This window comes from Barbus barbus, assembly GCF_936440315.1.
Source record: "Barbus barbus genome assembly, chromosome: 15".
NCBI lineage: Eukaryota > Metazoa > Chordata > Actinopteri > Cypriniformes > Cyprinidae > Barbus > Barbus barbus.
The window spans coordinates 16,219,317-16,290,564 of NC_136743.1; the positions used below are offsets into that span (position 1 = coordinate 16,219,317).

At 37.4% G+C, this 71,248-nt stretch overlaps 6 protein-coding genes across 14 annotated transcripts; 3 read left to right on the forward strand and 3 right to left on the reverse strand.

Annotated features, from left to right (window-relative positions):
- Positions 1-393: 393 nt before the first annotated feature.
- On the reverse strand, positions 394-3,274 carry selenop2 (selenoprotein P2). Its single transcript, XM_079435586.1, has 5 exons — positions 3,173-3,274; positions 2,789-3,037; positions 1,557-1,769; positions 1,265-1,373; positions 394-1,182 (listed from the first exon to the last, which is right to left on the reverse strand). Exons 2-5 carry the CDS (start codon positions 3,007-3,009, stop codon positions 964-966), a joined length of 762 nt encoding a protein of 253 aa, XP_079291712.1. The 5' UTR covers positions 3,010-3,037; positions 3,173-3,274; the 3' UTR covers positions 394-963.
- A 1,762-nt stretch (positions 3,275-5,036) lies between these two features.
- Positions 5,037-7,328, reverse strand: LOC306881466 (uncharacterized protein). 2 transcript variants are annotated; one of them, XM_079435584.1, is made up of 4 exons: positions 6,866-7,328; positions 6,586-6,739; positions 5,600-5,772; positions 5,037-5,518 (listed from the first exon to the last, which is right to left on the reverse strand). In XM_079435584.1, exons 1-4 carry the CDS (start codon positions 7,013-7,015, stop codon positions 5,144-5,146), a joined length of 852 nt encoding a protein of 283 aa, XP_079291710.1. In that variant the 5' UTR covers positions 7,016-7,328; the 3' UTR covers positions 5,037-5,143. The 2 variants fall into 2 exon arrangements, with proteins under 2 accessions (XP_079291710.1, XP_079291709.1); XM_079435583.1 differs by having other exon boundaries at positions 5,037-5,772.
- Positions 7,329-7,857: 529 nt separating this feature from the next.
- On the forward strand, positions 7,858-12,073 carry LOC306881460 (target of EGR1 protein 1-like). Its single transcript, XM_079435572.1, has 7 exons — positions 7,858-8,323; positions 8,429-8,469; positions 8,543-8,639; positions 8,726-8,884; positions 8,968-9,227; positions 9,318-9,480; positions 11,367-12,073. Exons 1-7 carry the CDS (start codon positions 8,210-8,212, stop codon positions 11,994-11,996), a joined length of 1,464 nt encoding a protein of 487 aa, XP_079291698.1. The 5' UTR covers positions 7,858-8,209; the 3' UTR covers positions 11,997-12,073.
- Positions 12,074-12,228: 155 nt separating this feature from the next.
- Positions 12,229-43,374, reverse strand: LOC306881457 (dual specificity testis-specific protein kinase 2-like). 4 transcript variants are annotated; one of them, XM_079435567.1, is made up of 12 exons: positions 43,307-43,369; positions 39,590-39,882; positions 32,279-32,400; positions 30,992-31,048; positions 22,926-22,974; positions 19,899-20,045; positions 18,996-19,078; positions 17,820-17,904; positions 17,635-17,718; positions 17,415-17,501; positions 16,014-16,155; positions 12,229-14,241 (listed from the first exon to the last, which is right to left on the reverse strand). In XM_079435567.1, the coding sequence occupies exons 5-12, from the start codon at positions 22,968-22,970 to the stop codon at positions 13,337-13,339; spliced, it is 1,578 nt and encodes a 525-aa protein (XP_079291693.1). In that variant the 5' UTR covers positions 22,971-22,974; positions 30,992-31,048; positions 32,279-32,400; positions 39,590-39,882; positions 43,307-43,369; the 3' UTR covers positions 12,229-13,336. The 4 variants fall into 4 exon arrangements, with proteins under 4 accessions (XP_079291693.1, XP_079291694.1, XP_079291692.1 ...); XM_079435568.1 differs by lacking the exon at positions 43,307-43,369 and adding an exon at positions 42,788-43,291; XM_079435566.1 differs by lacking the exon at positions 30,992-31,048 and having other exon boundaries at positions 43,307-43,374.
- Positions 43,375-44,704: 1,330 nt separating this feature from the next.
- Positions 44,705-53,869, forward strand: LOC306881461 (protein disulfide-isomerase tmx3a-like). 5 transcript variants are annotated; one of them, XM_079435574.1, is made up of 17 exons: positions 44,741-44,779; positions 47,982-48,041; positions 48,147-48,201; positions 48,644-48,683; positions 48,775-48,898; positions 49,669-49,714; positions 49,808-49,888; positions 50,021-50,120; positions 50,392-50,469; positions 50,549-50,615; positions 52,119-52,217; positions 52,507-52,564; positions 52,641-52,694; positions 52,787-52,843; positions 53,012-53,141; positions 53,235-53,303; positions 53,503-53,869. In XM_079435574.1, exons 2-17 carry the CDS (start codon positions 48,020-48,022, stop codon positions 53,722-53,724), a joined length of 1,302 nt encoding a protein of 433 aa, XP_079291700.1. In that variant the 5' UTR covers positions 44,741-44,779; positions 47,982-48,019; the 3' UTR covers positions 53,725-53,869. The 5 variants fall into 5 exon arrangements, with proteins under 5 accessions (XP_079291703.1, XP_079291700.1, XP_079291702.1 ...); XM_079435576.1 differs by having other exon boundaries at positions 44,743-44,779; positions 53,515-53,864; XM_079435577.1 differs by lacking the exon at positions 47,982-48,041 and having other exon boundaries at positions 44,705-44,779.
- A 1,231-nt stretch (positions 53,870-55,100) lies between these two features.
- Positions 55,101-59,351, forward strand: LOC306881447 (dermatan-sulfate epimerase-like protein; the record flags this gene model as incomplete). Its single annotated transcript, XM_079435554.1, has 1 exon — positions 55,101-59,351. One exon carries the CDS (start codon positions 55,101-55,103, stop codon positions 58,677-58,679), a length of 3,579 nt encoding a protein of 1,192 aa, XP_079291680.1. The 3' UTR covers positions 58,680-59,351.
- Between the last annotated feature and the right edge of the window lie 11,897 nt (positions 59,352-71,248).

A 71,248-nucleotide genomic window follows, 5' to 3' on the forward strand; every position in this document is an offset into this window, starting at 1 on the left:
GCTATACAGGCAGTTTGTTTGACCTCAGGGCTTGGTTTTTGCTCTGATATGCATTTTCAGCTATTAGACCTTTTATTAAGATGCGTGTGCCCTTCCAAATCATACGCATTCAATTTAATTTGCCACAGGATAACTTCACTCAAAGTGCAGTAACATCTACAAGCAATATGAAGCTCCAGAGCTAAATTTCAACTGTCCCAGATAAGGGTATGATTACTCATGCAATGGAATCATTTAAGTGTTTTTATTTTTAATAAATTTGCAAAGAAATCCTGTTTTTTTGCTTTGCCATTATGGTGTCTAGAGTGTAGATTGATGTGAAAAAAGTAATTTAAAGCAGTTTAACATAAGGCAGCAACATTACAAAATATGAAAAAAATTAAGGGGTATGAAGACTTTTTATAGGCACTGTATTTACCAAACAAATAATTTCTAAATTCAGCAGTGCAGAGGAAGGTTTTGACAGGAAACATTATACATGGAGATGCTGTATAGGCCTATTAAATGCTGAAGTAGATTTATTTTTATACATACCCAAATTGGTATGAAAGGAGTTTGGGTATGAAATTGGGAAATACCGATTTGGGTATGAAATCCTTAACACATCATATAATCACATAAATACAAGGCATTTAACAAATAATACAAATAGCAAACTCTTTCGTTCAGCACTCGTTCAGATATTCCCTAAAAGGAAGGAGGAAAACAGAAGCCTTGTGTAAATGACTCTTCTGCTCAACATCCGTATGCAGACCCCTGACTCAGGTTTAAAGTGCACACTTCATTAAGAGCAATGAGAACCAACTGAATTCCCCCTTAAAGGTCATTATAAGGTCTGACACAAGAGCAGCTCCATATAGATAAAAAAAAAGAAAAAAAAGAGTACATTTTTAAACCAAAATACAACAATTATGGAAAAAAACAAAACTAACTTTTGTGATGACTATGATCTTAATGCGAATGCTAGATTGGTTCCTTTGGTACGCTGGTCACATCTGAATCGCCTGTGCTGTTATTTTTATTTTGATGATGGTGCACATGCTGATGATGATGATGCTCATGTTGTTGGTGATGATGCTCAACAGTTACAGGCTCTGTATTGTTAGTCTTCTGGTTGGTCTTCTCATTTGCATCGTTTTTGTTGTTTTCGAAGCCTTCTGATATGGAGGAGTTCGCATGTAACTGGAAGAGAGGTTCAATAAATTAACACTTTTTAACATTTCATAAAAGCAGCACTTTCTGAAGCTTGAATATTTTCACTCACTGAGCAGTTGCATATACTTTTGTGGTACGTAGCCCTGATGGCAGCTTCTATATAAGGGTTGCGAAGGAAACTGAAGGGCAGGACAATGTGGAAGGTGAGATGTCCACATCTGTGCAGAAAGGAAATACAAAAGAATGACCATGACATTGAATACAGAAAATAATGCTTGAGAAAAAGATCTCAGATGTTCATTTTTTTCTGGAGAACCTTCATATGAGTACAAAAGAGTCACGTGACTCTAAAGATAAACTAGTCAGACTGGTCATATTACTGGATGGATTTTAGCCCATACCTGTCATAAACTAAGAAATCATCCTTGTCTCCCTCTAAGATGTCCCAGACGTCTTTTTGCAGTGGGCTCTGCTGATACACAGGGATGCCCTCTGCCGTCCTCCTCTTCAGCTCCCAGTACATGGCTCTGGACTGTGCATCCTGCTCATTGACAACCAGGAATGATATGTTAGTCAGCTTGCCAAGGGCCAGCTTGTCACGCAGGTCTCCCAACCTTCCGAAACAAAAGGAAGAAAACACAAGCAGATTTAACTGACTGAGAAGTTTACCAAAATCATTTGTACACAACAGCACAAACCCTGAAATTATACTAGAAATAAAAACAGTTTAAGTCAGTTTAAATCAAGAGGGTCATTCTACAAATTGGCTGTCATTTCTGTCCCTCATATACATTTGTTATATATTATTTTTATTACATATTTGATAACGTTTATATACTTTATATGTTTACTAAATACGAAAACATGTATATAAACAAATGTAAATAAAGGCTATTATTTTGTCTTTACTCTTTAAATACACAAGTTAATTATTTTGAATTTTATAATCTTTTGTACAATGCCTTTATTTATTTTAAAGATAAACTATCCCATTAATAAAAAAAAAACAAACAAACAAAAAAAAAAACCTTTTTATCCTTTTTAGAACAAAACATAAGTAAAAGTCACCATTCTCGGTACTGTGCGTTATTGTTTTGTTACTTTTGTCAGTTGACAAAAATCTGAAAATGTTAAACCTGTTACAATTTTGTATAGTAAGCAATTTTAAATGTAAATGTTACATTTTGTATAGTAAACAAATTTAAAGGAATAGTTCACCCCAAAATTTTGTCATCATATATTCACCCTTATGTCGTTCCAAACCTGTATGAGATTCTTTCTTACGTTGAACACAAAAGAAGATATTTTGAAGAACCAAACAGTTGTTGATCCCCATTGACGTCCATAGTAGGGAAAGAAATAACACGGAAAATTCTAAATATATTCGATATAAGAATGACACACATACAGGTTTGGAACAACATGAAGGTGAGCAAATGATGACAAAAATTTAATTTATGGGTGAACTGTCCCTTTAAGAAGTGTAGAAATATCAGTATTAGGTCTATTTCTAATAGCACCTTACAGTTTCTTTTCTTGTTTGTTAAATATTTACTGTAAAAATCTCTAACTAGGAAAGGCATCACTTTAAAGAATGAGCCAGTAAATTACACAGCAGCACAAGATTTCTCACCTGGCAGCCTGCGTGAGACAGAACTGTCAGCTCGCTTTAAGAAGAGCAACAACGACAACATTTCCTAGAAGGTCCTTCATCGGAATCTTGCCATCGATCTCCCACTTCGGAGCAGGCTTACAAATCCTGGAGCCAGTGCTTTCCTTCTCCAAAAACAAAGGTGAAGCTCCCAGCAGAGCTGGAAAAGCAGACAACCACAGAGCCCATAGAGCCTGCATCATGCCTGCTAAACTTCACCCACTGCAACAGCTGCAAACAAAAACAACCAGTTCATTAAACTAAAATACTACACAATCAATTACTTTGATGTTTTATTAGTTTTACATTCATTTTATCCCATGCACGCATAATCAAAAAAGCAAAACTGACATGATTTGCACAAACCTCAAGCTCTGTCCCTTGGCTTCCTCTGGGTCAGAAATAAAGAAATGACGGTAACTTGTTTGGTCCACACTTTTAAAGGTCTCAATCTGAACAAACCTCCCCCTAAACAAACAGAACAAACCAGTAAAAGATGGGATCGGGGACTGGTGTACTACAAAGTGAGTGATCCAAGATAAACACACTGGCTGATAACAAACTGAACAAGATTTTAGGAAGGTTTTTTTTTTTACATGGCCATAATATTTTACATCAGCTCACTAAATATACAAATGAATAAAGCTTCTCTATTTCCTTTTACATAAAAAGACTTAAGAGAGGTATAAAGCATGCAATATATATTCTTGGATCAGATGTGTTTTGAATCTACACTTAAAGTGTCAAAATGCTGTTTTAACACTGCTGCAATATTTATATACCTCCTGGATATTTGAGTTTACATTTGGAAAAAGATTTAAACAAATTGATCTGCAAATACTGAAGTGACTTTAAAATCTTGGGGCTAGTTCATGCTCGTTGTATTTGAGTTTATTTCTCCCTGGCAGTTTTTGTTATTGTTTGCTTGAGCTAAATATTCAGCGATCACATCATGTGAAAAACAAGTGCATCTGTCTATTTACTTTCTATGATGCAATGGATCCCTCAGTTACCAATGTTTACCAATTACTATACAGGTTTGTTGAAAAGACTTGTCGGCTCATTCCTTTCCCTTAACAAACACAGGAACATTCACAGGACCAGGGGTCTCAGATATGCACCACACGCTAAATAAATGAGAGAATTTTAAACTATTGTTTTTTTTGTCTGGCCTTGCTGTGAATACACCAAAATTAACAATCTGAGATTTTTTTTTTTTATTGATTAATTTAGCAAACAACTGTGTTTTATCCTTGAAATGATTGGGCCAAAGTACACACTTTAATCCATGGAGCAACAACTTTCAGTACACTCAAAATATCGGAGCAGACATGAGAGCCAACACAAACTGTACCCCCCAGTACTAAACATCCAGTGTTTTTCTCATTTAATTAAACTGTTTTAACCCTAAAAATGTTCCTCAAAAATCCCTATTAATGTTTTGTGAACACTTTTTTCTTTTTTTCCATAAAAATATGTTAAAGCCAACTAAAACTGTTGGTTACCAACATTCTTTTGTGTTCCGCAGAAGAAAGCCAATCCTACAGGTTTGGAACAACATGGGTGAATAAAAAAAAAAATTTAAATTATTTTTGGGTGAACTATGCCTTTAAGACACACAGTTGACAAGGGATCGATCAAATAGCTGTTGAAATAAAGCTGTACAGACAGGGGTGGCAAACATGAACAAAAGAAAAAAAACATAAAACCAGAAACTCTGGTTTGCGGACAGACAGAAGTTTATTATTCAGAACAGTCCCCTCAGTTTGGCAACTGCATGAATCATTTGTGTGGTGGCTCTATAAATATGTGCTATCTTTTTGGCTGCTAACCTCATACACCAGATTTACACCACTACCAATATACCCCTTTAATAGTGACATTTGCCAAGTCTCGTTTGTCAACTTCCTCTCACAGAAACGAGCAAAAACTTTCTAATATCTTTGTCTCAGTAGCAAAAAATCAAGTTTAGAGTGATAACATTTGGTTTTCAGGGTACATTCTTATGATTCTGTGAACAGCTGAAATTATTCCCTGACAGTTTACCTCAATTTTCTTAAAATCGGTAACCGGTGCAATATTTGCATCAAGGGATTCCAACTACACAGCCAGATGCAGCAAGACCAAAATATTTCTTTCTTAGAGAAAAGAAAACAGATAATAGTTAATCATCTCCAGACTGCTGTGGTATTTATGCAAATGGTTTCAAAATGCAACAACAACAACCCAAAATAATTTAACCCAGTAAACACACATCCTCTGCGAGTCCCGCTGTAGCTTCGCCTTTGGCTGGTTTAACAGTCATGCATTAGTGCAGTTTCTTACAAACACAGTGTGTCAGGTCATGACTCCAATCAATCCTTCATCGTTCGTCACGTTGCCCTCTGGACTGTCACAAGCTGTTATGATGCCCAGGCCGAGCTCTGCCAGTTCGTCCTGCATACTTGTGGTCACCATCATTTTGGGCTCCAGCCGATTGCAAAGCGTCCTGTATGAAGGCAAAGGGTAGCCCAGTTCCCTTAGATACTCGTATCCTTTAACCCCCACTGCGCAGCGGATTTTACGGGCTGTCAGTAAAGTGTCATGGGACCACACTGCCCTCCGAGAACGCTTGGCCAACGTTAGGGCGCGTATCTGATCCTCAAACAGGAACACCTGCAGCCCCTTCTCTATTTTACTCAGTTTGTAAAGACGTTTCTTCATCTCCTCTGCCTGTACAACAAAGAAATGGCAAAATGTGCTTTCAATTGCTAGTATGTACAATCTATATTGATTTCTAAGAATGAATGTTACCTCTCTCTGTAGTCTGACTGTGTGTTGCTGTTGCTGCTCCAGTTTGGTTTTATAATGTTGACAGAGAGAACAGGGTCGCTCCTCGTCTGTCCTCTGAACCCCATCCTCCTCTGAATCCACTGGGGGCTGTCGGCGGGCATATCCATGGTCCCCCATGTTCAAGTCCTTTTCCACTACATTAACAACATAATATGCACACAAAGTGACCTCAAAGGTACTATTCATCCCCAAAATTTTCATCAGCGTTCTTAATGACATAACCCTTGAATGTGTGACTAACATGGAGGGATCTCTAAAAGGTGATTTACAGTTATTGAGATATTGGATATTTAACATTGTAAATTTACTTCATATAAGTACGGTAAGTTTTCATACATATACAAATTAATACACCAGTACATAGTGCTTTAAAAATGGCAAAAAGTGAATTGGCTCAAATATTGGACCCTGGACCACAAAACAAGTCATAAGTAGCACTGATATATTTGTAATAATAGCCAACAATACACTGTGTGGGTCAAAATTATAGATTTTTCTTTTATGCCAAAAATCATTAGGCTATTAAGTAAAGATTGTTCCATGAAGACATTTTGTAAATGTCCAACTGTAAATAAATCAAAACTTAATTTTTGATTAGTAATAGGTCTATGCATTGCTAAGGACTTAATTTGTTCAACTTTAAAGGTATTCTCAATATTTAGATTTTTTGGCACCCTCAGATTCCAGATTTTCAAATAGCTGTATCTTAACAAACCATGCATCAATGGAAAGCTTATTTATTTAGCTTTCAGATGAATCTCTATTTCCAAAATGGACACTTAAGACTGGTTTTGTGGTCCAGCGTCACATACACAGAGTAGGGGATTGGAGGAAAAAAACAACATGGGAGGAAAAAAAAATCTAAAAGCAATGAAATATAAATTTTCATCCCTTCTTATATTTTTCCATCACCTTCTCCCCTTGAGGCTCCGTATTAATAACTTTACCTGGCTCATTTTTAACAGGTAACACTACTTGAGGGGTGACAGGAGAGGGAGGGTCGGGTACATTGAACAGTGTGGGGATTGCGTTGGGTTTGAGTTTCCTTCCCCCTGCTGGTGATCTGGCGATCTCCTCAAACTGGCTTTCTTCAAAGTGGTCCTGCAAGTAATGGAAATGAAGCTTTATGACAAAAGTACACATATACGCTTACATAAAAAGGATGCCAGAAGAATGAATTCATTGTTGTCTTTTGCAGAATTTAATAGTCGCATGCTTTTCACTTGCCTGGCACAGTCTGGAGCAGGGAGTCGGTACAAAATCACGCCGACAGTTTACAAGCCACTTTCTCATGCGCACGGGGTCTTTCGGAAAGCGAAAGAGCTGCTTTCCAATAGTTGTAGAGTTCGAGCAGTTTGGAGCGGAGCATCCACCCATTTTTATTTACATTCGCCAAATGTTTAACTTATCATCTGGGCACAACAACGGTGACACGTAGCGGACTGCTAGCAGAGGACTTAGCAGGTGTATTATTAAAAATACTTTACAATTCAGAAAAAAGATACAGGAGTTATTTTATCAGACGCACGCAGTGACTTTACGGGCGGCCTCTTTAATGCAATGAGTATAAAATGCGATTTCTTAAGACGAATATGTTTTACTAGTAAGTGAAATGTAGAGTTTGTTTGAGCCAAAATGGCGTCGGTAACTTCGGTAGGCTACTTGATGACGCGTTATCTGAGAGTTGTCTTTAGTTATGCCTGTATAAAATTCGTTCACATTTAGCACTTATTGTGACAAAGGGATAAATAATAAGTTAAAATATTTTTCCCCCTTATTTTCATGAACGATGCAAAACAATCGTTTAATTTAGCTTTTACCACACGTTCCTTATTCAAGTCTAGATTCATTTCTGATTACATTTATTTTTTCAGCTGGCCTGATTATTATTCTTTTTATTATTCTTTTTTTTTTTTGTTCAGTAGTATTTAATTCAGTAACAACAGTTAAATACAAAACAAAAACTACGTAACAGTCCAAAGAATGTAAGAGAAAGAACAAAACAATACAGAATAAACATACAATCGTATATATATATATATATATATATATATATATATATATATATATATATATATATATATATATATATATATATATATTGCTTTTTTTTTCTTAATCTGTCAAGTCCATTTTAAAGTAGGTAATTTATGATATTTTCATATGTACATCACACTCCGGTCCAGTAGGTAGCGGAAACGCGCCTTATGCCAATCTTCGTAAAACATAGAAGAAACTCCAGCCGGAAGTTTACAAACTCACATGTTATACACACGGGAGGTGTGAAAAACAGATTTACGACGTTTAAGGAGTAAAAATAGGAGCAGCTGGAAAAACGTGAAAACTAGACACTTAAAATGATGGAAACACGTGCATTATAGATATGGTCGACTATAATTTGTTTTACTCTCCGACATTTTCAGCACTTGTACAGTATCAGCATTGACAGCAAAATCATTTTTGTTATACTTGAGTTAGGGCGCGATTAGAGAGAAGGTCTGTTGTTCAGTAAAGACCAGTAAGAAAGTCCCTGTGTTTAGCAAATGTTAGTTTATCGGGTGAATTTCTATAATGTCATCCTCAATGATAGTCCCAGTCATAGATGTACAGGGAAACAACTTTAAGGAGTTGTGGGCAGCAATGGTGATAGCCATTAAAACATCTTCATTCATCGCCATTGATACGGTAAGAAAAAGGACATACTATATTTATAAACAAAACCGAAAGTTAAAATTGAAGTGTAAAATTCTGAAATGGAACAAGATTATTCATGTATGCGGTCTCTTGTAGGAACTGAGTGGTCTTGGATCAAGGAAAGCTCTTCTAGCTGAGTGAGTTGAATGATTAAAATATCCTAAAAAGACTGGAAAAGTGGCAATTTGAACTTTTTTCTTTTCTTTCAAGATCCATTGAAGACAGGTACAAAGCCATATGCCATGCAGCTCGCACACGCTCCATACTTTCATTGGGCTTTGCTTGTTATAAAAAGCTTGACGACAAAGTAAGTCTCTGCCATTAACATTATTTTTTAATTCTGAATGCAAAAATGGACATTTACATTGATTTTTGTACATTTCTTGTTTCTAGGCGGACCGCACATACCTGGTCCAGGTTTACAATCTGACCTTGCTTTGTTCAGAAGAGTACATCATTGAACCTCAGTCAGTGCAGTTCCTTGTACAACACGGATTTGACTTCAACAAACAATATGCTGAAGGCATTTCTTATTATAAGGGTAATGATAAAGTGAGTATGATTGAACCTTTAACAAAAACATTGATATTTTCAGATTAGGAGACTTAAGTAGGTGTATTCTGTGCTTGTTTTAGGGAGGTGATGCCCATGGGGTAAACATGCGCTCCTTGTTCGTAGAACTGCTTAGGGCCAACAAGCCCATAGTGGTCCATAATGGTCTGATAGACATGGTCTTCTTGTACCAATGCTTCTATGCCCATCTTCCTGATCGCCTGGACACCTTCATTGCCGATCTGTCCCAGATGTTTCCCTCAGGCATATATGACACTAAGTATGCCACGGAGTATGAGCTGCGGTTTACAGCCTCATACCTGGAATATGCCTATAAGAAGTGGTAAGTGGAATATCTCTATATCAAAAGTACAAAAAGTGTACATGTTTGTGCAGTGCCTAAAATTTCAGGTATTTTCTTTGTCCTCCACAGTAAGTTGGAAAATAGAAAAGCCATTGCAGGAGGTGGCAATGGGAGTCATGTGTTCCTAGAGTTTTGTAAATATACAGGCAACATGCAGAGCTACATAGACTACAGGTCTTGCTTGGACAACGAGAATCAGGATGGTGACCTCAACATCTGTGTTCAGTTCTCTGTGAGTTTCTCCAATTCAAAGTCAAGAGTTTTTGTTAGACAGAAATTAGTTATATTATGAAAAAATATTTCATTTAAATGCTGTTCTATTGAACTTTCTATTAATTAAAAATATATTTCTGTGTATATTGGGACATCGACACAATTCTAAAATGTTTGTCTCTATACACCACCACAATGGATTTCAAATGAAACGAACAAGATGTACTTTAACTGCAGACTGTCAGCTTTAATTTGAGGGTATTTACATCCAAATCAGGTGAACGGTGTAGGAATTACAACAGTTTGCATATGTGCCTCCCACTTGTTAAGGGACCAAAAGTAATGGGACAGAATAATAATCAAATCAAACTTTCACTTTTTAATACTTGGTTGCAAATCCTTTGCAGTCAATTACAGCCTGAAGTCTGGAACGCATAGACATCACCAGACGCTGGGTTTCATCCCTGGTGATGCTCTGCCATGCCTCTACTGCAACCGTCTTCAGTTCCTGCTTGTTCTTGGGGCATTTTCCCTTCAGTTTTGTCTTCAGCAAGTGAAATGGATGCTCAATCGGATTCAGGTCAGGTGATTGACTTGGCCATTGCATAACAGTCCACTTCTTTCCCTTCAAAAACTCTTTGGTTGCTTTTGCAGTATGCTTTGGGTCATTGTCCATCTGGAATGTGAAGCGCCGTCCAGTGAGTTCTTAAGCATTTGGCTGAATATGAGCAGATAATATTGCCCGAAACACTTCAGAATTCATCCTGCTGCTTTTGTCACATCATCAATAAATACAAGAGAACCAGTTCCACTGGCAGCCATACATGCCCACGCCATGACACTACCACCACCATGCTTCACTGATGAGGTGGTATGCTTAAGATCATGAGCAGTTCCTTTCCTTCTCCATACTCTTCTCTTCCCATCACTCTGGTACAAGTTGATCTTGGTCTCATCTGTCCATAGGATGTTGTTCCAGAACTGTGAAGGCTTTTTTAGATGTCGTTTGGCAAACTCTAATCTGGCCTTCCTGTTTTTGAGGCTCACCAATGGTTTACATCTTGTGGTGAACCCTCTGTATTCACTCTGGTGAAGTCTTCTCTTGATTGTTGACTTTGACACACATACACCTACCTCCTGGAGAGTGTTCTTGATCTGGTCAACTGTTGTGAAGGGTGTTTTCTTCACCAGGGAAAGAATTCTTCGGTCATCCACCACAGTTGTTTTCCGTGGTCTTCCGGGTCTTTTGGTGTTGCTGAGCTCACCGGTGCGTTCCTTCTTTTTAAGAATGTTCCAAACAGTTGTTTTGGCCATGCCTAATGTTTTTGCTATCTCTCTGATGGGTTTGTTTTGTTTTTTTCAGCCTAATGATGGCTTGCTTCACTGATAGTGACAGCTCTTTGGCTCTCATCTTGACAGTTGACAGCAACAGATTCCAAATGCAAATAGCACACTTGAAATTAACTCTGGACCTTTTATCTGCTCATTGTAATTGGGATAATGAGGGAATAACACACACCTGGCCATGGAACAGCTGAGAAGCCAATTGTCCCATTACTTTTGGTCCCTTAACAAGTGCGAGGCACATATGCAAACTGTTGTAATTCCTACACCGTTCACCTGATTTGGATGTAAAAACCCTCAAATTAAAGCTGACAGTCTGCAGTTAAAGTCAGTATTAGTTTCATTTGAAATCCATTGTGGTGATGCATAGAGCCAAAAATGTTAGAATTGTGTCGATGTCCCAATATTTATGGACCTGACTGTAAATAGTTATATATTCTAATTCTAATAGATTAACTTTTACTCAACCCTTTATGATAGTATTCCTTAGGCCTGAAGAGATGTTATTCTCCAAAATACAAAATTTAGTATGTGACACTCTGTAATTGTTTTTTGCTCTAGGCGTATGGATGGTGTCCTAATGGCTCTCAGTGCTCCATGTCACATGACACAGACCTTATAATCCAGCATGATGAGAAGACCAGAGAAGACAAGAGGAAGAAAAGGAAGCGCAAGAATAAAAAGAAAGGTTCTCAAGGGCCCTCTGAGACATGCAGTTCCCCAAAGGGCAAAAGGTCGCACTTTGAAGAGACTGAGCTGGACCAGGCAGTGCCCATATCTGAACATCAGGAGAAGACAGCAAGTTCTGAGGCAATAGATGCCACACATGCGCTTGAACCTGGGAAAGCGGCCAGCAAGAATGGAAATGAGGAATCTCAGCCAGAAGCGTCTTTTGAAGCTCCTGTTAGACCAAAAGAGAAGAAAGCGGAAGGAGGAACTCACAGAGCAGGGTTTGACGCTTTCATGACCGGCTATATTTTTGCTTATGCCAGAAATCTGACAGAAAACACAGAAGAATCCAGCACTGTTCCCCTCATCCCTGCATGTCTCAACAAGCTCTTCCTCAGTGGCAAGTCTGTTCCTCTACATGTAACCAAAAGCACCTTCTCCAAATCTTCAAAGGCTCACGTGCACAAGATGGACTACGTCTGGGGAAAAAGCATTGCTGTAAAACCTGAAGGAACTGTATAGAAACCTTTGATTATCAGATTTCAATTTTGTGTACATTTTTGGTCAAATAAAATCTAAGTTTTCTATGGTTTCCTGTCCAAGGCTTGTCTGCTTTTCCACTTCTGATTTATTTTAATCTAAATTAAGGCAGACAAGACTGTATTCTTGTAAGTGTACTAGACTAGATAGACTTTGTAGATACTATGAAAGAACCTTTGAAAGCTTGGTTTAGGTCATAAAGCAAAGCCAAAATAAAAATAAGACATTCAGAATTTATTTTAAACAAATGGGAATACACACATGCATTTAAACAATTAAAGCCATATAAATGGGGAAAATAAGTCCTGATCTGTCTTTGGTAGAAATATACAGCTCTGAATCAGTTACAAATCTACAATCTAAAAAGTTGAAAAAACAGTCAGGACTGAAAAATAGAGTTAAGAACAAACTAGCAAGAACTGACCATTTTCAACATGTACAGAACTCTATTCATCAGTTCATATAAACAACAACACAGTTTAAACAGTTCACAGACATAGTAAAATTACTTTTTCTCATAAATATCAAAATAAATCCTCTCTATAAAACTATCATGCCTTGGTTAAATATATTGCATAGAAATGTAGTGACAAATAACAGATAAAAAAAAAATTCAAACCATTTAACTTATTTCAAGTGCAATTACGATTTTAAGTAGGTACAGACATGGACTTTTTTTTTTTTTGAAGACCTGAGAGGTCAAGGAGTGAAAATGATCCTCGTTTTGAAATTACCATGGCACACACACCGTTAGTGTAGGATCAAAACAGGAGCTTTTTAAGATGCGAGACGACATGGAATGTTTGCTGCGTATTTTCTATGCCCATGCAGTGCAAAAAAGATTCAATAAGCTTTCTCCAAAGACACTTGCTCTTTGATAAATTCACTTGTTCTTTGATAAATTCTATAATTAGACACAGAAACTGGATACAGTTTGTGGACAAATAATAATAAAAAAACAAATGTGGCATGTGCAACCAATAACATGTATTACAAAATATCACAGAATGTGTCTCATCATTAGCCCTGTGTGAGGTGACGTCCAATGTATCTTCCACTGTTGGAGTTCTTCATAGTGTGATGGCTAACTACTACCACATGGACCGGATCAGTGTTTCACACCTCTGTTTCCTGCTCTTTTGATCAATCCAAGCCACCCTTTTAGCTTAAATTACAAGGGTTTACTTCACCAAAGGAAAAAATATATACAATTTATAATCGTATTAAATATTTAAAGAATATAATCTCAGTTCGCGTGGCATCTGATCAGCTCAAACTTGAGGAAGCGTCCTCAACCAGGCTGGTGTGTGCCCTTCAACCATCTAGATATCACATCTGGAGATGCGTTCTCCTGAAGATGTGTCTTTGCAGGCGGTGAGGACTATCGGACAGAGTTCCTGTGGCTCTACAGACATACTCAGCGTGAGCAAGTTCTTGTTGGAGATCATCAAGCCATCCTGGTCTTCAGCCTCCATGTCCTCGCATAAGCCACCGAGGCTTCCGTTCTGTATCTGGACTGTGTCCTTATCATCCGCAGGGCTACCTCTGCTGCTGGAGCAGTCCATGGCCTCCGCTTCTCCTCCTTCAGAGGGTAGCAGAGACGACCAGTCCTCTGCCGCTCCCACTTCCTCCTGTCTTTCGGCTCGCGGTTTGTACAGAGGGATCTCAGTAACAGCATACTTCTTAGCCCAGCTGCTCAATGCTTTTTGCTTGCTTGCACCGCCGGGCTGTCCGGCCTCGATTTTAGACGTGGGGTGAGATAAGAAGAAGACATCCGAGTGGGGCAGCTGGGGAGAGACAGGGAGAGAGTGGCACTGGCGACCGGGCAGCTGCCAGGTCTCCGGCCAGGATGGGGTGCAGTTGTTTCCGGAGGCTCCCGTGTTTGGATGAGGCTGGTATGAGCTTTGACTGCCGTGAGGTGAGTGCAAATCAAACATGAGCGAGAAGACCGACTTGCTGGGCATGTCGTAAAACTTGATCTTGCCACCTTTTAAGTCCTCTCTGGCACTGAAAGGGTTGACTTTCGGTTGCCCATGTGTGAAGCCCTTGGGTCCTGGGTTGTAGTAAGGGTCCTGGACGTTCACTTTGCGAGCGGGCTTACGAGAGAAAATGTCAGACTGGCTACGGGAAAGCCAGATGTTTCGACGTGGACGGGGGGACTTGGGTGGAATCTTGTCATCCTGAAAAACAAGAGGATTTAACCTCTTTATACCCTTTTCACCTGGACCTAGAATAACAGTAAGAGAGGGACATTAGGCACAGTGGGTAACATTATCTATCTGAGATTAATAAATGCTTTACAAGTATTGTTCATTGTTAATAGTAAATTCTATACGGATACATTTTAACATTTTAGCTCAATATAAAATGAAACTTCACTATCATTCCAAAGTTTGGGGTCAGTAATTATTATAATTTTTTAATTAAACTTAAAACTTTTATTCAGCAAGGATGCATTAAATTGACCAACAGTGACATTTCAAATGATACAAAAGATTTTAGTGCAAATAAACGCGGTTCTCCGTTTTTACCCGAAAATAGTAAAAACAGTTTCCACAAAAAAAACCTAAAAAAAACCTAAAAAAAAATAATAATAATAAATATATATATATATATATATATATATATATATAATTTAATAAATAAATACACATATACATACAGTATATAAAAAAACATTTTAATGTAATTTTGTCCTGTATTGTACTAAATGGTTTATTTCCTCCAGTCATTAGCCTACTCCAGTCTTCAGTGCCATGTGATCCTTCAGAAATTGTGCTAATGTGCTGATCTAATGCTCAAATAACATTTCTTATTTTTTCAGAATTCTTTGATGAATAGAAGGTAAAAAAAATTAAAATAATGAAATTTGACAAATATTAAAAACATTAACATTAAACAAAAATGCTATCTTTGTTTCTGTATTTATTAGAGAACAAAAAAAATTCACATCCTAAATGTAAATGAATTTGCATACTAGAGGCTATGAAATAAATATAGTGAATGAAACCACCTAGGACATGCTATTAAATTATGTTCAAAAATGGGTAAAAAACTAACATAATACAATCCAAAAACAAAACATGCTTTTTTTAAAGCAGGGGTTAAAATCACTACACTAAAAAAACAGGTGAATGTTAATTGATACAAGGAACACTCATCCAAAGACTAATTATATTAGCCTATATTTGATTTACTCCATTCTAATAGTCAGTTTACAGATACTGCTATCATAAAAAAATACACTTACCTGTAAGTTTAAAATTCTACATGGCACGTATAACATGTTACTGTAGCTATAACTATAACTACTGTATATTAACAAACGGTATTGCCTCATGCTATATTGTTAATAAAAATATATCAATGTCAAAATTTGATATACTTCATAGAAAAAAATATTTTGTAGTTTGCTGTCAATTTAATGGTTCTTGGCTGAATAAAAGTGTTAATATTTTTCTGACTCCAGACTTTTGAATGGTAGTATATGAGGCTCTAATCTCTTCTAGCTACACATTGTTTTGTGACTTATTCCTTGTTTGTTCAGGATATGAATTAGCACTAAACGGAAACTGGGCTGTGAGATTGCAAAGAAGAGAGGGAGAAAGTAAAAGCTGTGCATTATAAGTAATTCTCATAAGGAAAGGACATCCAATCCATAAAGCTCATAGACAAGATAGCGTTACTGTCTCCAATCCCATCAGTTTTCCAATCTCCTACTTATTGTCCCTGCGGTATTACATGGAAAGTGAGTGCTGGATGGGATGAGCAAAGCCTCAGGGGGCGACAGGACGTACTAGCTCTCTGTCAAAGCAACTCACTTCAAAGATGTGCTCAAAACACATCAAAGTTTTTGGTTTAGTGCCAGAAATAGTGAATGAAATATTATGCCATGGACACCTGTAGTTTTCATTTTCATATTGACAGTTTGCAGGTTAGACAAATCAATACTGGGAGTGAAATAAACGTGTTTGTGTATGTATGTGAATAAACACACACCTTTAGGCAAGGGTTTTTTCTCCACCTCTCCGGAGGTTAGTAGCATCCTCTCCCTCTCGGATTCGTCAGCTTTCAGCTTTTTCTGGATTTCTTCCAGCCTCTTTACTATATCTGGGAACGAGGGCCTGAGCTTTGGATCCATCTGGGATATAAGTGGAGGCAACAAGAACATCAAAACTCATCAGCATCTAATTCTAGAGGAGCGCCATGTTCTCACTTCTATTGCAAGAATGCTACACTGCACATATTACAGTGGGGCAGTTTCATTTTCATGCTGAAAACAACTAACAATGTTGTAGTTGCTCATCTGTTGATAACTGTGAAAATCTGTAAAATTACTTTTATATAATTATTTTATATTGTATTATATTATGCAAAATGGGTACACAACCATTCAAAACCATTTTGGGGTTAATAAGACCTTTATGTAAAACAGTTTAGTGTTTCACTCAGTTTCAATATGTCATGGATACTTGAAATATTTATAAGTAATCCTGATAGCATCTGTTCCTTGTTTGTATGTCGTTTATGGTGGTTTATTTTAGATTCTGGGGTTTGAAAAATGTAATACAAAAAAAATACAAAAACAATTTGGGGGTGATAAAAGGCTGCATTCATTTGTGAAAACAGTAATAGTTGGTACAGATCTAAAAGGCTTCAATATGTTTAAGCCACGATCCATTTTTCAGGATTACGATTCTATAAAATAAAAAGAATTTTTTTGAAACAGCAGTTTTTTGACATTATAAATGTCTTTACTTTTGATCAATTTAATGTGTCCTTGCTGAAGAAAAAAAAAGTTACTGAACTTACTTAATGTTACTGAACTAACTTTTGAATGGTAACATATATCATGAAACTATAACAATAGAATTAATAAATACAAATATAGTATATGGTAATAATATAATTAGGATCAAATACAGTTGTCAACATTTACCCCCGGTTTCACAGACAAGGCTTAAGCCTAGTCCTAGACTAAAATGTAAATCTTAGCTGTTTCAAATGAAATAAACTTGCACTGACTGATCTTAAAATATATCAGTGACTTTCTTTTGTCTCAAGATGCGCCCCAGTAATGTTTTTTTCTAAGCATGTTTATAAAAATTACTTAAATGTCCTAATTGAACTATGGCCTAATCCTGGCTTAGTCTAAGCCCTGTCTGTGAAACCGGGCCTTAAAGTTGTAAAATTTTTAAAATTGTACTATTGAAAAATAGGAAGTTCAAAAGAACAGCATTCATTTGAAATATAGAAGTCAACATTTGAAGTGGATCAAAACCTTTCATCAAAAGTACTTTGATGAACTTTTTTGATCCACTTCAAATGTTGACTACTGTACTTGGCGCTTTCTCAAAAGGACTACAAGAATCACTAATGGATTGATACAAAGAAACTCACATTGCAACAGTTGAAGGCAAGCTGCAGGAAGTCTGAAGGACAATCTCCAACCATGTGCTGGAAGGCGTGGTAATCTAAGCCAAAGTTCTGCAAGAATCAAATGTGGGGGGTAAATGTCACACTCAGGACAAAGCGGTTTTAATGACTAGCATAACAAGTGATATAGTTACAAAGTTTATCACCAAAACATTTGTTGGAGAGGTTTAAAATTACTACTCACTTCAGTGCGTGGTAGGTAGTCAGGGTCAGCCTGTATCCTTGCAATTATCTCACACAAAATAATGCCATACGAAAAGACATCAGCCTAGAAATGAATACAGAGAAATGATAATGTGTCCTGAAAGATCCTGGCAAGAAACAAGTCTTGTGATAGTGCTGAGTGTCAACTGCAACTGAGGATCTAACCTTCTCGTTATACGGCTCGTCTCTCAACACCTCTGGAGCCATCCAGAATGGGGATCCCACCACAGACAGCTTCTCCCCCTCAAAACTGAACACACAGAATAATGGTCAAAAGACATTGTATAAATACAGGCACTTAAGCACCCATAATGACTAAATGGCATCTGAAAGTTCAGCTGAGGCAGCAGTACTTTGAAAAGGGAAGTTTTTGAACAATTTGTGCTGAATAGGGAAGAGGTGACCAGTTTATCAACAACATGACTACTCAATTAGCTTTGTGTAATTAGCTTAGTTTCAATGTTTTTAGCGGCAGTGCTTTAAATAGAACTTTTGTCAGTCCATTTTAAACAACATTGTCTTAGCACATTTACATGAGCACGAATGCAGCATTCACCGCACATTTAAAGGGAAAGTTCACAGAGAAATTAAAATTCTGTCATCCATTACAAAGACTTTCATTCATTTTTTGAAACACAAATGAAAATATTTTTTAATAAAACTTGTCTTTAAGACACAAGATAATTTAGGCTTGATGTGTGAGCACAAACTTCATTGGTTTCTGCCAAAGCTCAAACTTGCTTACGTGATTTACAAGATCAAATCTTGTTTTCGCACATCGGGCAAGCATGTTTGAGCTTCCACATTTACATATTTCTGATGTGCTCTATGTATGTGCATCACCTGCAATCGGCTTTATCCCATCATGCTCAGTTTATCTGCTTTTGAAAGCACATCTTGAAAATGTTATGCAAGCATTACCTAAAAAATTAGACCAATTGTTGTCCGGTGAACCTGAAATCAGTCTAATTACACAAAGCTTCCAGTTTAAAGAGATTAATTGACTAGTTGTTCAGGTAACCAAATCAACTACTCGTTTTAATTGCAAATATGTAGTATTGCGCTAGAAGTGAGGAGGTCATGGGAGAGGAAGGGTCTTGAGCTGCTCTGGTATTATTAGCTCTCTTAAAAGTTGACTTTGGACGGTATGTTCCTTCCAAATCAGATAGCACCACCCCCTGCCAGTACTCCTCGCATCTCACCATTGCTTCCTTTCAGATTGCCATTAACAAAACAGAAGGATGCCCACTCTGTTGCTGTTATAGTCAGCACATAGGCAACTGAGTGAAATTTGCACTTGCTTTACTTATATTGTAAGTCTCCACGTTGCCTGTTACTCACTCATGACTGGGGATTTTCTCAGCAAGGCCGAAGTCTCCAACAATCGCAGTGTAGCCATTCTCATCAGACTTTATCAGGCAGTTCTGAGAGAACATCAAAAGGAAGAAACAGTAACTAGAGGAACATATTGCTCCTCCCACAGGATACCTTACACTCGAGATTCAGTCAATTAGAATCACTTAAACAGAAAGTAATGATGTAGCAAGGAAAGCCACGGGGGTGATTCCCACAGCGTATAATTATGGGAAGTCCCACAAGTGCTTAGGAGAGAACGCAACAGCTGGAGGTAGAGACAGCATGTCAGCACATGCCACCAACAAAAGCCCTGTGAAGACTAAATCAAAGCACCTGTTTCAATGCTGACTGATATAGTCTTCTTGTTTATAAAGTTACATCATTAAACCCACAGGACAAGTGTACCATCAGTACATCCTGTAATTGCCTATCTTCATAAAGCTTCATAAATTTAATAAAATCATGCAATGACTATATTAAATTACATACCACCGTTCATAAGTGTTGTATCAGTAAGATTTTTTTTTTATTAATTAATACTTTTATTCAGCAAAGAAGCACTGTATTTGTCAAAAGCGACAGTGAAGGCATTTATAATGTGATAAAAATTCTCTCTCAAATAAAGTTATTTGATATCTTTTGAACTATCTGTTCATGGAAGAAGGTAGCATGACTTACAATGTTTTCAACATTGATAATGACGATAATATGTTTCTTGAGCACAAAATCCACATACTAGAACGATCTCAGAAGGATCATGTGACACTGAAGACTGTATTAATTGCTGCTGAAAAGTCTGGTCATCGCAGGAATAAATAAACTTTAAAATACATTAAAATGGAAAATGTCATGATTACAGGCAATAAATATGATGACAGAGTCCTGCACCTTGGAGGTGAGATCTCTGTGAAAAATGCCCTTGGAGTGTAGGTAACTGAGGCCCATAGCGATTTCTAAGGCCAGTTTGACCCGTGTGGCCCAGCTCAGGTACTTATTGCCGTCCAGCAGCTGCTCCAAGTTGCCACCATTAATATACTGAAAAAATAAAAAGAGAGAAGACATATCATGTGACAAATATCTTCTTTGTAGCCCTCAAATGCTCCATATTGTTTTCAAGAGGGGACAATAGATAGGATGATGGTTTAAATTTGACTGGGTACTCAAAAATGCAATGCACAAGACTCTGAATCTGATATAATAATTATCTGATATGTACAACAATAATGTGCAATAATGAAATCTGTAGCAACTTTAATCTTTGCATCATGGGGATTATAATTATTTTGATGGTCACAGTACTTTGTGTTTACAACACCGAAGTGAATCCAATCAGTATCTTGTGGGTAAAAGTATTCCATGGCAATTCTCAAGTGGATTGGTTTTCAAGTCACAAAAGCGTGTAAATTAGCAGAGCCCAGCAGGATCCCTTTAAGTGCTTCTGTCTCACATAGTAAATTTGCATGACAGCGCCATCTAATAATTAGCCAATTATTCTGCAAGAGACATTAACTATTCTTTTGCAGCAGTGAATGGTTTATGTCTGATTAACTTTAAAACAAGTCTGAGAGATTAGCGAATGTGGCACACGTTACTAACTAGGAGCCTGATGCATTCACCACGGGGCACTGGTCTCAACAGCGTCCTAATTTTGGGTTGCCTGAAATGATCTGTGCTGACAGATAAAGGGCTCCACATTTAGCTAACAAAATTAGCCACAGCTGACTAAACAGAGAAGAACTTAGTATGCAGTCAGCGCAGCGAGGTATCAACTGGCACCTTCCAGTTTACCAAAAATCTCCCGACTCAGGTTGTCAACAGACATACTCCTCGGCCCTTCATCCATTTTAATGGCTGCTACCATATAATCTGAGTGAGTAAAATAACCATAAAGGGTTGTGCCTTTGTAGTCTAAGGACTCACATTTGCAGGCAAAAGTAGAATCTTGAGGTACAATTCACTCTCTCGTTACTCTCTCAATATTTGCTGTCCACAGCATAACCTTAAGATCAACATTTACAAAAAACACAAGCAAACATCTAATTATCTGAATTCCCTGGAACTTTGACAAAATTAACACTTTGCCCTGTCCCAACTTGCACACTCAGCTCTCTTGGTCCTCCAATGAGTCAACACTTTCCTGCATGGGATGTTGGCCAATAGTACGCTGTAAAGCTCAACAAAAATGTCAAGGACACATAGCAGCATAATGTAAAAGCATTTTTCAGTTATCAATCCTGTTTTAGAAACAAACAATTTGCAAGCAGCTGTAATTTATTCTGTAAGCAAAAGTGTGTGGAGGGGACTAAGGAAAAGCTACACTTGGAACATATGCATGTATGAAGACCGGGACATTTGTACATAGTAGATAGTCAGCTAAGCCAAATCTGGCTGGTTGTTCCATCTAATCTCATTTCTCCCTCTTCTTACAGACCTGATCTCATGCCCAACATCAATTACAAACGCAGGTCAGGAAATCTTTAATTTGGAAGTGCTCTGTTGGCTTAATTTTTCAGTGGGTTAAAGCTAGTCCTACGTTACACCATTTGGTCAGCGTTGACTATCTGACAAAAAGGAGTAGCCCAGATTAGATCTAAAGCTGTGCTACTTCAGGTGATTAGGTGACTGATGTATATGCCTATATAGATCTAATCCTCTTGGTGAAACTGTAACTTTGAGTGTGTTGGGTGCTGATGCAGGCTACAACAAATGATGGAAACCTTCCTGCGGGGCTGATTTCATTACTGTTGAGTGATGAGAGAGCTCATTTAATACACTGTCAACTCACTCAGCGGCTCTTAAATGAAGTGTCTTTATGGGAAAAAAATGACCGGGAATTCTTAATAGCATAAGCAACATAAGGCCTCAATGGCTTTGAAAAATAGTATAATCCCTCAGCAGGCCAGTGATTACCACTGCACTAATACTTCTTTCTGTCAACATGCATCAAGACAGGAGAGCAAAGGTCACAGGGTGGTAAGAACAAGTGACCTGCGATGATTTAAACTGAAATGGAAATGATAACAGTATTGGAATTTCAAGGAAAAAACAAACAAAAACACTCGTGTCACATATCCAGAACCGGTATCAAAGACACACTAGTACATAGTGTTTACTAGGCTGTTTGTAGTGAACTATTATATAAAACTAAGCTTCCTCTAATGCATTTGTTCTCAACTGGGGGCCAGGGCCCACTGAGGGCCTCAGAAAGCTTCCAAAAAAGCCTGAAAATGACTTCAAAAGACAAAACAAAACATTGCTGTGCTTAATACCCACTCACACACTCAATGAACTGACGTTTATAGTGATTTATGTACATTATACCTAATTTATTTAAATACCTAAACATTTTATTTATATATAAACTACTTCAAGTTTTAACTGGATTTTTAAACTGACTCATTTCCTGCTTAAGTAAAACCCCTCTTTCCTGTGAAATCAGTGTTCATCTAGACTAGAGCACAAGATTATATAGCACAGTAACATTCATACAAGCATAATACACCCACACAGTTTGAGATGGTAAAAATACAACATGCCTAAGGGGACTGCCGGTGGGCTCTCTAATAGAATATTTCCCCTCGGGACACTGTGAACAAAGACTAAACTGTTCAATGTCACAGTTGATTCACAGGGGAAAATGCCACACATTTAGGAATCAAAGGTACCCTGCAAGTTCTCTCAGACCAACTTTTTCCAGCAGTGCAAGTATTATTCAAGCATAAATTCAATACAGCACTATTGGTACAAAAGGCTATATTTTGCCTTTTCTTCCAAGCTAGAAGGAGGCCAAGTTGCAATGTCATCAATGTGATAAAGTACAGTCTTAGTGTTTTAGGTATAGCTACTGAAGAAAAGTCAACTGTCTCTTGTGCATGAGGAGATGTGAATGAAACGCATGAGGCTGATGTCACTTACCTCTGTGAGAGCATGGAGTTGACCTTCCTGTACACACACCCCCATAAATCTACACCACCACAAAAACAAAAAAAGAAAGGTTGATGTTAGTTTAATGCTCTGAAGCAGCAGCAGCTAAGAGTTTGAAGAGATTTCTAGGATGCCAAAAAACAAAAACAAAACAAAAAAAAAAGTAGAAAATTCATCATTATTATCTAGAATGAGCTGCTGCCGTTTATACCAGTGCTGACTTTCTCTGAGGCTGCTGTCCAATGGGCTTATTTTATGCTCTACGTTCATTACTTGTGTCAAAAATGGCTTTTACAAATGACACCATAAACTTAGACAGGTTTATGGTGCTGTACATCAACACAAGCTATAAAATGTGAGACTGTCTCCAGTCGACTGGAGGGTAAAACTCTGATGTAAACACAGGCACAATGGCAGAACAAAGGCAAGATCTCTGCTATAAATAAAAAAGCTGATTTTTCTTTCAGAGATGGAAGATGTGGCAAAGTGTTATTTCTTTAAAGAATACAGTAATACAGTTCTTTAATGTCTGTAACTTGCACTATCATTTAAAAGGTTGGGGTAAGAAAGAAATAAATACTTTTTTCAGCAAGTTTATCATCAAATTAATCAAGTGACAGTAAACACTTAAAATCAGGGTGGTTCATGGAAACTAAAATGGAAACGAATCTAAATTTTGACAGGAATAGAACCAGAAACAAGTGAAATGCCCACGCTCAGCTGTGAACTCATAACAGCTAAGTTGACATGGCAATGTCATGGCATTAGAGTTTATCCAAGGATAGTGTAAGATGGATTCAACAGATCACACGCACCTGCAGCGCTTCTGTGAACGGAGAAAACAGAATAAAACTATAGGCTTACATAAAAAGGAATATATAGGCCTATATACAAAATATTTCACTTTTAATCATTGACACATTAACAAAACAAAAGAAAAAAAATGTGCTGAGTTTCAGTTTATTGTGACGCGATTCAAAGTTCACAGAAAGGAAAACAAGATGGCAGAAAGTAATTCTTTATTTCGCAAAAGCTTTACAGTTTTCTTTATTTTACAAAATCTTGACCGTTTTGAATTCTGAATTGGCAGTTCAGTCTTGCTTCTATCTGTATAACCAACCAGCATATGACCATATCACGCCAGCGCCTTACGCGCGCAGACAACATATTTTTGCGACATTGTAGCCTGTTCGTTATCAAAATAAAATACAGTTAAAGAAACATAAGTTACACTGCTTTGTTGTACAAGGTTGCGTTCAGTGTGACCGCCGCCTCACTGCTGATATAGCTGATGTGAAGGATGATGTTTAACGTCAATGCGAATGAAGTACAAAGCCTAGTAGCTACATAATACATAATATTTTAGCATCCAGATACGTTGCGAATATGGAAACATTTGGATATGTGCCGAATGAGAGTAGTAGGCATCAGCTTCACCTTAAATTAATTTGTTTTGAGATTGACGTTTTTATAGCCTAAACGCATTGCCTTAACTTTAGAGGATTTGTTGTGGAGAGAATAAAACTAATAACTGTGTTTAGAATGTTTGTAAACATTTTTCTTTAGCCTACATTATTTCTGAATGTAATAATAAAATACGCCATTTTATACGAGTAGTACTTTTTTAACAATGCAGCAAACATTTTTAAATATCTTTTAAAAAATACTTTAATGTATTTAAAGAGATTTTTTTCTTTTGTTTAATAGCCTACATTTGGCCAAAATCTAGAAAAGATGGTGCTGTAGGCAATTGGCTGTGACTAAGCGCAATGGGTTAAGATAACAGATCTCTTCCTGTTTTCTTTCTTTATTTTGGAGTAAAGAAAATGCTGTACTTTATTATTATTATTAATTATATATATTTTTTAAAAAATTATATTTTTTTCTACTCAAACCAGTTTCGGAACAGTAATGATACGGAGGAACGCAGGAACAGAAACGTTAAAATATCGATTCTGCTTGAAGTGAACCGACTGAATTGATATATTGATATATTTATTAATCAGCACAACTGTTTTCAACATTGATAAAAAAAAAAAACCTATACACCAAATTAACATTAGAACGATGTCTGAAGGATCATGTCACGTGACACTAAAGACTGAAGTAATGACTGCTGAAAATTCAGCTGTCAAAGGAATAAATTACATTTGAAAATGTATTACATTAGAAATAGTTCTTTTAAATTGCAATATTTCACAATATTACTGATTTGTTTTGTTTTTATCAAATAAATGTATCAAACACCAAAAATCTTACAAACCCCAAACTTTTGAATGGTAGTGTATGAATGAATAAATATATGTCAATTGTGATGTCTGATGTGCCTCAAATCTTTTTTTTTTCCAGAAAGTCATCACTTGCAAACAGTCAGAAAGATCAGATTTGAATAATACAGACAAAATGGATGCTCAGTATTAGGCCCACACGATATAGACATGCAGTAGCCTTTCACCAATTTGTTATCAGCAATGAAACAACGTATCAATGTCTCTGAATGGCCACCTCACAAGAGTCATTAGTAGGGCTGGGTATCGTTCAAAAATTTTCGATACGGATACCTTGAGTTCGATACTTTTTTCGATACCAGTTTTATGAGATCAGTTTTAATAAGATTACATTCTCAAAAAAAATTTTTTTAATGTTGATATTTATACAGACTCAAAGCCTCATCTCCTGAGCCACTGCACAAAGGAACAAAATATAACCAACACAATAAATAAATAATTTTAATAAAGTTCAAATTGTTTTCAGTTTACACATCTGTTAGGCTACGTTTACATTAGTGCGTGTTCATTTTAAAACACATCATCACTTCTAGGTTGTTAAAGACTTCAATAAATTTAAAATCTTCATCCACTTTCATAAGTGGGTGTTTTATTTTCTTTCACCATATGTTTTATTGTTATTAAATTCTGGTGTAGTATGTCTAATTATTTGAATGCACAAAAACAACTTAGTTTATTTAAATTTATTCTTAAAATAGCCTAATGAAAGGTTTTATTTTTCCTCAGAAATTCTGTGTTCTGTATCTGGTTTTCAAATGAAGACATAAAACATTAATTTAATTTCTTTAAATTATTGAAAATCAAAGTTTATTTTGGCAAACAAAGGGGGTTTACTATTAAAATAAAAAAAATTGAATAACTGTTGTGTGATAATTTCTAAAAAAAAATAAAGTTTTAATAATTTTAATAGTAGCAGTATGTACTGTCCGCTGAACAATATTAATATATTTCTGCCGCAGTGTCTTCCAAGTGAAACCAAACTTTTATTTTGACGGGTTTCCGGGAATACCTTTACAGTTCTGTGTGTATATGATATGATGCAAGTTTTACTCGAATCAAACGGTAAAATGCTCATGAAGTGACTCTCACAGCAGTTCTGGAGATGTTGTTCATGTGTTTATGTCCTCATTTAGTTAGGCGGCAGACGCTGAAATCACCGCGAGCTTCAGTCTGTGTGTAGTAAACAAACCGTGCGATATAGAGAGCGGACTGCTCCGTGCGCTTTCGAAACGCTCTCGCGGATGTCAAACACTGATCAATCAGCACCGCGCCACTTCTAGTCAAACACACCTAGTTCTGCAGGATTATTGGCTCACTGACGGTGATGAGATTAACCCCTTAGGTATCGAAATTTGGTACCGAACGACAAGACGTTTTTCGATACTCGGTGGTATCGAGGCAATTCGGTCGGTGCCTAAAAAGTATCGAACTCGATACCCAGCCCTAGTCATTAGACAGGATACAACTTTTTCTGTGTTTTCAAAAGTTATGGCCCAATAAGGCCAGGGCAGGCTTTTGTTGCGGGTTTGTGTTGGGATTTCTTCAACAAAGCTCCCCTCAGCCTTCTCCTGTCTACACTATGGTCCCTCCACCCCCATTCAATAAGACGTAACAATGGTGTGATTGTAAACCACACACAGACCCTCTCTCTCACTCTTTCATCCACCCACCCACAAACTCACATTCTGCTCTACAAACAAGCCAAGTATCACAAAAATGGAAGCAATACCAGACATATATAAACAGTAAATCATATGTGTACTGCAGCATTGTTTGAAAGACAACTGCTTTATTATTCTGGGTGGCATTTTGTCCCAAAACACAATGACCAAGATTAAAAACATAAAATAAAAAATAAGGTTACACTTTATTTTAAGGTGTCCTTGTTACAGTGTAATTATACATTTAAGTACTGAGTAATATTAACTAACTACATGTACTTACTATATGGTAAGGTATTAGGATTAGTTAAAATAAATAAATAAATAATAATTACTATTTGACGAGAATCCATAAAACACATTATTAGACTATTTTCCAAGGTCGCATGATATATTAAACCCATTTAAAAAAAATTAAGCATAATTGTGAATTCACAAACGCTAGGATTTAATTAAATAATTATATGAGATGCAGTTCACACAGTATATGCGCTTTAATTATTTACATGCGTGTAGGTTAAGCATGTGCGTCTCACAGCGGCTCCGTTCACAGTAGCTCCACAGAAACTGTTATCATTTACATGTGGAGCATCTCATACTCCATCTCTGCATGTTGTTGTGAGTTTGGGTTTATTATAATGTTCATCTGGGAACGCAAGGTGCGCCATTTCATCAGATTTGTGAGGTAAATCATATAAATCTACACAAACACAGGAGAATACATCGCGATTTCAAAATAAAAGCTCAAACCCTCACTTGGAGTTACACGTTTTGATGTCCACATATTCATTTAATTACAGCGGTTATAGCATTTCTGTCCTAAAGAAATGGACAAATATTAAAGATTAAGTGGAAATTTGAATTAAATGGTGCTTGATCAATATTAAACAATTAGATTAGATCGCACAGTAATGTGTAAAAACAATCGTCAGGCCATTGCTGTAATGCGTAATCTACATTAGCTCTATTGTTTATAATACATTTTAACAGTTTTGTTGAATAAAACCATATGATTTCTTGCTTTTGAAACTTTATTTGAACTAATTATTGCATCATTGCTATTATACATGTATTTTAAGTCATTTTAAAAGCTATTGTTCACTTACATCTATTTGTATTACAAAAAAAATATATATATTATAATTATAGGGCCCTATGAAATCAGTTTTATTTCCAAATAAATCAGTTTTATTTCCAATTTTCATTTTTCTATACTCTGTTTCAATGGTTAAATTAAATAAAAAAGCATGTCTAATTAATTGAGTTTTACAGTTTAATCTGTACCAAATTCTCCATTATTTTCTGGATTCCATTTTAGAGAATCAGAATGAGCTTTATTGGCCAAGTATGTTTACACGTACGAGGAATTTGTTGTAGTGACAGAAGCTCCACAGTGCAACAGAAAGACAGCAACAGGACAGAACACAGATAATAAAAGAATAATATACAAATATCCAAATAGGCAATGTACAAAGCAGCAAAAACACAATATATAATATAGACAACTATGTATGTATAGGTCAAGTATGTGCAAATTAGAAATGAGAAATAAAAATAAAATAAGTGAGTGTGGTGAATGGATAATGGATAACTTATAGTTGTGTGTTGCACGTTTATTGTTGAGTGTTCATGGGATGGATTGCCTGAGGGAAGAAACTGTTTCTGTGTCTGGTCGTTCTGGTTCTCAGAGCTCTGTAACGTTGACCAGACAGCAACAGTTCAAAGAGGGAGTGTGCTGGGTGTGAGGGGTCCAGAGTGATTTTACCAGCCCTTTTGCTCACTCTGGATAAGTACAGTTCTTGGAGAGTGGGGAGGGTTGTACCAATGATTCGCTCAGCAGTCCGGACTACTCTCCGTAGTCTTCTGAGGTCAGATTTGGTAGCTGAGCTGAACCAGACAGTTATTGAGGTGCAGAGGAGTGATTCAATGATGGCAGAGTAGAACTGTTTCAGCAGCTCCTGTGGCAGGTTGAACTTCCTCAGCTGGCGAAGAAAGTATAACCTCTGCTGGCCCTTTCTGACAATGGAGTCTATGTGAATATCCCACTTCAGGTCCTGGGAGATGGTGGTGCCCAGGAATCTGAATGACTCCACTACAGTCACAGTGCTGTTCATGATGGTGAGTGGGGGGAGAGCAGGGGGGTTTCTCCTGAAGTCCACGATCATCTCCACAGTTTTGAGCGTGTTAAGCTCCAGGTTGTTAAGACTGCACCAGACAGCCAGCTCCTTAACCTCCTGTCTGTAAGCAGACTCATCACCGTCCTGAATGAGGCCGATCAGTGTGGTGTCGTCTGCAAACTTCAGGAGCTTGACAGAGGGGTCTTTAGAAGTGCAGTCGTTGAGAGTACGCAGCCCTGAGGAGCTCCGGTGCTGATGGTACGAGTGCTGGATGTGAATTCACCAAGCTTTACTAACTGCTGTCTGTCTGTCAGGAAGCTGGTGATCCACTGACAGACGGAGGTGGGGACGGAGAGCTGGGTTAGTTTATTCTGAAGGGTTTCCGTGATGATGGTGTTAAAAGCGGAGCTGAAGTCCACAAACAGGATCCTCACATAAGTCCCTGGTCTGTCCAGATGCTGCAGGGTGAAGTGCAGTCCCATGTTGACTGCATCATCCACAGACCTGTTTGCTCTGTAGGCAAACTGCAGGGGGTCCAGTAAGGGTCCGGTCCGGTGATGTCCCCGCCTGCCAGGGCTACGGCTCCGCCAACTACAATGTCCAGCAAAACGTCCGAAAAATCAAAATCCGGTAAAAGATTTTGTGGTGTGTTCTGCCGAATGTTCAGCAGGTCATCCCTGGTAAAACTGATCGTATTTGAAAAACAAAAAACAGGAAAAACACTGGAGAGCAACGCACAATTGCTGCCATCAGCGGCACCATCTTGTCTTTTTTTAATGGTTCCATTAAATCAAAAGCATCTCCAATTAATTGATTTTATTTCATTTATATAAGTATATATATTTTTTTTCTTTTTCTTCCAGAAATACTGCACATTTACATTTTTCACATAAATAAATTCTGATAAATATTATATATAATATATCATTTCTGGTAAATACTCCTTTAAAAAGTGTTTTTTGATTATAATTTTATTATTAGACTAGAACACGTGGACATGCTGTCATTCTTACACTATAATACTGAACTTTCATTTCAGTGATTTAGACTATGAGATGGAAACTTGCTTCTTGCACTCTATGTTGCACTTTACTTTTGCTTTAAGAAAGGATTTCATAGAAATTTGGATTTAATTTGGTTTAATAAAATATTCTTAAGTAAAATTTTAGATTTTTTGTGGGAAATTAATCGTTTAGATTAATCGATAAATAAAAATAGTCGTTAGTGGCAGCCCTATTAATCTGTTGAGATACTATCTGATTTATATGCTTCCTCCCCCATCCCTAGATACAATGACACGCACACACGCGAGCATATACACACGCTCACAGACACAAGAAAGCAACTACAGGAGCTAATCAGAATGGATTTGTAATGTTGGCTATCAATATATATATATATATATATATATATATATATATATATGCTCACCTAAAGGATTATTAGGAACACCTGTTCAATTTCTCATTAATGCAATTATCTAATCAACCAATCACATGGCAGTTGCTTCAATGCATTTAGGGGTGTGGTCCTGGTCAAGACAATCTCCTGAACTCCAAACTGAATGTCAGAATGGGAAAGAAAGGTGATTTAAGCAATTCTGAGCGTGGCATGGTTGTTGGTGCCAGACGGGCCGGTCTGAGTATTTCACAATCTGCTCAGTTACTGGGATTTTCATGCACAACCATTTCTAGGGTTTACAAAGAATGGTGTGAAAAGGGAAAAACATCCAGTATGCGGCAGTCCTGTGGGCAAAAATGCCTTGTTGATGCTAGAGGTCAGAGGAGAATGGGCTGACTGATTCAAGCTGATAGAAGAGCAACTTTGACTGAAATAACCACTTGTTACAACCGAGGTATGCAGCAAAGCATTTGTGAAGCCACAACACGCACAACCTTGAGGCGGATGGGCTACAACAGCAGAAGACCCCACCGGTATCACTCATCTCCACTACAAATAGGAAAAAGAGGCTACAATTTGCATGAGCTCACCAAAATTGGACGGTTGAAGACTGGAAAAATGTTGCCTGGTCTGATGAGTCTCGATTTCTGTTGAGACATTCAGATGGTAGAGTCAGAATTTGGCATAAACAGAATGAGAACATGGATCCATCATGCCTTGTTACCACTGTGCAGGCTGGTGGTGGTGGTGTAATGGTGTGGGGGTTGTTTTCTTGGCACACTTTAGGCCCCTTAGTGCCAATTGGGCATCGTTTAAATGCCACGGCCTACCTGAGCATTGTTTCTGACCATGTGTATATATATATATATATATATATATATATATATATATATATATATATATATATATATATATATATATATATATATATATGTGTTTGTCCAAGTGATTCCGTATTTGGCACATGTAAACACTGTCACATTTTTCACTTGCGTAATTAAAAAAGAAAAAGAAAAAAAAAGAGGATTACAGTTTGGCTTAGGGTTACTTGCATGTAATTATGCACAATTAATTATTAGTAAGTACATGTATGTAACGTGTAAATCACACACCTTAAAATAAAAGTATTACCAAAAATAATAAAACAAACTAATAAATAAAATAAATACATAGGCAAATAAAAATAATAAAAATTATCCAATTCCCATTTCATCCCCAGATACAGGCAACCTCAGCTGACAAACTCGCCAGTTCTACACTAACAAATGTCAAGAACCAAGAGGACAACATTTTGATCTCAATGAAATCTAAACTCAGGATGTCGTTTCAATCCATCTATTGTTAATGGATTTCTGCGGAACGAGAAGGAAGAGGTCATCCCTGCTTTTCCATTACAAAGGAGAGAAAGATTCACATTGAAAGCAACACTCCCACTCTCACTTATTTGAAAGATTGCTTTTATTTTGAGCCACTGGCAGTGCATAAAGCGAGGCACACTCCTTGTTCAAAGAGTAGGATACCTAATATTAATATTAAGCTACATCAGCCACTGCTTTATATGAATACTGCAGTCGTGTTTTTCTTTGAAACACATGTTATTTCCATTTTCCCATTTAGTTACAAGCTTGTTAAATTTACTTTTATTGGCATCAGCTCCTTAGTTTCTTATTAGCGTAAACCACAACTGCAAAACCCAACTTCATAAAGTAACCGCACAGAGACACACGGCTTTCATGAAGACTGGGCAGGAATTTGTAATAAAAGTCGTGGCCTAGCTTTGAGCCTTACACATTTTGCAATCTGCATGATCATTTTAATCCAATCAAAAAAAAAAGGTGTTAACCCACTGTGATAATAGTGTTGTACTGAAAGCAAACCTGAGTATGTTGGGGTGAGAGAGTCTGTTCATGAGTTGAACTTCTCGCAGCATGTTGGCACGATTACTGCTCAGCTTGTTCATCTTTAGAGCCATTACCTGGTCCGAAGCTTTGTGACGCACCTAAAACAAACAAGGAAAACGCGAAATGATCTTTTAGCCTTCTTCTGAATTTGTACTAAACCATACAAGCAAAATTAAATGAGTCATTGGAACTCATTTAAATGCTTTGAACATTCATCTTAAAAGGGATACAAAAATACTGCAGCTTTTTGTTCAAAGTATCTCGGGCCATTGCTTCTTACATGCTATCATCCAAAAATTGCATCGAAGAAAGTGAAACCCACAGCATTAGACCAACAATACCACTCAGAGGTGAAGTGCCATACATGGCAAATGAGGTCTAAAAGAACAGTCATTTTAAAAAAAATCATTATTACAAAACCAATTTTTTAGCACATGATGAACAAAATAGACAACTCTGCACAACTTTTGGCCACATGCTGTTAAGGGTTTCACAACATTTCTGAAATGTGCCTCTGCAGATCTGTTTTCTAGTTTCCTCTTTGTGCTTTCATCTTGCTGACCAATTAAAAGACAGTTAGGAAAAAAAATATCAACCACAGGATTTCCTCATGAGTAAAAAAATAATAATCATCTTATACGTCCGTAAAATGCTGACTTCCTCAAACTTTATGCAGTGATGGAAAGACTCAGCACAACAGAAGGATTACTCAAAATTCAGTGCTAGGGAACCAAAACATTGAAATCTGTGGTTAACTGCTATGAATGTTGTATCCGTGACACATAGCAACATTTTATGAGTACTTCCTTTAACTTCAAATGCATGGTGCAGACTGTACTGCAACCAATCTCAGTCTGGGGGATCAGCAGCCTAGGAAGAGCCCATTTCGTGTGCCCACCTACAGTGAGAGCCGCCTGTCAGACATGGACCCAGATGCCTCTGCTACAGCACCCAAACTCTCAATCTGCTCTGCTATTATCAAGTCACAGCTTGCTGCCCATGCAACAAATCCAGCATCCTAGGAAAATGTTTTGGTTCCTCAAATGTAGATGGATTACAGTATTGAGCATTATGATTATTTAGGGACTCTGCATATTGCTGTGTTTTTTTTTTTCCTTTGGATGTTTGTTTGAGATTACCATACGGGTACAGATTGAAACTCATTTGTTCAAATAAACTCAAAAGGCTATTATTGCATTAGCTTTCCAGACAGGTTCTTGCAGACCCCCAACAAAGCTGGTATTTGGCTTACCGCATTACCCCTGCCTGTGCCATATGCAGACACCCCCTGCCTGCCATCCTAAAAGCATTCACTCTGCTTTAAATCTCAGCCACCGGGGGAAGGAAATATTCTAAATGGACATGTAACAAATCACTAACAAGTAATGCTTATCGATTTTAAGGTAAGCGGGTCTAAGGGTTCAAACTGTAGCTAAACAAGGGCTCCACAATTATTTACTTACACAGAAACAAAAGCTGAAGTACTTTTTAAATTCACTGCACTTTTTTCCCCACTCTTTAGATAAATTATTAACAATTTACTTTTGCCTTTTTTGTCTGAATCTTCCCTTTTAGTGAATCTTGCTCTGAATCTTCCTTTGTTACACAACTTTTTAGCTTCAGGCACCTAAATCAGCAAGTTTAACTTTTATTATTATTTAAACCGCAAAAAACTATTTGCATGCTCCTTTCAAGTTCATGAAAGGCTTAAACATTTGCATTTCTTGGACACTCGCTTCATTAAATAAAAACTAAGGTTAAAAGTGAAAGTGCCTGCAAGATGCAAAGTAAAGGAAGATTAATTCTTTCTAGTGAGACAATGTCTACATTATAAAACAAACATCATAAAAGAAAAACCAAACTGGAAGTCACAAAACAAACTGCAAAGAAAAATTCAATGCATACACTCAGAAATTGTGCAAACATTTAGGGGTACAACAACTTGTCACTGGGGCACTACCCTTAGAGAAATCTTTGTACCTTGATTATTTTAAGGAAACATATTGTAAGGGAAATATTATTTTAATCAATTCTGCTGCTTATACATGGGGTACTGCCCTAGCAACAAGCTGTTGGCACAATTTTTGCACTTTTTTGCTGACAGTGTATAGTACGTGGATGTGATCGGAAGCAGTAAAAAAACCCACTGGTAACAGTTTTGTGTATCTGCTCTTATTTGGCTTATAACAAAAGCACCACAATCTACTGTGAGTAACTCTGAATGAACAGAATTAAAATAAGCCAACAGAGGCTTCAGAGTTGCAGGGTCTACCGTTCTTACCTCTCTCCAGACAGTTTGATCGAAAAATGGCTGAGCTCTGATCTCTAAATGACTTAATACCTGGCCTAAGAGGACAAACCTGGCCCATTTATGACAAAACACACAAGCTAAATTAAAATGTGATGCAGCATGTGCATGTAGAGAGAAACTCTGCAGAGACAAATAGTGCTGAGTGAAAGAGTTCACTGCTATGCCAGGAATTGATCTTTGTAATGGGCAACATCATGCACTGTTCTCCCAGGGCTTTTTTGACCTCAAAACTTAATTGAATTATTCAAAGTGAATATAGTGAACAGCAGTGAATAGGCTACTGTATTACAGATGCTCAGCATCAAGGGTAGTACCCAATTTAATGCAGGAGGTCATCAGGATTATGTGCAGAAAACAACAAAAAAATTATAAATTACAAACTGTAATCAACACTAACATGAGGATGAGGTTTACAACATGCATCTTCCTCTGTAAAGGAATGGCAATTATTTGACATCTGACACACCAATCTACTACTTTTGCTTGAAGAACAGAGAGAGAGAGAGAGAAGGGCAGGGCAGAATTAGGCCAATACCCTCTATTAATGCACATTGAGAAACGAGCCATCACATTTTGGAAACACTTAAAAATGAGCCACCCCAAATCTTATCATTTTAAAGCCCTTAAAAACCATGAAGTGAACCCTGAAAAAAGTCCCCTGATTCAGATGGTCCTGAAGCTGCAAACACAGACTAACATGACTAACATCCAGCAGCAGGACACTGAAATAATCATCCACAAAATTTGGGCCAACCAAATTATAAAAGAACAAAAAGAAAATTATCTAACCTATTGGAAAGAAACAACAGAAAAACAAAGTAAACTTGAATGTTATTTGGCCCTAAATAGAGATTACACAACTGCAGAATATCTGAGTACAGTGAAAGACTGTAAACTAAGAAGACAGATGACGAGGTACAGACTGAGCGGTCATACTCTGACTATAGAGACGGGCAGATATCGACAGCACTGGCTGCCCAGAGAGAGCCGCATCTGTCCATACTGTACTCATGGAGAAGTGGAGACAGAGCAACACTTCCTCACCAGCTGTCCTAACTATCAACACATTAGAGAGGCATTTTATCCCAAATTTGAAACACTTTACCCTGACTTCAAAATGTTAAACAAGAAAACACAACTTCAGTATTTATTAGGTGAAAAACAAGATTGTATCTCACTAGCAGCAAGATACATTGATGCCTGTCACAAAAAGAGGGAGGAGTCAACAAATCAGTGATGCGCCCACACACACACACTTTTAAACTGTTCACAGAATTCTAGAATTGATTTGTTCTATTTTGTTTAATTATATATACACATGCATGTATTTTTTTTTTACATACTTGTTCTATATTTAATGTAAACACTATGCTTTGGCAATACATTGTAACAATTGTCATGCCAATAAAGCACATATTGAATTGAAGAGAGAGAGAGAGAGAGAGAGAGAGAGAGAGAGAGAGAGAGAGAGAGAGAGAGAGAGAGAGAGAGAGAGAGAGAGAGAGAGAGAGAGAGAGAGAAACAGAAGCAGCACTGACTCTCACAAGCTCTGTAAGCTACTTTATGCATGTTACTGGTTAAAGCACTAGTTAAATCTATCCTATAATAGGTAATTGTATCTAAAAAGGCTTTTTAATGGACTTTTAATGTCTTTATATGACAGGATAAGTGCAGAGAAACAGGAAACTATTGGAGTGAGAGAGAAAGGACATGAACCAGGCCGGATTTGAAACTGTCACTGTCAGCCAACGACAGGCATTGCTATGCACTACTTTAGGCCCAACAGTATCCAAACAGATTGAAAGCAGCCAGTTTCACTGTGGTTAAAGGTGGGAACGATTTGTGACCAAGTTTAAATGCAATGTTTTATTTTTATTAACTAGGGGTGCTCCGATCAGGATTTTTGAGGTCGACCACAGAAAGCAGTATCTTCCGATACATCACCAATACCGATCTTTTTAAAGCCTTCTTTTTATCATGTAGAATTATTTATAGTGATGATCCAATCAAGATTTTTAGACATTTATTCAGGGACTGAACTTCATTTTTGAAAATGAATTCCCCTCTTAGGTGACTGCCCTAAATAAAAATAAAATAAAAAGGCAGATAAAAATAAAATAAAAAGGCCGATCTCAAAAAAATGATCTCAAGCTGATGACGTGCCTGCCGTGAGAGGTTTGGCATGACCTGCAGCAGCACCGTCTCAGTCTCTGTCGCAGATGAAATGATTATAATGCTGAAGGTGAGGTACGATTCATATTTCTTCATTAAATAACCTATAAAGTAATTTGGAAAACTCTCTCTGAGACATAAATTTCACAAACAGCGTGAACGTGAGTTTTAATTTAGAATGTTTGTGATAACGTAAGAAAAGTAGTTTAAGTAGTTAATCTCTTGAAAATTTTGGATTTTGAAATTGTATTGGATGTAGATACGAATTCTGTAATGTCTAATGAATATGAATCTGTCACCTTCTCCTAATGGTCATCTCTGTTCGCAAGGATCTTTAGGCACGTTTTCGCATTGTTTTTTTTTGGGAGTGCCCTTCTCTCTCATCTTTTTGGTCTCAGCTCTCACAGGACCTGTTATATTTGTTGGGTACTGAGATATGTTTGACTCCGCGCCATTTTTTCATGAATGACTTTTGGGACTTCACCTTGTCCGTACAACAAAGATGTTTACGGATAGCTCACAGCAGCAGAAAATTGCTAGTCAACCGTTGGAGTCCTCCTCACACAATGGATGGATGAACCTGGACTGTGTGTCTGTTGGACATTGTCAACAAATTATAACATTTTCTTCCTGAAACAGCAGTACAAACAAAAAAACAACTGCGCAAATTCAGAACCCACCCCAACCCACAGTAAAGCAATGTTCCCTCTAATTTGTTTTCTTGCTGAGCAAAACTTTTCTCTATTGGGCGGACATTTCGGGCACCTGAGCAAAAGCATTCTTTATACCAGAGCTGTACAGCATGCACACAAAAAAGTGTGTAACTTTTAACTTTAATGCGCTATTTATATTTGATTTGACCCTTGATGTAACTAAATGATGTACATTTTAGGTTAAAGAGAATTTTTTTTACTGTACAATACACTGCAGTTCAAAAATGTGGATCAATAAAGTTTTTTAAAGAAGTTTCTTATGCTCATCAAGGCTGTATCTATTTGATAAATACTGAATATTAATTTCACAAAATAATATTGTGAAATATTATTGCAATATAAAAGAAATGTTTTCTATTTTAATATACTTTAAAATGTAATTAATTCCTGTGAAGCAAAGCAGGATGTCACACGATCCTTTAGAAATCACTCTAATTTGCTGATTTTTAATCAATGTTGGAAACAGTTGTACTGCATATATATATATACTGTATTTTTTGGGACCTGTGATTTAAAAAAAAATAAAGAGTTAAAAGCGTTTAGTCAAAATAGAGATTTTGTGTTACAATATAAACTATTCAAAATTTTGGGGTCAGACTTTCTTTCTTTTTTAAAAATATTTTTTAAAAAAAGTTTAAAGAAAGTTAAATAAACTTTATTCAGCAAGGATGTGTTAAATTGATAAAATTGATAGTAAAGACTTCTATTGCTAGAAAATATTTATATTTTGAATAAATGCTGTTCTTTTAAACTTTTTATTAATCAAAGAATCAAAGAAAAAAAATAACAAGTTCCAAAAAAATATGAAGCAGCACAACAGTTTCAACACTGATAATAAATCAGCATATCAGAATGATTTCTGAAGGATCATGGGACACTGAAGACTGGAGTAATGATGCTGAAAATTCAGCTTTGATCACAGGAATAAATGCTATTTTAAAGTATAGGTATTAAAATAGGAAACCGATATTAGAAATTGCAATAATATTTCACTATATCACTGTTTTTTTTCTGTATTTTGTAAATGAATACAGCCTTGATGAGCAAGAGACTCAAAGTCAAATACCTGATAAATAATTGACCTTGTTTTTGAGTCTATAATATAGGCCTAACATAATATATTAAAACAAACAATTTAAACTGATAGAATAGAATACAAACTGAAGCTGAGATCTGCAAGTTAAATATAAAAAAACGTGAACATATGAATTCTTCTATAGCAGTCTAAACATCGTTATGAAGTACAGTTTGTACAATACACTAGTGTGTGACTACGTTTCAGAGTTTTATTACCGTTCTTTGCCCATCCTCCGCTATTTCCAGCACTTAATCAAGCCACTCTTCTTTAATACATAAGGACATTTTATTTGACATGTCATTGCGTTTGCGTTGTCTCTCGTGTTGAGCGCACTGCAACCATTAAAGTATTCAGTTTCTATAGCGACTCATTTGGTGCACATCGTTCTCTTTCTATGAAACCGGCTCTAACTCTGTCGTGACATCAGCTCTATAGCAGTTTGCCCGAGCATTGCTATTCTTTCCCTTTTACTGGTGGCATTCAATCAAATGGCTTCCCAACTTATTTTTGTGTGTGCGAGGCACATTATTTCTTCTGCATGGCCGCAACGGAATAAGAGCGCAGTCGCGCGCGCTCGCTCCGTTTAGAGGGAACATTGCGTGGGAGCCCTGTATTTGAGGTAGCCCATTGGGCAGGGCAGTGATACATTTTGGAAGCCCGACCGGAAAACGCAATAGTGCGAGCCCTGCATGCCAAAATATGCACACCTATCTGACATTGCAACCTAGATGACAACTCATCAACTGAATCACAAGATTAACTTTATTTTCCTCCTTTAGGACCTTTTAAACTAAATCTCCATTTATGTTTGAAAAAAGGCTACCCAAATCTCACATCCTGGTCTACAAAAACTGAGCAGTTATCAATCTGTTGAATCAGATAATCAGCGTTTTCATGTTCGCTTATAACTATAATGAATAATGTCAGAACTCAACTCTGCAGGTGGTTTGGTAAGGCCAAGTGACTAATAACTGAAATCAAAATGACTTATTGTCATCACACAACCATCTTACCTTGTAGACCTCTGAAAAAAACCCAGAGCCAATCCACTCGCAGGTGAAGTCATCAAGTCGGGTCAGGCAAGAAAAGGCACTGATGAGGGCTCGGTAAGACGAGGGACACACCCTGTCCAGCGGTGCCGGACTGGTTTCTGCTCCTCCTCCACAATCCGGGTCCTCCAGCCGATCTGGCCGCATGGGGAACCCTGCAATGGAGTTGCGTTTGCTCCGCTCCATTGCTACTGGTGCACAACTAATCTGGTAGAGTATCAATCACTGGTTCACATTTTTGACTGTCCTTGCCAGACCTACAAAGGAATAAACAGACAAATAGATGAGTAAAATATTGTTAATAATAGTATGTCCCATTATGTTAATATTTGTAATATATTTAGCTACTTGTAGTTTTGCTTCTATTTGAGTGAACAATATATAGTGATGGAAAGCCAAAAATAAACAGTACACTGAAAAGTTGATAATGAAAATGCTTGATCTTGATCTGCGTCACACAAAAAAAAAAAAAAAAAAAAAAATATGCTGAAACAGAGGTAGCAACAGATTTGGTTTTCTGTATTGTGACATACATTGAAATAAAAGGAAAAAGTAAAAAAGCACGGCAGAAACCTGTTTTATTTGATAAGTTGTTGATTGGATATAGACAGATCTGAATGTGAGTTTGCAGTCTGATGTTTAAGAGGAGGATAATGGTAAAAAAAAACAAAAAAAAAACAAAAGAATATTTCACAATAAGATCAATAACAAGCATTTAGAATAATAATTTAAAAAAAAAATATTCATACTGTGCTGACTTTGAAATGGACTTTCATTTTGTGCCGACTAAAGAAATAAACACTGTTTACACATGGTCAATTTCTTTAATATCTTTTCCATCCTTGAAAGAAAAGCTGAAAACGCTCTTTGATGTACTAATAGTTATCAGCTATACTAAGCACTTTTTTTTGCACTATTTTTTAAGATAAAATTAAGGCAAACACATGGAAATAGGGTTAGGGGTAGGGCTGCACGATTAACCTTTATCGCATCGATATTGAGGTTTTAACTCCCGCAATAACCTAACCTCAGTAGTCTGAGGTTTTTTCCCCCGCCTCTGACATTTGAGTGACAAACCTATTAGCCAATTAAAATGGTCGAATCTCGCGTTCCTGGCTTGCTGGCCAATTAGAAATGGCAATGGAAACAAGGTTGTATGCAGTGCACCGGCTTTCTGTCAGCAGCAAAGCAGCTAACACACAACGTGTACCTCGAATTGTGCCAATAGAAAAAGCTTGTAACTGCGCAGAAATGGCCGAAGGCACTTCTTCGGTGACGGGAGAGGAAGCGGGGGAGCACTTGGTTAACAAGAAGGGTGGTCGAAAATCGCATCGCAATCGCAATATTTGTCAGAAAAACCGCAATTAGGTTTTTTCTCAAAATCGTGCAGCCCTAGTTAGGGGCAGTAAAAACACCGGCCAAGTGCAAGCAGATTTAGCCTAATTTTAAACTCCTTTCACTGTCCAAACAAACAATGGCCAGTGGCCACTTCGACTAAATTTTCTGTAAATGAACACAGAATCAAACCATTCACACTCATTTCCTTTCATTCATCACAAAAAAAAACACAGGATGGATACGGGATAAACTGTCCCTGCAACATTCCAGTAGCAAGCTTGGGAACAAAATAGAGAAATAAATAAATAACACACAACTCTGCCAGGATCTAAACACTGCCTTCCCACTCTTACATTCGAGTGCCACACCCCAGTAAAAGCCACTTTAAAAGAACTAAACATTCATGCAGGCCTCAGGCTGCTCAACTGCTGGCTCTACTCACTACAGTATGATAAATCAACTCAGTCCTCTTCTATAGACCCCCCCCCCCCATGTGATTTTCAAAGTGGTAATGAAGCCAATCATATGGCTAACCTTCAAGAACAAGTAAGGTGGGCTGTCCCTCTGTTTTTGTTTCCATAAACATTCACTAATTTATGTGATTTACAGTAGAAAGCTACAAAAACTGTTTGCACTGTTGGAGTGTGTAAGAAGGGCAGGACTACTAAAGACAAGCCCTAAAACAGCTGTTTTGGTCATGATTCAAGTGGCAACGCTCCACAGAGCTCATTTCAAACTTGACCTTCAGCTGGGACAGCCTTAAGGCCAGCCAACATTCAATGCTCAGCTTACTGCATGATTTGACTCATATACCAATCGCTATTTTCCCAAAATAACCCTCTTAGCCTGCAAATAAGCATGTCACGCAGGGTCAAAATGATGCACTGGGTTCCTACAAAGGGGTTTCACCAAACAACAGCTATGGCAGTAAGCTGACTGTAAACATTACACAATTAGACCTTATTTTGATCTAAAGTTACTATAATATTTGATTAACTGATATCTCATGATCTCTAGCAGCCAAAAAGAGACTTGTTATGCCTTGTAATTCCAAAATAGGTTGTAATGCCTTCACATTCTACAGGTCATTCACAGGTATTTTAAATCACATGATTAGACAATACAACCCATTTAGCTACTCGCTGATGATGTGAACAACAGCATGTCTGACATTACAAAGATTAGAAATAAAAAATGAGAAGGACTTGCCATCGTGCACAGATTTTTCAGCTCATACATACATTTTTTGCATGCATTTAACATTGTACAATAGGCTGTGTTTTTCATGAATCTGCTTAACCCTTCAAACTCTGCTCAAGAAGTTGCTAAGAAGTGCTTGGACTCAAATAGGCCTATTAATGACCACACTTAACAAGGTTAAACGCATAATACACTTCACATGGTTAGTATATAAATTACAATGATGAGCAAATACTTAAAGGAAACTATGACAACGGTTCCTAGCGATCCGGTGAATTTGCAAACTGCTTTGCACACTAATTGTGAGTATAGGATAAACCAGTAGTGCTAATGTTTTTACACAGCTTGCTTAGTTACTAGGGAAGCCAGCTCAAAGCGGACGCGAAAAACAACTCGGAAGTGCAAGTGTTGCAATCCGAGATCGCATAAATGATGCTCGGTTGCTGCAAAACAATAAGCGCCAGAATACCGCAGAGAATATGATCAGGTGCAACTGCATGCTGTCATTAAACTGTTACTCATAGGTGGAGACCAGAGCGCACTTTAATTGTTTACTGACACACGCGCATGCTTCTCAAGTTTAACGCACTTTAAAAGCTGATCCTACACAAAGTTCAGTCTTACCTGGTCATCAGGCTTGAAAGTGAAGCAAAGATATTCTGGCGGTCCAAAGGCCTCAGTTAGTCCCATTGCATTTTGTAACAGCAGACGAGGGCTATATACTACAATCCATATATTTACATGCAGATATAACGTTAACTGCTTGTTTTGACTGAGCGTCGGCTAGGGCTATTTGAACTCCTAGACGAATTCAATAACACAAGCACCGTGTGAGCCTGTTGAAACTTAATTTATCACAAACTTTATGATAGAAACTCAGTCTTAACATGCACAAGTAGACAACTGCGTATGTTTTGTCGGGCTGTGCACAAACACGAAGCGGTCAGGAGAAAATAAATAACGCGCGAGCTCTTTCCAGAGAGTTCTTTCTATATCCCGCCAGGCTCTATATCCCTAACTAATTAAACAAGCAATGAATCCCCAAAGATGCTATTCCATTTAGGGTGAGTGAAAATACAGTGAAGTAAATTCAAGAGGAAACCACTTCTGTAACAGTTGCCTCTCCCCACGGACCAAACTTACGTTTCTATTTGATGGAGACGGACGTCAACGTCGGCCATTGAGATACTAGAGCCTTCTTAAACGGGACTGTTTCGATCCAATCACCGGTGAGCCTGAATGCACCGTGGGCGGATATTTTGATTGATTGACTTGTCCTTGAGCGAATCAAAATGTCTCCTCAAGGTGCAGTTGTCCAATGATAGGCTTGCTTGTATGGCATACAAAATAATAAATGGTTATTAGGCCGTCTTCTAAACAACTCTGAATGTTTTAAAATGCACTACATGCTATTATGGGATCGAAAACAATTGAACAATAAACAGTTGAGACAACATTGACACTGCACTGACAACATTACAGCATTTATCTAGTTAGAAACTGGCTAAGCAAAATGTAAGACTGCGTGAAATGTTATGAACATAGGATTAATATGTAATGATGCTATTATTATTGCCCAGCTGTGCATTCAAATAAAACATTTTTCAAGAGTAAACTTCAGCAGAATAAGCAGCAATAATAATGATAATTATAACAACAACAACAAGTGTTCAAAATGTAAATGAATAATTTGATGCAATGTACTATATGTGTGCATCTCTTTAAAAAATACCAACATGCAATTTCCTCTGTAATTTTCTCACAGTTACACTGTTGTAATTTACCACTGAAACCTAACCATACTACGAAACCTGTCTCTAACCTTACCCGTATTTCACCTCAACAGTAAAACTGTTTTGCAATAGGGTGATATCAGGCAAATTGGGACACTTTTTTGTTAATCGCTTGGAACACTAACAAAAAACCCATGTATGACATTTAACTGTGTTCTTATGATTAATAAGGACTGTTTTTAATATTTTTGTGTTGCATTGATGTAATAAAATAAAATTGTTCAGGCCCTACAGGCAGGGCCGTTGCTAGTGGGGTGAAAGGTGGGGACAATTCTAGGGGCCCCCACCACCCAGGGGGCCCCACAAAATCCAGGAATTATACTATATAGGCCCATGTTCTGTGAATAATTCTAATATTTTAGTAGTTGTATAACTAAGATATTATGAAAACCACAAAAAAGCATGCAATTTGGTTAAAGAAATTGTCTACCCTCTACCCTCCCGAAAAATGGTTTAGTCTGATAAGAAGTATTCTCAGAAGTCCCACCCCAGATCGTGAACAAGACGACCAATCAGAGTTGAGACCAGTGGCGGACTGGCCATCTGGAGCACCGGGAGTTTTCCCGGTGGGCCGCTGTACAATGTGGGCCGGCCCTTTGTGTAATATATATAAAATATGGATTGTAGTACATGTACGTATATCCTTCATCGGCCCAGACGAATGGCCCAGGGCATTCTAATTAATTTAGCATGCTCCAGCTCAGTGCAGCGGCTCAAAAGCGCTCGTCAATGTCAAAATGTTTGAAACAGCCAATCAGAGTGAAGAAGGCGGGGTTTACTGTTCACAGACGCTGAGATGCGCGCAACGTGAATGCGTACTGAGGTAAGATGTTAGCAGCTAAACATGTTAACTAAACATGAGACAATTCAGCAATATTTGCCAACCGTTTAGTTAAATAACAGACATTAATTTTCAGGAAAGCAAACTATTACTGGCCTTTTCGAATTTCTCATATTTTAACGCCATTATTCGAATTGTCACAATGTAGGCTATAATGCAGTTTTCAGCAGACACGAGATAAGAGTTCATGTAAATCTGCTTTCTTCCGTGATTTCACGTGTCTAAGAAAATGTTTAAAAATCTATCAAAATCATTCTCAATCTTACTCTAGAACACTCTAAATCTGAAGACTTTTGCTTTCGAGTGCTGTGCATAGGAAAGCGATTTATATTATAGGCCTAATAAAAATATAATTTGCTTAATAATTCACATCCATTAGCCTATTTTATATACACACTGGTAGTTCAAATTTTGAAATAATTAAGGATTTTTATTCATTTATTTATTTGAAAGAATATTGAATTTATTTGATCAACAATACAGTAAAACAATAGCCAAATATAATGAAATATTACACTTAAAATAGTGGTTTTCTATTTAGGATGTTTTAAATGTAATTTATTGCTGTGATCAAAGCTGTATTTTCAGCATCATTACTCTAGTCTTCAGCGTCCCTTCAGAAATCATAATAATGCTGCCTAATTTGCTGCTTTTATTATCAGTTATTATTTGTGATCAATTATTAATAATGGTTTTATTATTGGTATAATGGTTCTCAGTTAAAGAACAGTATTTGAAATATAAGTACTTTGTAATAATTATAATATATTTACTGTCACTTAAATCAATTTAATCAAAGTCCCTTTTTGTATTCTATAATCTTTGATTTAATGCAACATTGTTGAAGAAAAATATTAATTTATATTTTTAATCTTACCCAAGACTGAATGGTATCACATTGTCCACAAAAATATGAAGCAGCACAATAGTTTTCAACATTGATAATAATCAGAAATGTTTCTTGAGCAGCAAATCAGCATATTAGAATTATTTCTGAATCATTCTGCACTATTTAAGCCTTCTGGACGATACCAGAGCATTGTGTCATTTGGACTGATAATATTGGTATTTAACTTTAGTGATATTAAACTGTCCCTTGTAAAAATTCTTTAAAATGATTTACTATTTGCCATATACACCAGAAAAGACCAATTATAATGTCAAGATTATGCCACTCATTTATGGTGTGGTGTGGTGTGTTGTGGACGGGGTTTGGTGGGTCGCTCTATGCCAAAAAGTCCAGGGCCGCCCCTGTATACATCTACAATAGAATTGATGTAATAAGAATGATTTGCATAATTTTCATAGTTATTTCAGTGTTCATTACTGATCAGAATTATTTTTTGTTGCTGTACTGTTGCTATTTATTTGTTGTAATATTTGTTTTATATTTGTTTATTTTTCTTGTGCTGATGTTCAGTAAAAAACCTAAAAAAACATGCATTTATTTGTTGACTGTTTTGTTATTTTGTAAGAAACACCTATTAGTATATATGTGGGCATCCATGCTTGTATATTGTACAGTATATGATGTGTCTGTGTGTGTGTGTGGGGGGGGGGGGGGGGGGGGGGGGCAACATTAGCTGCCCCACATTTTTTGAGATGGCAGTGTTCAAAAAATGTGAACACTTGTGAACACAAGTGAAATAGAGACATTTCTGATAAAACACATTTAATTATGTTTAATTTTATAATGTAACAGAACACTGCATCTAAATTACATTTAAATTACATTAGAACATCTATTTGAATTGCATTAAAACATTAATTTCAAACAATTTAATCAAAATGTAACAGTAGCAATTAGTGTTATGGCAACAGTTTAAAAGTTCACAGCCAATGACTGCAAAGAATTTCAAACAGATGAGGTATAAGACACTCAAACCTTTCTTTGTCTTCTCTGTGGTTCTTCTTACCTTACTTTTTTCCCCTTGGTTGCTTTCCCTTCTGTTGCTTTTTTGTCTTTGTGTTTATGTCAAGGTGTTCCTGACTCGTGAGAAGGTAAGAAGGAGGCTTGGCTCTTTTTCTCATGGGCCTCTCTCGTTTTGGTAATAAAATCAAGTCTCATGGGCCTCTCTTCTACCCACTGATTGTATTTTTTGCCCCATCCCTGGCGGACATCCTTTCTATCTCCTTTATGTTCCTTTCTGACCCTCGTCTTTCCTTTCTGTTTTTCATGCTGTCTTTAATAAAATGTGAAAAAGGTATGTCACAAACGCTAAAATACAATATATAATAATATAAATAATTTTTTAAAAGGAAAAACCACCAGAATTTCTACTTAAAGTCAACTCAGAAGGTGGCCCATTTTAACTGAAATGAATGGCTAATTTTATCTTAAAACATTCAGGTAAATTGGGCCAGTAACTAAAAATGATTTTTCTTTATAAAAATCTTGATAATTTAACAAAATCAGTATTTTATCTCAGAGAGGCCATCAAGACATTGTTTATGAATCATTATTTCTAAATGTGCATCTGTTTTTTATTGATTTATCATCCTTATTATTGAGAAGTAATATTGGATATGTCAGGCCACTCACCTTGCCTTTTTCTGGTGTGGTCTCAGAATGAGGCATTGCCCCTCCCCCGTTAGCATCCTCAGACCAATAAATTAATTTGTTTAATGTCAAGTACTGTTATGGCAACAGTTTGAAATTATTTGCAGTCATTGGCTGTTAACTTTTAAAAAGATAAGACACTTCAACCTTAAATGGCCCATTTTACCTGATGGCCCAATTTGCCTGATATCACAATACTGTAACAAACAATTATTTATTTGTATATTTTCAGGTAAGTAGCTAAAACACCCAAATAAAGTGATAATAACAACAACACAATAATATATAATAAATATAATAAAAATATAATAAATGGACGCGTTTGATATTAAGTTTATAATGATATTTAAATGTTTAAAAGTAGACTCACCACAGAACATGTTATTAATACTAGACCCTTTGAGACGGTGTTTGCTTTTGTTTGCTGTACGCTAGAAAATACAAGACTAAATCTAATTTAAACGATGAAACGTTCTGCCCAGAATCAATTTGTGGCCTAATTCTGTCCGTTCCTACCCCTCGGGGCAAAGGGGGTTAATCTAGTCAATCGGCCAAGAGCTTACTACCAGTCTGATGATTATGTCACTAATTTAACACTGACTCTGCTCCCTGTAACATTTCAAGGATATTGCACGGTTAATGACAAGATAAGGATAGCAAGAATGAGAAACTTAATACTTGCAGGTATGAACGCCTAGTAATTGTATGGACATCATATTCGCCAACATAAACAGCAAAATACAAATCTCTTTTAACTCGACGGGCTGACATGTAATCCCTTTTTAATAGCGGTTCTGTCGGTCATTGCTGTGGTGTCAGGATACGTGGAGGAACTCGATGACAAGTAAGTGTTTTACATTGTAAAGATACTAACTAATTGTGCTTTAGTAGTGAAGGTGTTGTCAGTGCAGCATCGCTACTTTTGTTGCATAGCAATGAATGGAAATCCTCTGCTGGAAGAAATAGCACTTTATGAGTCTGCTTAATAAAATGGGTTTTAGATGGAAATTTGTGTTTTTAATATCCTTTATCACACTAGATTTTATTATGTGAGAACCATTTTATAAAAGTAACAAGTCACACTAGCACTTGCTGCTTTGTAAAATAGTCACAGCTAAAAGGGTTGCCTGCAGGCAACTGTAATTTGTCAAGGCCTGCGGTTTGTTATTACTTATTGCATAGATAGATATATAGATATATATATAGATAGATAGATAGATAGATAGATAGATAGATAGATAGATAGAAATCAATGTGTGATTGCATTAATCAGTTCCCTTTTACAGGTTTAAGGAATACCTAAAGCATGAACTCTGGCTGGTGGAGGTGAGAGTGTATGCAGTACAATTTATGTAGTTTTATGTTGTATGGTGCGTTTACTTTATGATTTTTTGTCATGTAATTTTTTATATTGCAGTTTTACGCGCCATGGTGTGCATACTGTCACACATTTGAGCCAATATGGCATGAAGTCGGTGCAGAGCTAAAGAGTATGGGCTCTCCTGTTAATGTTGGCAAGATTGATACCACAGTGCACACAAGTGGGTTCAGTTCACATGTTCACATTAAAGTGTATATATTGGAAAGCTTTAATTACATTTATTGTGTATCTAAAATTATATTTAAGATTAGCAAGAACTGCATTTGTGTCATACCCCTCTAGGATACTTGTTATAGCCTATCTCCTGCTGTAGCTGGTTTGAGATGACAGTACTGGTAATGCCACACCGGGCTACTGCTTAGCAACCAATTAGTATGCTACTTAAATGGCAGGATAGGCTTACCTGCTGTTTAATGGGATTAGTTAAGCAGGCCTCATGTGTTCATGAGACTCAGTTCGTTGAACTGTATATGTAGTTTGTTTTGAGCCTGTATCTTGTTTATCAGATGGCCATGTGGCATAAGTTGCATTTCAGCAATTAGAAATCCCTTTAGTTTCTTGGAATTAGGTTGTTCGGTGTCTTCCTTTTGCTGCCATTGTCTTCTGACTTCATAATCTTCTTATTATTAAGTTTACACATACGCTTTCTGGGTAAATGAAATGTAGCCCATTAGCTTGTGTTTTACCCCCCACCATGAGTACACTCTGTTATTAATTAGATTACATTAGACTAGACTAGACAGTTTAAAAAAATCAAAGCAAATTAACAATAATTAACTGTGATTTATTAATGATATAGCTATCAAAACACTTCAATTAATAACATGAATAGTACTATTATTATCTCCATATATTATTTTTTTACTGGTTTATTAATTCAATAAATAATGCTTGCAAAAAAACTAGAACGCTTAATTTCTCTGTCCTTAGGTATTGCTTCAGAGTTTAATATTCGTGGCTATCCAACCATAAAACTGTGAGTTATGCCTAATTATAATCTCTAAATAATAACCAAGAATTGTTCATGCTGAATGATGTATTTGACTCTGTTCTTTTTTTCTTTTTTAAGGTTTAAAGGAGAGCTGTCTTTTGACTACAAAGGGCCTAGAACAAAGGATGCTATTATTGAATACACCAACAGAGTTTCAGGGTAATTGTGGAGTAAATTTCTCCATAAGGAATTGTCTTGTGTCTTTCATGTTCTGCATAGGTTTTAGTTGTATGTCAATGCTAGTTATAATTCTCCTCATGCTAACCCGTTGTCCTTTTTTCTTTAACTTAGACCTGTGGTAAGACCACTCTCTAGTGTTCAGTTGTTCCAGCATGTTATGAGTCGTCACGATCTTATCTTCGTTTACATTGGAAGGGAGTCGCTCCTTAAGGTAAACATTATGTAAAATTAATAACGGTCATACTTATGAACAATGAATGAATTATGATGGAATAGGAATTAAATGCAAACTATTGAACACTGGAGCATGAGATCACAACTACCACTTCTTTCTGGATAGTTTTTTATTTTTAAAGTTTTATTGTTTTATAAATAAACTATGTGAATAGATTTTCTGCTAAGCCATGCATAGTTATATAGAAATGGTTAATATAGTATACTACTACTGAAACATGATGTACAGTTTTTTCTTTTTTAAACAGAAGGAATACTGCAAAGCTGCTACTGAGTATATTGTCCACACATATTTTTTCACTGCATCTGAGGAAGTCCTTCCAAAGGTAAGACTTTAACTTAAAATACCTGTAAAATAATTAGCTTCTTAGAAAACAAATGACTCATTATTCATTTTGTTCAAAGGTGGTTACTCTGCAGGATGTTCCTGCAGTTGCTGTGTTCAAAGATGGGACGTTCTACCTTTACAATGGTAAGATGTACTACTTGCAGTGCATCACTTTAGTAAGCGAACATCTGAAACTAATAGGATCTGTAAGCAGCACAATCTCATAGTCTCTCAACGTCTGAGCTCCAGGCTGTTTCCTCTCATCGCCTCTCGAAGGGTGCCATTCCACTGGGGCACAGAGGGGAGGTGGTAGTGAAATGCCAGGGCATCGAGGCAGAGTGTTACTAGGAAAGGGCACCAATAATGGGAATTGGGGAGGCGTGAAGAACGATGCAGCACCCTCAAAATAAACACTAGCCCACGACAGCCGTTTATCCTCATGGTGTTGATCTGTTGGACTTCCCCATTGTTGAAGAAGGCCTTCTGGAACCAGTGGTTTAACAGGAAAGGATCGGCACACTGAACCTGGACCCGAAACACTGCACTGTCAGACGAGTCCTCCATGATATGAATAGTTAGCACATCCATGGAGCAAAGTTAAAACACAAGGTGTAGAATGTGGCATCTGCAGGAGATATATTATGCATTAACATCTTCCAGATTACCTAAAAAGAAATACAGGTTTTATAATTTACAAATGTTAAGGTTTGTTGTTCCATTATATAGTGCCATATTATGGCCAGCTCAATTGTCATCTCAAATTAAAGTAAAAAAAATAAATAATACAGTTTGCTCATTAAAATATTAGAAATAATTAATTTGAAAAACACAAAGACGGATTGTGAGCACACTCTACAAATCACTCTCTCTTTTGAGCATGTGTATGGGATACACAGTGCACAGACCTTTTGCAAGTAAGTTATGAAGTTTATGAATCACTTACCTGACAATATTTACTTTATCACTTTTTGTAACAGAAATCACATAATCCTAAAAACAGAGGCATAAAAAAACAGGCACACAAAAGCTGTAACAAAAATCTTGATATTACACCAATATATCACACCAGTATATCTGCTATATTTACATTTTTCCAGCATAATTTAGCCATTTAGGGCACTGGATTTAAAGTTACTTTATAACCATTAAAAGTACTAGTATGTTAGAAATACTTACCCATGGTTATACACAGTTTCTTGTATGTAAGAGAAAAACCTTTTGTTAGATCACATTATAATGACAGTAATTACTTTCTTACCATTCTATTCCAAAAGATGAGAATACAGAGACAGTAAAGTGTTCCAGCTCTCTTCTGTAATGTGGCTTACTCTGAACATTTCGCCTGGGCTAACATCCAATACACACCCTTTAAGTCAACAGCTTGACTGTGTGCAAGTAACATATTTTGCATAATTTAATGCAAGTCAGTGAACAGAAACATGTTGTTTTGTTAATAAAATAAAAGATCCTTTGTATCTCATGATTACATATTTTAGATTAATTAGATTACATTTCTGAGTACTTTTACTTTGCATATTGTTTGCAAAGGCTTGATGGTGACATGTAATAAGTGCAAGGCTACATTTAATACATGAAAACATTAAATGTACATAAAATTGAATTTCACTTATCTTATCATTCCAATAGAATTTCTTGATGGTGATTTGTCTTCCTGGATAAATCGAGAACGTTTTCCCACTTACTTCCAAATCGATAGCTTCAGTCTGTACCAGATGGGAGAACTAAGTAAGTCTGTTTTTCTCCTTAAATATTATATTTTTACTTTATTTTTTCTTTTATTTGTCTTATTTTCTTATACCCTTTAGAGTTAACAAACTGCATCATTAATTATCACAATTTTTGTGATTGCTATATTTCTGCCACTAGGTGACAAAACATAACTGGCACGATGACTTTCTCCCAAGATCCAGTATTCATGTGTGAAAATGATGCTTTGACAGAGTGTAATTATGTGAGCTTTGTGTTCATAAATAATTTAATGTATTGCTGTTTATTTTTCACACTTCCTTCAAAGATAAACTTGTGGCACTGGCAGTAGTAGATGAGAAGAATCCATCTGAAGAAAGCATTCTGTAAGCAACATCAGAAAATGTGTACATTATTTCCCTCTATTATTTCACCTCTAAAACTCTAAATTGATCTCTTTAGTTACAAAACTTTGATGAAAAGGCTGTCAACTGAATACAGAGATCATTACAAAAGGTAAGTATAGCAAATGTATATGGAACATGAAGAGAAGGTGCCACATACCTGAATTATTTGTTAAAGACAATATTATTATTTTTTTCTCCTAGTGATTACCAGCTTGGTTTTATGGATGGTAATGAATATATCAATGGTTTAATTATGGGGTGAGTTGAATTGGACACAAACATTTTAGGAAGTGAAAAGTGCTGGAACTGTATTTAAAGCCACTCACATTGATAAAAACAAAATTATATATATTTCAGACATCTACAAAAATATATTACAGAAGTCTAATCTGTGCATATAATCACCACTAACATGTTTCTCCTCAGAGAAGTTGAGATGCCCTCCATCATTGTGTTAAATATGACCATTGATGGTTACTTTCTACCAGAAAGTAAGATTGAGACCATTGAGGATTTACTTTGCTTCCTAAACAGTGTTCTGGGTGGCAGTGCGAAGGTATGTGAAGAAGGGAGATACTTTCCTGTCTGTCTTTTCTGTCCTATAATACATTGTTCCTTTTCTAATAAAATTCCCTTTTATCCCAATCAGCTACTCGGGGGAAATGGATTTTTGCAGTGTACCAAGAGATTTTTCTATAAAGCGAAGTCTACTGTGGTGGTAAGACTGACTAACGCTCTTTATTATTTTAGCAGAAGGATAGATTTACTCTTATTTCATTTTTTTCCCAAATATTTACTAAAAGCTTAACACACCAAAACCAAAACACACGACTGATCACATCCTCATCAAATATTTACTTGGCTAATATTTAGGTCACTGTTGTCCTAGTAACTAATATAAATCTCCCTAATCTCAGTCGATGTTCCAGGCAGCTCCATTCTTCTCCTGTTTTGTGTTTGGACTACCAGTGGGTATAGTTGTACTGGTTATCTGGGGTACATGTACTGCTGTCCCAGCGGATGATGAGAAACCCATGGAAGCTACAGCAAGTCCTGTTTTGGATGCACATGGGAAGAAGGCAATAGAATTACAACCTGACAGCACAGAAAAAACCTCTGAAGCAAAGAAAGAGGATTAACATGGACTGTTTACTTAGGATCACGTTAATCTTTACCATATCATTACATGTAATACTGTTTTTCCCTTTTTTATAAATTGTCTTCCCATTGTACAGTATGTTGTGGTTGGTTTCTTTATCAAATAAAGTTCAAGTAACTTAAATTAACCTCATTTATTTTATTTAGCTTCCATCATATGAAAGTCTAAATCATTTAAATCAAATTCATTCAAACACATATGGCCACACCTGTATGATGTACTCCAATTGAGTTCATATGTTGAGAATTTTATTGTGCTTTTTGTAGGAGTTCCCTGTGTATTGTTTCTTTCCCTTTTTTTGTAAGTATGAAAGAGAACACACTTCTCAACACATTACTGTGACCTGTGTCTGTTTAAGGTCAAATTGCTCAAACTATAGGCTATTCTGACTTGTGGCTAAATCATATGAAATCTTTGATATGAAACTGTACATTATATTTGAATAGCAAATTCATTTGATTAGTTGATTAATTATAACTACATGGATACCGGAAATGTGGTTTAATAAACCACTCAATGTGATATTACGACGCCATCTATTGGCCATATTAAAAAATTGTTAATGCCGACAGTGATGGTTGTAGCTACTAGATAACTTGGAAGATGGAAAAAGCGATTTGAGTTACAACACTGGGACAGTTCTGTGTCAGAACAAGAAACTGATGGAGGAAATTTAACCCTAAAGCCTAATGACATGGCATTATGGATTCTTCATATCGGTCTGCTTCAGATCAAATTAGAAAACATCACCACTTAGACAAACGACACAGCAAGCGGTACGTTTCCTTCACCTCAAAGTGGATTAATGGATTATCTCGCTTCTCGTGCCACAAGATGAGAAAAAGGCGTTAAGAGTGATTTTACATGGTGCTCTGAATAGTTACTACAGGACGCTGCAACTTTCTGAAAACTCTTCCATAAGACCCGCGGGAAGCAGAGGATCAAACTGACGGAAGTTTCTGTTACACATCTCTGCATTTATTATATTTCAGTTATGACACTTCGTGCGGATATCGTCTTAAATAGCGAGACTGAAAACAACATTCTTATCCAATTAAATAGCCTAATACAACAGCGTACAAATAAATGCGGAAGAAATTAGTTTTTGCGTGGGTTTCTCAAGTTTTAGTTTATCCGGATAACCATTTATGGGAGTTAAAAACATGTTTACTCAAGGAAATGTGAACCCTTCCTACTGGCTACACAAATACCGCCATAGTCATTTGGGTTTTTGCCTGAAAGGAAAAATATATCTGCAGCTTTACATGTGAGTACAAGTTGGACTAATAACAATATTTTGGTCGCTTTGGAGGAGGAGCTTTCGAAGAGAAAAGTACCACATCTGTTTCTTGGGTCATGGTCATGGAGAACATGCAGAGGTTAGCGGTTCTGCTCTGTGTCTTGGCTGTGGGACTTGCTTTCTGTGGACTTTCGTCTGCCTCAGACAGATATGTGTCCTTGAATGAACACCAAACAGACAATACCACCTTGTCAGCACACCTTCATCCCAAGCTATACTTTGATCAGACAGAACTGCGTTTGATGAAACAGAGGGCCACTACCACACATAGACACATATTTAAAGTTGTTCGTAATGCTGTTTCTGTTATGTTATCCAGTGCAGCTGTTTACCAGCCTCCGGTGAGCCATGAGGATTTTGGCAAGAAATGGAATGAGATTTATGGTAACAATTTGCCCCCTCTTGCACTATACTGTCTGCTTCAACCTGAGGATGCTACTGCCTCTCAGTTTTTGATTGAGTACATGGACCGAATGGTGGAGTATCCAGATTGGACGGTGTCCAGTGCACCAAATGATGAGGTTCCCATCGCCCACTCCCTCACTGGATTTGCCACGGCATATGATTTCATTTACACCTTTCTTGACACCCGCAGAAGATTGCGATATCTCAGGAAAATACGATCTGTTACAGAAGAGCTTTTCGAGCTTTCCAAGCACAGAGGATGGGGAAAGCAGTTTCTACAGAACCACCAGACAACTAACATACTAGCCATTCTCATTGGTGCTCTTGTGGCAGGGGAACATAATGACCCAGAGACCATGATATGGAAGCAAATATCAGTGAACTACATGGAAAAGACCATGTTCCTTCTTAGCCACATTGTCGATGGCTCTCTCGATGAGGGTGTTGCATATGGTAGCTACACAGCAAAATCCATAACTCAGTATGTTTACTTAGCGTTGCGTCATTTTCAGATTGACAACACACACAACAACTGGCTCAGAGCTCACTTCATGTTTTACTTCGCTACACTGCTTCCTGGATTTCAAAGAACGGTTGGCATTGCAGACTCCAATTACAACTGGTTCTATGGGCCAGAGAGCCAGCTTGTATTTCTGGATGCATATGTGATCCGAAATGGCTCAGGAAACTGGCTGGCAGAGCATATTAGGAAGCATCGTCCTAAAGATGGACCCATGGTGCAATCTGCAGCCCAACGCTGGGCTACTTTACATACAGAGTACATATGGTACGACTCTGCTTTAACTCCACAGCCTCCACCTGACTTTAACAAAGCAACCTTGCACATTTTCTCCAACTGGGGTGTGGTGACGTATGGGGCAGGGCTACCTCAAGGTAATACCTTTGTGTCATTTAAATCTGGAAAATTAGGAGGGCGAGCAGTGTATGATATTGTCCATGCACAACCTTATTCTTGGGTTGAAGGCTGGACGAACTTTAACCCCGGGCATGAGCACCCTGATCAAAACTCCTTTACTTTTGCACCAAATGGACTGGTGTTTGTTTCTGAGGCCTTGTATGGTCCTAAATACAGCTATCTTAACAATGTGCTTGTATTTGCCCCCTCACCCACCAGCCAGTGTAATCAGCCATGGGAAGGACAGTTGGGGGAATGTTCAAAGTGGTTACGATGGGGAGAAAAGGAAGTCGGGGATACTGCTGGGGAGGTCATTGCAGCTTCATCGCATCAGGACATGTTGTTTGTGAGTGGAGAGTCTGTGTCGGCCTATTCATCCGCCATGAAGCTAAAGAGTGTTTATCGAGCACTTGTGCTTCTCAACTCTCAAACTTTACTTGTGCTGGACCACATTGAGAAACACGAGCGCTCCCCTCTCAGTTCTCTCAGTGCGTTTTTTCACAACCTTGACATTGATTTCAGGTACGTTCCTCACAGATCATTTGGAAAATACAATGGGGCTCTGATGGATGTGTGGGATGCACATTACAAAATGTTTTGGCTGGACGCTCAAGGATCCAGCCCCGTTGCCAGGATACAAGAGGTAGAACAGGCTGCTGAATTCAAAAAGAGATGGACGCAGTATATAAACGTGACATTTCCCATGGAGAACACTGTCACTAGAGTGGCTTATTTGATGCATGGCCCATACGTCAAGGTCTCGGACTGTAGATTCATAGACAACAGTAAAAATGGAGTCAAAATATCAGTGACTCTTAATGACACAGAGACTGTTGTGTCAGTTGTTACAAACTACGAAGACATTGAGGCCAGACATGGCTACTTGGGCTTTGCAGGCTTTGCTAAAACAGAAGACAATAGAAGAATGGTTCAGTTTGGCCGGGGAATTCAAACCTTGACAAATCAAGTCACAAAAGATTTTGTGTTTGACTTTGGATTGGTGGTAAGCATCTCTGTGGTGTTGACTTTATGTTTTTCTGTAGCTTTCTTAATCAAAAAAAGGAAGTTTCATGTGTCATATAATATGCTAATTCATTGCACTCTGGTCTGTGTGTTGTTTTTGTGGGTGACTGAACTTTTATCTGTTTTTTATGGCTGCGAACAGCTCTTGTGCAATGTTAAGTCAAAAGACAGCAGCATATATGATGGAACAGACTCTAGCGTCCATGACTTCCTCCCCATCATCACGATTACATCCATGCCAGGCTCGGGCGCAGAGATCCTTCAGCACCTTTTTGATAATAGCTCTGACTTTGTATACCTTCGGATCCCTTCGACTTACCTGCGGTTCCCCATATCTCCTTTCGTCTCTCTGGTGGACGCTTGTGAGTGGTCCAAAGCAGATGCGCAAAAAGGACGATTTCGAGTCATTCAGGGATGGTTCCATTCCATAGTCCACAATGTGAAACTGCACCTGCAAAACATTCAGTTGGACCAGAGCAATGATGAAACAGAGAACAAAGTCAAAGGAAAAGGACAAAGAAAGAAAAGGATGCTGCTGTCTGAGCAAACAAGGACAGGGGGTGGCAAGGGTACCCATATGGACATTACATACATACAAGAGCTCAGGCAGCACCTGGTAAAGTACCCAAATGCCCGGCCAGTGCTGAACATGGGCAGTGGAGGCTGGTTCTTGAAGCTTCCGTATCTTCAAGAGGTCGTAGGTCGCTCACTTCGCTCAGTTCATGTGGTCAGAGACCCACGTGCATGGATTTATCTAATGCTCTACAGCAGCAAGCCAAGCCTGTACTTACGTAAGAATATTAAAAGGCACATCGTCAACATTTTTAAGCAGAACGTTGATGGTGTGGATCAGGGTTGTGCTATAGTGGACTCACAGTTCCTTTCTTTAAAGAAGATCCTCTCCCAGCCAGATCCCAACCCTGTACAACTGCTAGCTCAGCTATGGCTGGCTCACAATTCAGCAGGGCTCAAGGTGAGCGTAAGCCTCCCTCCACAAACTTACTTCATAATCAAATTTGAAGATGTTGTATATTTTCCTGAAGAGACAGCGAGAAAGATACATAACTTTCTTGGAATACCAGTTGCACCAGCTGCGTTAAACCAGCTGACATTTGCCACATCTACAAATCTGTATAATCTGATATATGAAGGAGATATATCACCTGCCAAAATCAACATGTGGAAGGAGAATATGGCTGTAGATGAGATCAAACTCATTGAGGACACATGCTGGCCTGTGATGGAGAGGCTGGGTTATAAAAGACATACAGTCAGTCATTCTTTTTTGTAAATGTTTTGGCATTTTTCATACTGTGCCTGAAGATTATATAAGTAGATGTCAGTATGATTCCTCTAAATGCTGCCTTCTCTGCAATCAATCATATGAACGATTTTTTGTGCTCTGATACCAGTATATTTAAGCAATGTTTATGTATTATTTAAATCTTCCAGACAAAACTGAGGCTAGAATGTCTAGATGTGCTAAAAAACAAAACGTGATTACTCACCATTGAAAAAGGGGAACAGATGCAAACCTTGGATCACACATACATTGTTTGACTGGAAGAGAAAATTATGGTATTTCCCTCCAGATGGGCGGCTAACAATATTTCATTTCATTGTTGCGTTGTGAGATATGTTAGAATTATGTTATTATAAGTTAACTGAATTTCATTTTCATAGTAATTTTTCCACCAAGAGAATTTATTGATTGATTTAGAACAGTAATGTTTAAAAATCCCAAATTTGTGAGTCTGCCTCATCATAAAATCTAAGAAAATAAGTATGATTCATGATGAGGTGCCAGTTCATATTTATAAATGTGCAAAAAAGTGTTCACTCTGTGACTGTACAACCAAATCAGTTTATTGACTTGAAGGGACAAATGTCTTAACACATCAGTTGTCTTTTTTTGGTATTTGAATATGTTTTCTGTTGTTTCTTTTTATCCTTGTATAAACTATATATCAAACAACAAAAGCAAATCCATCTTTCTTTTTTGGAAATTGTATTTTTAGCTCATGATATAATCATAAATGGAACATTTAATAACCCAAACAAGTAAAACCACAAAACATCATATTTCTCATCTTAATGGGTAACTTTTAATGCAGTTTTAAGAGACAACTAATGTGAAATGTTTTAAAAGCCACAATGCAAATGGATTTTTCCATGGCACCACATGCTTATGGAGTGCAATCATCACTGTGGGATAACTGAAATGGAGGAAAATAACGGCAATTGATGTGATACTTTTAAAACATTTGCAAGGGCTGTTTGTGTGTGTGTGGTGCTATTTGCAGAGTCACTCCTTTGTGCCCAGTGTGCTTTTGGACTAAACTCAGCAAGCAATTTTTCATAGAATAAAGGCTGTATGGAGAATATTAAGTTAAATGCTAAATGCAATTAGACCATATTGCTGCTTGTGTAGGTCCCCAGCATGTCTACCATATGGTGTGTTTTTATTTATTTATTGGTATTTTTTATATTGATTATTATTTTATATGACTGACATAAAGCAGTTTTTGAAAAACAGAACCTTTTATTTGTACCATTAAAGAGAACGTATATTGATAAATCATGACATTGAACTTGACACTGGGTTTGATATTTCTTAAACAAATTTCACAGATAAAGACAGAAAACAGGTACAAATCCTAACTAAAATGTATGAACATAACTATACAGGAACATGAAACAAATTGGAAAAAAACAAACAAAAAACACAGCAACAGCAATGCATATTGCCATAAATGATGGCTTTTCATGTATTGTATAACGCTGTGAAAATGTAAAATATTTTTTATGTGATATTCTAGGTTTTATATTTACATTTTTTCCACCCACATCGCTGTATATGTTATTTTTTCACGGGATGTTGTTTATTTTGCATTATATATATAAAAGAGGAGAATGAACGATTTTGGCCACAATTCAAAATCTAGAATTCCTCATAGAATGTTGCCAGCAGAGGGCAGCAGATAAATAAAGATCCTACAACATGCGCTTGAGCAGGAATTTATTACCAGTAGCATGTACTTCACTTATATCAGCAGCAATCATGTAAGCCAAGGACTGAAAAAAACTTGCTCATTGGTGCCAACTACGCATTTCCTCTTACACTCCAAAATACTTGTCCTTTACACTAATAAGTCTGAGATGAGTAAGGCCTTGAGCAGTGTGATGTATTGTGAGTCTTACTGTGGTTTCCTAGGTGCTAACCTAATACTTTGCAAATGTGTTTAATTCGGAAGAGCCAAACAGTGACAGCGTGTTAAGTTACAGCAACAGCTCATGCATTCAAATGAACAAAGCATGCCTCGATGCTAGGTACCTCGCTAGATTTTGCCAGAAAATGTATTTGTTTTCAGATTATTGTATTGAAACCCTAGAACCGTGGCCTTCTAATGCATCTCATGAAAGGGATTGATAGTTTTCCTGATTAGCAGACAGTTCCTGTGCCTTCTAATGCACCGGTGCCTTTAGCATGAGCCAAAAGCCCAGCTAGTGTTTGATCATTCACACTGGGCATGTACTTGTGGCAGCGACTTTGATGAAGTAGATGGTGTTGTGAAACCAGTGCTATTTATTCTTCTTAATGTCAAGCCCTTGGAAAGAGCATACTGATAGGAACATGTTTTAGCATTATCCATTGCAATGAAGAATGCACATGGTCTCAGAAGGAGAAGATGAACGAACTTCATTCGGTTTATGGTTGTGCGGCTGTAGTGGATGTTGAATTTATACTAATAAATGTATCTTATGATAAAATTAGTATCTGAGATCAAACCTCATGGTTTAGGCTTCTCACAAAAGAGGAATCTCTCATGAAGTAGATGAATGCACTGTTAAATACTTAACTAAAAATATGATAAGTGAGTAATGGCAGCCCTCAGAGGACTTTAGATAACAGACGGGGTTCTGGGCGTGGAGGATACACAGGCCTAAACGAAAATATGGAATGACTTGCGTGTGAAGGCATCCATTTATGGGCAGTTTTCAAAATCTACTTTAAATCTGCTGCTTTCAAACCATCTGTAGCCTCTCCTCCTTTGAATCAAACTAGATACAATCTAAATGCTAATCAATTTCAGCAACAAGCTCTTTTGGGACTGACGGATTTTCTGCTGCACTCTCTGGTGTCCAGGGGGACTGAAGTGATGAGGCTTTGTTGGCGTACTGGAGATCAGTGGACCTTTAACACTCCCTCTTGTGAATTAAAAAAAAAGGTTCACTACATGTGCTTCCAGCAATACAAAAAACGTATAAAATTTTTGCAATGCTCATAAATGATCTCGTCGTATACTTCTCTACTATGTAACAGTAGGCAAAATAGTAGTCCCTCGATGAACTACTATTACCAGCGAGATTCAGGAGTGTGCATCTGATGGAAACTTTACTATCCCATGAGGCCATGGGAGAGGATTTGTTAATGTAAGTTACGTGGCACAACTAATGCTGTAGGTCAGTAATAACATGACAAATGTAGTATGTTCAGATTACATTCATATTATATAATGTACTTTTTACTGGTCGATAAGTACTTATTCAGTAGATAAAATATGCGATTTCGGATGCAGCCATAGTTATGATATGTTTTGCATCAGCATACTCATAGGTCATCAGATTAGCTATTATAGCTTTGAATATCTACTGTCCGTGAAGGGATAGGCAGAACACACAAGGTGAGGTAGCGCTGTTCTAAGACAGTGGATAAAGTGGGATCCATACTCCATTTTGGAGGATCAATGCTCCAGGAGACCATGAGGAGAGAAGGATTACGTTAATAACACTAATAACTTTGGCTGGGTCTTTAACTATGCCAATCTCTGAAACTCAGCACACTGAAAGCCCCTTTATAGACAGACTGTCTTTAATTTCATCTGTGCAAATAATTAATGTTACTGTGAAGAGCTGTTTACACTGTAAATACTTCTGATTGTACCTTTATACCATCGATTAGAGTTCATTGTTTCTTAAATATGCTGTTTAATTGAGATTGGGGCCATTATTATTATCTAATGACTCGTCAAACCCCCCACTAACATAGGGCATAACACACTCAAGCATTAATTAAATCAGGAGCCGTGTCCTCCGGGCACCGTAGTCCAGTTCGCTCGGTGGCAGAAGAAGGGCAATTTGAACATAACCTCAATCTCGGATTTTTCCCAAATGAAATAGTGATACGGCCACACACAGTAATTAAGGAGACAGTGCCCCCTGAGTGCCCTCGTCCTGGCCCTGCATCAGCTCACAGGCCTTTAATATTTCATCAAGATCTCTCCAGCTCTCACCTGTGCTCGTAGCGACTCAAGTAGATGCTAGGATAACACTTTACTCTGTCACTCTCTCAAAACCATTGGCTTGACCCCAGAAATTCAAACTGTACCCCTCTAATCTGACAGCAATTACCTTCAAACAGTTATTACTCCTCCCTGAGGCGTCTTTATGCCAGGAAACTGTGTACTGGCATTGATAACAACATAATGGCCTGAGAATCTCATGACATATACATCTTGAACCATCTCAGTGTGTATCTGTTTGCCCACAAAGTGGAAACTGCATGTCCTATGCTGTCTCTGCGGGTAGCATAACCTCGGCCTGCTGCGCAGCTAAGAGTGGGGAGTTGCGGAGAACAGAATTACGAGGTCACGCTCTATGAGCTTGTCCATGAACAATATTACGAGCAAGCCTGCATACTGTGTTCAAAAATATTGCCGACTTTTCCAGTTTCAATGCAACAGAACATATCACAATATTTTGATGCTTGATGCTAGATACTAGTTAGTAGTATCTCAAGATGAACATTTACTAGACTAAAGCAACTTAGGTTTACTTGATTATCCATACATAAATCAAAAAATAATAATGTTAAAATGTAATGAATTGCATTGTTTTGCCAAAACTATAGAGCTTAAATCATATAACTAAACATCTAAATACCATATTATCAAGACATATAGTGTGACAGCTGATATTTATATGCATTTTATGTAAATAGATTTACATTTATAAAGATCACATTGATTTACATTACAAACTATCAGAATTTCATCTTACTTGCACCAAATTTAGAGTATTTTTAAATGTATATTTTTGCTCAGTTTGGGCCTCTGAATAAAATTGATGTTTTAGAATATCTAGTATGAGCTATTCTCACTATATATGGGCCATAAATCCTGGTGTATTAAATATGATGCAAAATATAAAATACATTTGCAAACTTTTTTGTACAAACTTGTCAGACTTCCAAAAAGGCAAATCATAGAAACCCGTTTAGCATGAGTGTCTATAACATTAACAGCTCAATTTTTAGTTTTTTTCAGTCTCTATGGTCACGACTGTATATACAAAGCATGGCAAAACTTCTTCAGCAAAGAGGAATAGTGGGCGGAGACTGAAAGTGAATAATAAGGACTGTTGATCAATAAGAAGGTCAATAAGATCCAAACAAAACACAAAACTACTGCAGCAAAGAGACAGCAAACTTCAATATTCACCTGTTCACAAGTCCTGGCTTCCACAAAAGCCATGCAAACACAGAGAACTTCACAAAGCCAACATCCATGAAAGAGTTGCAATTTCTAAAACGTTAATCACAGACACCAAATACAAAAAAAAAAATACAAATACAAAAGAAATGGTGTCATGACCATAACATTTACATTTATTCATTTAGCTGACGCTTTTATCCAAAGCGACTTACAATTGCTATATATGTCAGAGGTCGCACGCCTCTGGAGCAACTAGGGGTTAAGTGTCTTGCTCAGACCACCCCATAAAACTTGTGGTTAGAGCAAGCTGGAAGAAGCCTGCAGAAGCTGTGCAAGTTGGTGTTCAAAAATACAATATTTTGCAGTCTGTGATATTGTCACTATGACTTGTTGCTTGAAGTCCCCTTGAATAGCATTTGATAAATGTTCATTTGCAATATAATTTTTTTTTAAAACTAATGAATAAACTGTTTTAAAAATGATTCGCTGTTCACGACAATGTACTGTAAATGCAACAAGAGCACAGCCCAAAAAAGCACGTTTCACAGAAGTGTAATATTACATGTACAGTATTATATAAAAAATTAAATCACTTTTCTTTGTGTGTATAATTTGTGTTCTTCTAATTTTAGTGTTTGTTTTGTGTTTTTATGGAGGACTTGGCTAATCATACCAATTATAGAAAATTAACGTGTAACTACTTTTTTGGTGAGCGTGAACAGCTTTTCTTTTTCGGGTTATTCATCTTTCAGTGGTGGAATGAGAATAATTTAACCTCATTTCATGTGTACCCCAGTTTCACAAATACTTATTTTTTTGTGTAGCTTATTTTTAATCACTGATTGTTACAGGTTGCGGCCATAATTCGTGCAAGTATCAAGGGCCGCAGGAATATTGTGGATAAAACCGGGTCTCCTGCAGAACCCAGCAAGTTCACCTGCTGTGGGGTTTCATACACTCCTTTAAAGCCCATCTGTAACGGTTGGGACATTATCTGCTCTGCGGCACTCAGGACCCTCCAGGTGATGACTCACCCAACTTGTGAAAATGAATTTTTTTTCACAAGCTGTCCTATTGTCACAGAAAGCTGGCACAGGTGCTTTAGTTCTGTTTGTTGGAAAAGCTGTTGCATCAGGTCTACACGTGTTAGCACGGCATCATGTTTCAGTGTCAATTTTATTCCGACATTTCATTTAAAAAATTATGCTTTGCGCTATGACATGAAAACGAATCTTACAATGAGTAATGTTTTCAAAACCACAGTGTTTGAAGTTCTTTCTTAGTGACTTTGTTTTGAATTTTAGCATCTTAGAGTAGCATATAGCAAACATGTGATTAAAAAAGCTAACTGATGACAAGGTGACTAATAATTTATTTGAAATATAAATACATATCCAATGTAAAAGCATGAAATGAGGCCCAGTTTTAATACGGCACAGAAATAGACATTTAAGGTTAAATTTAAGCTTTTAAATCTTCAACAACATATAACATGAATGAAAGCAATAGCTGTGTGGTGGAACAGAAGATTAAAACCTAATGTGTCTTCTGATCCGTACATCATGAATTTTACATTATTCTTTCTCTCTCGCTCTGGAACTGTTGCATTTGCTTATAAGGCATTTTGATTGGAAATCTGAGGACTATTCAGCTTGCTAATAGGAGAATTTCAATTCCAGACCAATGGTTTTCCAAGAGTACTTCATATTTTTTAAATTCTTACTAAGATCTTCTTCAGAGCTCTGTGAAGAAAATGTGCATCTATATGTTTTGGACTACCCGATTATAGTCCTTCATTATGAAATTACACATTTTGTTCCCTTTTTTTTAAATCAGATTCGGTCCAGTAGCAAAATAACATCCATCCCGAAGAATATAGTTTGAAGTGTGATTTTGCAGATGGAGCTAGTAAAGACATCTCTTAAAATGCCTCGTTCCTCACACCCTGAATCAACAGCGAGCGTGCAGAGTAAATCAAGTAAGTGTCATCGCATTGGAAGAGGGTGCTCAAGCCCCAGAAGATAAGCTACTATTCCAATAGATGCATTTTCATAAGTTCGTAGCAGCTCCAAGCGACAAGTCTAATAGATTTCCTCAATCAATTTGCAGAGGCAGAAGATATTATCCTGAAGAGCATAATCTTATGAACTGTGATATGATAATAATTGCTTTTCTGTCTTATTGATCATCTGATACATTCAGGCTTAGGGAGTAAATACAGAGAACAGTTGGTTTCCATCTGTTAGCTCAAGCACATTGGATCACTCAATCTTACAGTACGGCACATTACATGAGAAACCCGGGGCTTGGGATGGAGTTCCTTTAACAGTGAAAGGTTATTTATGAAATCAATTATGTTTTAAGGCATTATATGCTTTGTGTGCCTCTTTTGTGGGTGGAATTTCGATGCAGGCTAATGAATAGCGCTCGAGAAATGTCAGTGGTGAACGTAACGCTTATAATACTGATGTGGCACCAGCAAAGAAGCAGTTGGTGTTTGTCTGTCTGACCCTTAACTGAGATGATTTTCATGCTGGTTACACTTTTAATTAGAGAGATTATACTGTAATTGAGCTGCTACGGGGCCGTTACATCCCCCCGCCGCAGAGCACGCAGTGCAGCTCAGGCTACGTTGCCCCTGGAGAAAACAGGGCAAATGCTCTAAATCCCCTCCACAAAATATTCATGCCGAAGACAGAACGTAAAAAATGGAGGAAACAAAGAGATGGCCTTTGGAAAAGGGAGAAAAGCGAGGCACATGTAATTCCATGTGAAGTCTTGTACTTATTTCTATCAGGTGGCTTGTAAACTAACAGCTCCAGGGGGCAAAGAAGATGACAAATATTGTTCATAATGGTTGAAAACTAATGAAGCGTGAGATGCCAGTGAGAGTTTGGAGGGGGCCAGGGGCGATCTCACTCTGTTGTGTGCGTCCCTCCCCTTTCTCCCTCCCGTTTTCTTTACATCTCCCTCCTTTTCTGCTGCTCTCGAGAGCCGTCTCCCTCTCGTTCTTCATCTCCTTTCCCTCCACCTTCATATGCTGTGTTTCCCTCTCTTTGAGCAGGCTGCTATAGAGCATGGTGCACAACAAGTGAATGGACCATGCTGTAGACAGCAGAGATTATTAAAGGAATAATCACCCAAAAATGAACATTTGCTGAAAATGTATGCACCCTCAGGCCACTCAAAATATATGGAATTGTTTCTTCATTGGAACAGATTTGGAGAAATTTAGCATTACATCACTTGCTCACAAATGGATCCCCTGCAGGGAATGGGTGCCGTCAGAATGAGACTTCAAACAGTTGATAAAAGCATCACAATAATATGCTAAGTAATCCACATGACTCCAGCCCATCAATTAACGTCCTGTGAAGTGAAAAGCTTTGTATTTTTAATAGAGAAATTCATTAGGATGTTTTGAACTTCAAACCTTTGCTTCCAGCTAAAATACGAGTCATATGTCTATAATACTGCTTTTTTGTAAAAAAAATAAAAAATAAAATGGCCTCTTCTGGATTAGGAAAGAAATATGCACTGATCAAGTACTGTTTACAAGTAAAACAGTCCAAAACACTCCTAAACATATTTGTTAATGGATTTCGAGAGAACAACAGGAGATAGACTTTTCCATGGGAAGAAGCGTTATTATGGATTTATGGATTATTGTGATGTTTTTATCAGATCTTTGGACTCTCATTCTGATGGCACCCATTCTCTGCAGAAGATCCATTGGTGAGCAAGTGATGTAATGCTCAATTTTCCCGAATCTGTTCCAGTCAAGAAACAAATTCATCTTGGATGACCGGAGTACTTTTTTAAACTTTTTTTTTGTTGAAAATTTTAATATTGGGGTGAAAATATTTCATCCACAGTTGATTTTGTATCCAGAAATACTTACACTTTTTTTTATATGTATATTGTATTTTTGTATATATTGCATTTTTTGTATATATTAACATATGCTAAATTTGGTTCATGATGTTAAAAATTGCTAATTTTCTGTTGGATATTTACAGAAGGCTGTCAAGGGAAACATTGTTCTTTCAAGAGTCGAAAGGGATCTGTGGTCTGGCTCCTCAGCTCGACAGCTTGCTTGCCTCCCTCACATTCTGAAGGTTGCAAGGCTGACTCTTAATCAGTGAAAAACAGGATCTATCACAGTGGTGCCGAGACCTCAAACGATGTGCAGGGCAAGACGAGAGTTTGTCAGCTGCAGTATATAAGCTGTCATGGTAGCTTATCACCCTCCTTTGTCTCCTTCGTCTCCGCTGGTCCCGCCCAGCCCACCTTCGTCTCCACTGGACCCAGCCAGCTCCGCTCCTCCGGAACACCCTCCAGTGCCCGCTCCTCCAGAGCGCCCTCTAGAACCCCTCAGGACATGGAAAGTCCTAGTTTTCCCCAATAATTTTTTTCTTTGGACAGGGAACTGGAGAAGCCCACGAAGGCTCCTCCATGGCCTCCTGAGCAGCCAGCTCCGCCATGGCACCCTGAACTATCTGCTCCGCCATGGCCCCTTGAACTTCCTGATCCACCATGGCTCCCTGGACTGCCTGTTCCGCCATGGCCCCCTGAACTGCCTGATCTGCCCTGGAGGCCTTCCCCATGTCTCAGTCCTGCACCAGCCTCCAGGGCATCCACCATGGAATTGTTAAGGCGCGGGACACGCATTCCGGGAGGGGGGATTAATGTAATGCCCATGGACCTGTTGTGTGTTTTTGTTCCATGTGCTCCCCATGACCTAGTTTCCTCTTGTGTGACATGTCCTTATTTGGGTGTTCCTGTTCCCATTTTGTTTCATTGATTCCAGGTGTGTCTCGTTTTCCCCTCGTTTAGTACTTAAAGGTGCTGTATGTTAGTTTTTGACTCTACTAAACCATAAAATGTTTAATTTATATAATTAATAATATGTTTGCAGATATTTAAGAAACATGCTAAGTTAACATATTTGTTTATCTGAAAAACAATGCTAGTCTACAGTCAGTTTTTCTCCTTTGAAAATGTGCGTTCCGGCCCGGAATGTGTTTTGGTTTGTGAAACCCGCCTACTGCCAGTTTACCCAATTGTATTTCGGCACGCCGGGTTGCCAGTTGGTGGAAAACACAGCATATTTTATTTAATTCATCGCTATGTGCGCTCGTTCCTATTGGTGTCGTCAGTCTGGCAACCTGCGTGTGCATCAAGTCTGAGGAGGAGGAGCCGGCTGAAAAAAACCCACTCCAATATTTAGAATTTTGTTAATGCTGCTTACAGCAGTTTTAAAAAGTTGTCTGTCCCATGTTTCCTCGTCAAGTGTTATACGTCTGCCTGCTATGCGTCTCCTGCCTGTCCTGTATTCCCTGTGATTTGGATTATTAAAGACTCTTGTTTTGCTTACTCCTATGTCACCTCACTCCTCACAGCAACCCGTGGCAGAGCACAGCACCCCAGGATTATTATAGTTAACTAAAACTTAAAGGGGTCATATGATGCTTTTTTAAAGATCATTATTTTGTGTCTTTGGTGTAACAGAATATGTTGACATGCTTTAATGTTCAAAAAACACATTATTTTTCAAACACTGTACATTATTGTAGGTCCTCTATGCCTCGCCTCTCTCAAACGCTTCGTTTTCTACAAAGTCCCTCCCTTCTGACAAGCACAGCCTGCTCTGATTGGCCAGCTGATCCAGTGCATTGTGATTGGACGAACACCACAAACTCTCGTCGAAAATGTAACGCCCCTTTCCATAATCGCGAGCTTTAGCTTTCAAAATAAATGTAAAGACAGTTAATAATGTTCTTAGTTTTACCATCAGTTCAAGACCGAAAGGGGAACAGAGTCGCGTGACAGACACAGTGATGAAGCTCTTATGTATTTGCAAACAAGCTACAGATACACCTATTGTTTACACTACTCCGGCCCCGTTTTAGTTTGAAAACTCCGGGTTTGCGTTTCAGTGTAAACAAACCAAAATGGAGACTTTTGAAAACGATGTCGTGGCTGCCCACATTCGCACTGCGTATCCTTGACGACCGTGTAAACAATAACATCATGCTCATTATTGTACCATAGATAGATATATAGGTAGATTCCCCATTCGACCGCTTCAAGCACGCAGACGCATCCAGCATGTAAATAATAGGGAATCTGCCTATACATATCTATGGTTGTACCTGCATGGATGGTCACGTGAAATGCGTTTTCGGTTGTATAGTGTAAACGGAGATCGTTTCTAAAATGCTGCGGAAAACACCAGTGTAAACGTTGATAGTTTTCATTCTAAAACGCCATTTTAAAAGGAAAACGCATTACTGTAAACGGGGCCACAAAAACGTGAGCACACACACACACACGACACGTAAAAATCTGTATTTGAACAGTCAATAGCAAATACTTAAACTAATAACAAAACATAAAGTAGCTGATTCAGAAGCGCCCGATTGTCATAGCAAAGTCAGAATTACCTCCTCTCATAGGTTCACGAAACGGTCGTCCATAAAATGCGTTGTGAAAACATCTGGGTTGTTCTGTTCTGTTGTAAATAATCTTAATGATTCCTAAATGCATCTACTTTCGGAAGACCAAATAAAGTGATTTTGCTTTCGCCTAGAAACACACAGCATCTCCCTGACATGGCTGCATCAACACTACTGCGGTTACTGAAACCATGCCTTCTTTCTTTGCGCGAACATTTGGGCGGCATTACGCAAATATTTCCACTTCGTGACATAGACATGTGGGGGCGTGTTTGAATGAGCCGTTTTAGGGGGGCGTGGCAGAGTCTTAACTTTGATAAAGAATATCTCTTTGGTTTTGAGAATTTAGTCTTTGCAACTTCAGGGATCTTATCTTTGCACAATCATCTTGTAACACTCCAAAGAGAAAGGAAAACTTGAAATCGCATCATATGACCCCTCAAAATACATTGAATGGGTCAAAATTATCATATTTTTCTTTTATGCCAAAAATCATTAGTATATTAAGTAAAGATCATGTTCCATGAAGATATTTTGTAAATTTCCTACCGTAAATACATTAACTTATTTTTTGATCAGTAATATGCATTGCTAAGAACTTCACTTGGACAACTTTAAAAAAAATGTTGCACCCTCATATTCCAGATTTTCAAACAGTTGTATCTCAGCCAAATATTGTACTATCCTAACCAACCATACACCAATGGAAAGCTTATCTCTTTTTCAGCTTTCAGATAACGTAGACATCTTAATAAATAAAAAAAATTACCCTTATGACTGGTTTTGTGGTACACGGTCACATATAAACTTTATATATTTATTTTATTTCAGGTAGTTACCACATCAGTGTTTGTCATGTTATTGCTGTACTAAAATAACTAAAACTAAAACTGAAATTAAAATGAACG

Bases quoted from the DNA above. Each gene is read 5' to 3' on its own strand.
- LOC306881466 (XM_079435583.1), bottom strand. From the start codon at position 7,015: ATGGGTGGATGCTCCGCTCCAAACTGCTCGAACTCTACAACTATTGGA. The intron at 6,740-6,865 runs GCAAGTGAAAAG...CATTACTTGCAG, and splicing joins CCTGCTCCAGACTGTGCCAG to GACCACTTTGAAGAAAGCCA. The intron at 5,773-6,585 runs GTAAAGTTATTA...TTGTTAATGTAG, and splicing joins ACCTGTTAAAAATGAGCCAG to TGGAAAAGGACTTGAACATG.
- LOC306881460 (XM_079435572.1), top strand. From the start codon at position 8,210: ATGTCATCCTCAATGATAGTCCCAGTCATAGATGTACAGGGAAACAAC. The intron at 8,324-8,428 runs GTAAGAAAAAGG...GGTCTCTTGTAG, and splicing joins CATTCATCGCCATTGATACG to GAACTGAGTGGTCTTGGATC. The intron at 8,885-8,967 runs GTGAGTATGATT...TGCTTGTTTTAG, and splicing joins ATTATAAGGGTAATGATAAA to GGAGGTGATGCCCATGGGGT.
- LOC306881457 (XM_079435566.1), bottom strand. From the start codon at position 39,811: ATGGAGCGGAGCAAACGCAACTCCATTGCAGGGTTCCCCATGCGGCCA. The intron at 32,401-39,589 runs GTAAGATGGTTG...TGTTTGTTTTAG, and splicing joins TTTTTTCAGAGGTCTACAAG to GTGCGTCACAAAGCTTCGGA. The intron at 14,242-16,013 runs GTGTGTGTTTAT...CTGTTATTCTAG, and splicing joins GAAAAAACCCTTGCCTAAAG to GTCCAGGTGAAAAGGGTATA.
- LOC306881461 (XM_079435574.1), top strand. From the start codon at position 48,020: ATGAGAAACTTAATACTTGCAG. The intron at 48,042-48,146 runs GTATGAACGCCT...CCTTTTTAATAG, and splicing joins GAGAAACTTAATACTTGCAG to CGGTTCTGTCGGTCATTGCT. The intron at 48,684-48,774 runs GTGAGAGTGTAT...TTTATATTGCAG, and splicing joins ATGAACTCTGGCTGGTGGAG to TTTTACGCGCCATGGTGTGC.